The sequence below is a fragment of the Zootermopsis nevadensis genome, unplaced genomic scaffold (assembly GCF_977971745.1).
Source record: "Zootermopsis nevadensis isolate Lab colony 2312 unplaced genomic scaffold, Znev_1.0 Znev_ptg000008l, whole genome shotgun sequence".
Taxonomy (NCBI): Eukaryota; Metazoa; Arthropoda; class Insecta; order Blattodea; family Termopsidae; genus Zootermopsis; species Zootermopsis nevadensis.
In genome coordinates, this window is record NW_028259140.1 from 14,874,307 (window position 1) to 14,945,490 (window position 71,184).

Genomic DNA, 71,184 nt, shown 5'->3' on the forward strand with positions numbered 1-71,184 from the left:
TCCATTGTCAACGCCAGAACCGCGAAACATGGGTCCCTCAGGCCCCCGGAAACATTTTCCCTGGCGCAGGGGTGACGGGGTCAACAGGCCCGGGGCCTTAAAAAATTATTTTCAAAATTAATCAAGTAAAATAAAACCCGATGTTAGTTTTAAATAATAAGGGTAATGAAATTTAAATTCCTTCTTATACATATTCCCATTATTTTTAAATTTATTTCCTTCTGATAGAGAACACATTCAGTATTAATTATTGACTTCTTCCATTTATGATTGAATGTAACCAAATTATAAGTTAAGAGTAATTATCTTTGTTTACACTTAAAATTGTTCGTTATCGGGACTTTTTACATCGTCTGTTCTTTTAAAACCACGACGTTTCGGAGGGTGGTTCTGTCTCCGTCTTCAAGTGAGAGGTACTCACTCTGCTGGGTCCCTTAAGTAAAGCTAGTCTCTGCCACTGAACAGACGATGGAAAAAGTCCTGATAACGAACAATTTTAAGTGAAAACTACCGTCGTCAAAACCCTTTAGAATTGTATCATTGTATTTCTTTTCAACTACCAACAATGTGTAAATATGGACCGACAATGGTCAGCTTTTACGTGAACACCTGCGTGCATAACAATGCAAGAAAAGTATTGGAATTTCTAACCCACGCCTGCAACAATCTTGGCTGAGCATGCCATAAGGATCTTTTCTCATTTATTATGCATGCAGTATAATAGCCTGAATGAAACTTATTGCACTCCATTCCTTTACCTAAGAAAGTAATTGTTACGTCACCTGTTTACTCGGCATTGTTGTGATTCATTATTGCCGTCAACAATCCGCTTTCGTTATTGCGGAAATAGCTGAGCTGTGAATCGCTTGTAGAAGAAGTGCGTCGTAGAGTAGATAATTTTGTGCTGCTAAAAGCGTTTTAGAATATCTGCCCTCTAATCTGGCCATTTTAGATTTGATTAAATTGATCTTTGCCCGTGGACGTCGTGGTCTCTTACAACTGAACAAAGTTTGAGGTAAGGGATTCCAATTTATTATTAATGTTCATCACATTTAATGTTTTCATCTGCGCTTGTGAACTCGTGTAACAGAAGAGAAGAAAAATCTGGAACAGCGATTGACTGTTTTTCAGGAGATGGACTCAAACCAAATTCTGACCGAAGCATCGATTAACCTGAATAAGCTGAGAGAGGAGAACCTCTTGTGTGACGCTGTGCTGAGGTTGGAGGACGGCGGCGTCTTCCGAGTCCACAGAGTGATTCTGTCGATGCGCAGCGAATATTTCAGGTTTGTTTATTTACTGACGTGGTTTATTAACACGTGAAATTAGGACATAAAAGACGTCAATTCGTATGTGAAATGTTTTATCCCCTTCGTTGCAGAAACCTATATTTTTATACGGCTGATTGTCTTTTGTTATTTGTTCGTTGTCATGAAATCTCACGGCGGTGACCAAAAAGACTATTGTCTTCTGGGCGTTGCGCTGTAGAAACTGAGTGGCATTTCAGACGTAATTACTGACTTCTTTCCTTGACGATGGAGGCAGTAAGCACGTCTGAAACGTCCAATAATTTCTACGAGACAACACGACGCAACATCCCAGAAGACATGGGTGGTTCTTTGTACTAATTTTTAAGTGCAGTTGTACTAAGGTGACAGTCAATCGATCTGGGGGGAGAAATAGAAACAATCCATTTCCAAAACGTCTTGATTTTAATACATAAAGACGACCGACAATGTCCAGAAGAAAGTTGGTAATGCATGGAACATTGAAAGCTGCTGTGAGTTGCTCTGTCTGAAATAATAAACTGTGAGAAGGAACTTCGTAATACATGTAAGGCTTGAGGTTCTCACAGCGATGAGTATGAAGATTTCTGTCTTCTGGGTTGTTTCGCTGTGTAGTCTGGTCGATGTTTACCAACGTTTCAGAGGTCATACTGCCTCCATCATCAGGGCGATGAGTATGAAGATTTCTGTCTTCTGGGTTGTTGCGCTGTGTAGTCTGGTCGATGTTAACCAACGTTTCGGAGGTCATACTGCCTCCGTCATCAGGGCGATGAGTATGAAGATTTCTGTCTTCTGGGTTGTTGCGCTGTGTAGTCTGGTCGATGTTTACCAACGTTTCACAGGTCATACTGCCTCCGTCATCAGGCCGATGAATATGAAGATTTCTGTCTTCTGGGTTGTTGCGCTGTGAATTCTGGTTGATGTTAACCAACGTTTCAGAGGTCATACTTCCTCCGTTATCAGGGCGATGAGTATGAAGGTTTCCGTCTTCTGGGTTGTTGCGCTGTATAGTCTGGTCGATGTTAACCAACGTTTCAGAGGTCATCTGCCTCCATCATCAGGACGATGAGTATGAAGATTTCTGTCTTCTGGGTTGTTGCGCTGTGTAGTCTGGTCGATGTTAACCAACGTTTCAGAGGTCATACTGCCTCCGTCATCAGGGCGATGAGTATGAAGATTTCCGTCTTCTGGGTTGTTGCGCTGTCTAGTCTGGTCGATGTTTACCAACGTTTCAGAGGTCATACTTCCTCCGTTATCAGGCCGATGAGTATGAAGATTTCTGTCTTCTGGGTTGTTGCGCTGTGTAGTCTGGTCGATGTTAACCAACGTTTCGGAGGTCATACTGCCTCCTTCATCAGGGCGATGAGTATGAAGATTTCTGTCTCTGTGTTGTTGCGCTGTGTAGTTTGGTCGATGTTAACCAACGTTTCAGAGGTCATACTGCCTTCGTCATCAGAGTATGAAAATTTCTGTCTTCTGGGTGGTTGCGCTGTGTAGTCTGGTCGATGTTAACCAACGTTTCAGAGGTCATACTGCCTCCATCATCAGAGTATGAAGATATCTGTCTTCTGGGTGGTTGCGCTGTGTAGTCTGGTCGATGTTAACCAACGTTTCAGAGGTCATACTGCCTCCATCATCAAAGTATGAAGATATCTGTCTTCTGGGTTGTTACGCTGTGTAGTCTGGTCGATGTTTACCAACGTTTCAGATGTCATACTCCCTCCTTCATCAGGGCGATGAGTATGAAGATTTCTGTCTTGTGGGTTGTTGCGCTGTGTAGTCTGGTAGATGTCACCCAACGTTTCAGAGATCATACTGCCTCCATCATCAGGGCGATGAGTATGAAGATTTCTGTCTTCTGGGTTGTTGCGCTGTGTAGTCTGGTCGATGTTAACCAACGTTTCGGAGGTCATACTGCCTCCGTCATCAGGACGATGAATACATGTTTCATTGTCAGGAGAGAATCTTTCGAGAATTTGTGCATCCTTTAATCTGCTTGTGTTTTAAATAAAGATGCCCTGGGTTCTCGAAATGAGAAATGAATTATAAGCGTGAGCCATTGTTTCTGTTTTCCAAGAGACGTGTCTCAAGTCTTGTTACGAGCTGTGCCCTCTTTCAATTTTCAGAAAATCAAATCTTTCCGTTTGTGTTGCGCTGCAAATCCCTTAATTTGTAATAGGAAAATGTTTTCTGGCTGGTGATCACTTCTTAAAGGCCGTGTAGAAACATCGGCTTTTATTTCAAGTGGTTTATTGTCGGGAAAATGTTTTGACAGAGCAAATAGATTTCATATTACGAACTGATCAATCAGTGGAATCTACAGCACGCGATGTATGTTGAAATATTTGCGTTGGCTTTATAATTTTTGTATTAGTTGTTATAACCACAGATACCTCTTGAAGGAGTGAACGTTATGTAAGAAACGAGGTGACATTCTATAGTACAAATGTTCGCTGCTTGCTTCCCGATTTTTAAGTTATATTTTTTTAAGACTACGCAAACACATCACCCACACGCAGTTAATCTGGTCCCATTCGGACTCATTCTGGGAGTTTTTGAAATATACGGTAACAAGAATTCATCCACCACATTGACAAAAAGATACTTTTATTTGGCTGCGTGAGTCATAAAAACTTAGAGTTTATGCGCATGACTTGTAATTTTCTGCTCGCCGTTTCTCCAAATCGACGTTTCAGGATTCTCTTCACGACAAAACTGCACACCAGTGAGGAGACTGATATTCTTCTCCACGGAGTCAGCTCAGACATGATGACCCAGATACTGGATTATGTTTATTTTCGCGATTTGGACATCCGCTCCAACAACGCTCGTCAGCTGCTCGTGGCGGCTGAGTACTTGAGTTTACTAGGCGTTACAAAACTCTGCTGCGACTTCCTCAAGGACGAGATAAACGTCGACAAGTGTATCGGCATCATACAGTTCGCAAGGTAATTGATGTTCATTTGAAATTTGCTGTTTCGCCAGCCTTCGTCGCTGGAGCGAATCAGCTTTACTCAAGAGAGCAACCGAGTGCCGGGTCGGAGATTAAAGCCTCTGACTGAGGACTGGACAATTTATAAAGCGTTGTAGGTTGGGGCAGTTGGAGTGCCTGTAATTTAAATATTCTGATTTAACTGCGTATGTTTTGATCGTCATTATGACCAGTAGATGAATAATTTCACCATGTAGAACGTTAATCACGATATATTGCAGGGTCATAAATAAATGTGTCTTCCTCTCGAATTCCTATTCTTCTTTCTTTCTTTCTCTGCGGAATTCCTTGCTTCTTACATAATCCTCCCAACAACAAAATCAACATTCAGTCCCACATCTTTCTGCATACTGCAAAACCTCTGTTGACCGAGCCTCGATTATCCTATTCCCGCATTAAGCGACCGAGTTTCAACCGGATCGGTTGCGATTGGATTCCACCGGCGAGAGTGTTTAAGTCGATGTCCACGCGGTACAGTTCATTAATCTAACCTCACTCCAGATTTTGATTATTATTATGAACACTTCTGGACATTTAGAGAATTGGTTAATATCGGGCAAAGACAAGAAACAACCCGCTGATCCCCGTAGATGATGAACCCTTACTCCTTCTTGTTCAGAACAACATAGCAAGCAAATCAACTGACATCGGCAGAACCTCCAGTTCAAGCGATGGACAGTATTACTGATAAATTCACTATTTTAGTACAGGGACTCCCTCGAACAGCGCTCACGAGTGACTTTTGCCGTCGGCTTTTGCGTTCGACATGCACTCATCATTCGCTGGCGACTAAAATCTGTATTAAGTCTCAACTTATTTGTTCAATTTCATGTCCACGTTCCCCTTTCTCCCGCTCATCAGACACGTGGTTCCCCCCATTTAGTCCGGTTACACGAGGTTTCACGGGATTAACACACGCAGTTACCAAAACGTCGTTTCGCCAAGGTTAAGGCCAGAATTCAAAATTCTACACTCCTCATCTCACTGCCTGCTTCACTTGCGCACGCCATGCCCTTGTTTCAACCTAAAACCTTATCGCGAGGACCAACGGGCATTGCCTGGGTACCTTCAGAGCCGAGAACTTTCTATTTTGGCACGGTTAAACGGAGCGTCTCTCAGCGTTGCCTCTCCACGTGTCTGCTCTCAGTCTCGCTCATTCGGACTCCAAAGGGCTAAGATAAAAACTGCAGGCGAAATACTGTGGTGTGCAAATAGTTGAGAATTCAGTTCTTGCTGCAGTGTTTAATTGCATCAGCGTTACCTTCGCTGTCGCAGGTTACACTCCTTAGCAGACCTCGAGACTCAATCTCGCCTCTTCATTCAACGCAACTTCGTGGAATTGTCTCAGCAGAGCGAAGAACTGCTGGAACTGCCTGTAGAGGAGCTGCAAGCGATAATCGAGGACAAGGAACTGAACGTGAGGGACGAGAGAGTTGTGTGGGAGTGCATTCTCCGGTGGATCAACCACGACCCGGACAACAGGAAAGGTCACATCGCGGGCCTTTTGAAGGGCGTCAGACTTGGACGACTTGATGCAAAGTTTTTCAAGGAGGTGGTCAGTATGCCCATGAAATCGTGGATGTTTATTGGAAGTGAAGCCCGCGTTTTCAATTCCATATTCACATGTGTTCGTAACTAATTAATGCAAATTGTGAGCCTTTTTCTTCGTCACGTGTAAGCCCGCCTGTCTGTCTGTCCGCAGTTCCAGCTCCAGAACGTCTAAACGGATGTTCATTAGATTTAATACTAACAAGTTTTAACAGAATCTGTTGACATATTCCAATTCTGGTTAAAATCTTACAATAACAACGTGTAAAACAACACAATGATTTTAATGTCTTCTACTGTGCAAAATTTGCTGCGTACAAAATCCCCAGATTAACTTAGTTGCCATGGTTACAATAACTACCTGTGGAATGCCGCTGGTAACACGCTTGCATACGCGTGTGTATGTGCAAAACAAATATTCGATTCGTAATTTTATGCAGAAATGTTGTTCGAGTTAATAATCGTTTTTATTCATCGTCTCTAATTTTGAGTGTCCGACTGCGCTACAATCTTTGATTGAACTCTCAGCTTTCATTAAGGTACATTACGTGTTTCAGTTCAACTACAGCATTCCACCGTTAACTGCATTCAAACGCCCACTCAGCTTGAATAGGAAAATCCTCCGACAGATAAATCACGTCTTCCGGCGCAGCGTTCTACATAACCAAAGATCCTATTGCCATAAGAAGCTTATCTTAGCTGCTCTAATAATTTCAAGTATCTTCAACGATGAACACTTAGCATGATAATCTTCAGCTGATTGACCATATAGGGACAACAGATATCCGAAACGTTCAACAAGATAGATTCGTTTTACCTCCAAGAGTAAATTACCCCAGGGGCTTCAAACTCATAGACAGCTTTAACATTCAAATATTTTAAACGTAATCTCACGAAGCAGCCTTACAACTTAAGATATTCCTTCTTCCATTTCAGCACGTGTTTTAACCCGAGAGGAAAAAATGTTCTATTCAAAGTCAAATGCCCTGTGATTTCAGACACTCACCTCTTTCGAATATTTGTGAAACAATCGCACAGATTCATGAAAATGTTAACTGCTTCAAGTGTCTTTACAGTTTAGCATTCGTATCTACTAGTTTCGAACACTTAAAGAGAACCACCTGACGATGACCAATTAATGTCGAAACATGCAATGGCTCTTAATAGACATTGAGCCCATAATCCACAAGGTTGTGTTGACGGCCCTTCCGCCCAACCATCAACATGCAGAAGGTTGCCTCCCTTGAAACTCGAAGCAAATAATTTTCATAATTTTCTTTCGATGCTACGTAAATTTGACAATTAATTAAAGTTATCGAATCAAAAAGAATGTGCATCTCGTACGGGAGAGACGAGAAATAAATTACAATTTTGAATGTAACTCAAAATGCAGTCATTACTGAAGGATTTAACTTTCAGTTGAAACACATTTCAATACTTTTCTCTAAGTTCGATTTAACCTTGATTTCGCTTCTCTCCACAACCTGTGCATTTGTTAAGAGCGTCGTTACATAAACCAAAATTCATATTTTCCTGTATATACCACAGTCTATTTCGGCAATTCCCCAACCAAATTATGTGTGAATTTCATGTGTGCTCTGCAATTGAACATGGCATTCCTTCCTAAAAGTTCATAAGGTCCACATTGAACTGTTCAACAGGTGTCAAAGCACCCGTACGTGACGGAAAATGAGGCGTGCAGACCCGTGATGGCAGAGACGCTCGCGTTTCTGCACGACTCAGAAATGATGATGGAAGGAGACAAGGACTTCGTGACACCAAGGATTGCCTACCCGCGAATCCCACAGGACATTCTGTTTGCTATTGGTGGGCGTCGCGACGGAGAGCCGTCAGATGTGATCGAAGCGTACGACGCACGAGCAGACCAGTGGAGTGTGGTGAGTTGCACGCATTTCTACTCTTACTGTGCCTTGCTAAATGACGCCTCTCAGAATAAACTACTTTTCCTCCTATTTGTTTATTTGTACCAAGTAATCGTTTATTTAAGCTTAATCACAAGCAGCTCTTAGGCTCTTTATTTCGTGTTCGTTTATTTCCATTGCACTGAACACTTTTTTAAGAAAAGCTTCAAAGACATGAATTAAAATGTGATAGCGGAACCACGGTTTCGGAGATTTTGACGTAAATACGTCTATACGGAAAGGAAGTTTATATATTGGCTTTATTCTAAATATTTCCTTTATACCCGCTTTACAATTGTGATAAGTTTGATTAAGACTTTGCTTATTTAACTTGAATTAGTTACGCTTATTTATGGGTCTGTGGTAGCTGAATGTAATGTAATGTTTTATAGGTAACAACAATGCCGAGTAAACAGATGAGGTTTCCTAGGTAACATAACAAAGAAGTTACACTTTTTCGTTTATCTTTTTCGTTCCAATTTTTTGCCGAATGACCCTTCCTCATAGACGTATTTACGTCATAAGAATAACTAAATAAATTACACAAATGCTAAGTCTCGTGTACAATATAAGTTCTAATAGGAATCGACGAAGGATGTGAAGTTTTCCTTAAATACCGCTTACAAAAAGCGTCCTACTTCACCTGTCATGGCAACCTGTCTGCTGATTTTAGACATCGTTGATCGTCAGTGGATTTCAACGTAATAAATGAAGCACTGATCGGTGTGGATGTTGGCCATCTGCGTGGTAACGCCTCATGAATTAGAAGGCTTTGGGGTGGGGTGGCGGACCTACTGCCTCCAGCTTTGCGTCGATAAAACCCAAAACACCAACATCTGTCCTTTCCAAAGTACGAACCTGAAATGTCAGCTGTTGATCAGAAATTAATTCTACGTTTGCCTGTCGAACTTAACGAGAGCTTCTCTTCGGGTCATCCTGTTTCCACCTTCGCTCCCAGTTAATTTCTCACCGTCTTTGTCGAGTGCCACCCTCCACGGAGTAGCAATTTCAGTCCACTGTTGGGGGTTGCACCTCTGCTCCGGTGGTTTGTCGCTTGGACTCTAATGCAAGGACTTCACATCAGTAGACCGAATGACCCAAAGAAACATAAAGCCATGATCTGTAGTTCCTGCAGGTGGAAAGGGTCGACTCGATCGGTCCGCGAGTCAACCATGGCACGGCAGTGGTCGGTTTCGTCATTTACGTCATCGGTGGTCGTGATGACAGGACACAATTAAGCTCATGTTTCTGCTTCAACGCTGTTAAGAAGACATGCCGCGAGGTGGCGCCTATGCACGAATGCAGGTAAGACGCAGCTTGGTAACTTAGGAACTCCTTGGAGTAGAGTCCTTCTTCAAAAAGCTGATAGTCGCTGTCTTAGTCAAGATATAAATCTGGGTAGGGGCTGTAAAATTGAACCACTCACACAGGAGCATCGTGCAAAGTGTGAATAGGTCGGAGGACTTTTGCGACAATTTTGGTTTTAAGAATGCGATTTGATTGTTAGTTCATTTGAATTGTGACATAACAATGACGAGCGAACAATTGGGTTCTGCGAGAGGAAATGCATCTGAATCAACAATAAATGAGCATAGCAGATAGCGTACTTTTGTTCGTTTCAGAACCGCTTTAATGGTGGCAGTTCTGCGAGCTGCAGTGTACGCCATGGGCGGTAAAGTTAGAGAGCATTATCTCAGAACGGCTGAAAGATACGACTGCAAGGCGAACAAGTGGTCGAGGATCGCTCCCATGAACAAAGAGCGATGCTATGCGAGTGCGGCTGCACTGAATGGTACGTAAATCCTGTGAAACAAGAATTTGTGAATTAGTGCAGAAGGCGAGGCGTCTGTCTGTCTGTCCGCGTGTAAGAACACGAGAACGGTTGAAGGAATCGCGGGATTAGAGGTTTCTAACGGCGGGGAGTACGAAGATGGCTTTCGTTTGGCTTGTGCCGACGTTTCAGGCGAACCTTATGCCTTCATCTTCAAGGCATTCCTCTTCGCTCTTGATCTTAGTTTCCCTCACTTAATCGTCCCATATTCTTTTATTATTTCTTTCTTTTATCCGTCCTACGAACTACGCTATTTCACAGACTGCAACGTCTTGAAGTTCTGAGTGCGTGATGGTTTCTTCTGCTCTCGTAAGCTGTACCTGTGCGTCGTATTCTGCCTTTTTAGTGTACACTAGGAGTGAATTCAAACAACCATCAAACTATCAAACTGGCTCTCAAATAATACAGATGTAATATTGTTTTTGTGACAGTTAATAATCTCATGTAAATAGCACATTGTATTATAAATGTAGAGCACCTTTTAGCAGCTCGTACCGTACATCTCTGGTACCAAATTTAATAAAATTCGTTTCACAGACGATGTAACTTACCATCATTTCCATTATGCATTAATTTAATCACCTTATGCTGTTTATATTAAATTTTATTAGTTGCTCTTAAGTCTTTTGACCCGCTGATTGTCTGCTCTCGAAACAAAGAAACAGATGAACAGTGCAGTTTCTGTGACTCGAAGGGGGACTTAATAGATTTACAGATTTAAGTACGGATTGTCCCATGTCTGTGCTCTGCATGGACCAGTTTAATTATAGCTACTTTGTTTTTACAGACAAAATATACGTCGTTGGAGGATATTATTATTTCAATGTTCTAAACTCGGTGGAAGTTTATGACCCGGACACCGACCGATGGACGTTCGTCGCACCAATGCTTTCTCGACGTGACTATTTTACTTGCGTCGCGTTCCACGGCTGTCTGTACGCCCTGGGTGAGAACTCTGGACATTCTGAGTGATGCTGCTCTGTCCTTCTAACAGAACTTGCTATTGTGAAATGTTTTCCTGGTTTTTTAGAGTGACTGAGATTTTATGAACAGCATTTTCTCCCGTCATTACAGAGTCAGTTTGGCCTTAATTTTAACCGCGATTCGTGGTTTCGATTACATTCTCCAAAAAGAACACTTAACTAACTAACTAACTAACTAACATCGCGTAATCTCTTATGGTATCTCAACCAATGTATGCCCCATTTGTCACAGAGTCCCAGGTTTAAAGGTTGTTGTAGCAAGGAAATTTCAGCTTGCCATTCTGTTATCCCCAAAAAATCGGTGGTTTAAAGCAGTCCCTTCGCAGTCTTTGATATTCGTCACTTGTTTGTGTAACGCCATCTTGTGTTGATAATTAAGGCTACTTTCTGACGCAGTTTCATGAAGTAGACAACAGATGTCAGGCGCAATTTCCTGATGATACAAGTACGAAAATAAAATTGTAGCTGTTCCTGGTACTAAAACTGACAATGCAAGAGGGAATGGATTTTCTTTGTTGTATTTAATTCATTCGTTCCTTTTACGGAATTACAAATTTTAAGAGCGTAAAGACAGACGGAGTGTGAAGCATCGAAGTTACGGGAAATACTAACATCTAGAAATTTGTAATTGGTAATCTTGAAGAAAAGATACCACTTGTGATACATTGACGTAAAAGGAAGGATAATATTTAAATGTTTTTAAGGAATTAGAATATGTGAGATTAGGTCAACTACCGACTTTTGTGAATAAGGTAATGAATCTTGTGGCTCCATAAAGGCTAAACATTTCGTGGCCAGGTGATAGACTAATAAATATCAAGAAGGTCCCCGCTGAATGGGGTTAGAATAAGTTCCCTTTGGCAGCTTTTTTATATGCTGTGACCTTTTACGGAATGTGTGTGTGCAGGAGGACGCAACTGGACATCACGCAGGCTGAGTGCTGAAAAGTACGTCCCTGCAGAAGACACGTGGACCGTTATCCCTGGCATGGACTTTCATTCATATAAACTCGATTCAGAAGTGATCGATGATATGATCTTCGTCATCACTGGATATTATGACCGGGCCAAATTCGTCCCCCAAGTCGCATGTTTCGATGACAAGGAAAATCGATGGTTTGTTTAATTGTTTCTTTGTATGATTTTTCAGGGCTGTATAATCACAAACTGTTACTTTCTAAAAGCTCTAGGAAGTTAAACATTTCCGGCCAAAATAACCGCGATCTTCCTGATATTGTCGAAGAAAGTGACCTACTTTTCAGAGGTTTTTCCTGCTTACTAAGGGTCTTGAATAAACGCGCGAAAAATGGGATTGAGGAGGGGGGCAGAATGAAAGGAGGCAGGGCGACGTTGCGGTCAAGCTGATTGGTTAAATCAGAGGGCGAATGACTAGGAAATGCTAATCAGACGTAAGCTGTGACTGCATTAATAAGAAGCTCTTTGACTAAGTTACTTTGAACAGTGGCACTCTCTTGGGCAGGAAATGTCTGGCGTTCAGCACATCAATATCGCCATAATCTTCGGCTTTCATCAAAGTGTTAGGTCAGTTTCAGGTTTAACGACGCCTGTTGTTTCATGTTTCCATTTCTGATGGACGTTTATTTTAAAATGGCTGTCTCTTGGCGTGTTTGACCATTCAGTCTCCTGCCATCTGTTGACGGAGTTGGTAAGGAGCTCCAAAAACACCCCAGAAGACAAATTTATTCATACTTGTTTGTGCAAGAGCCACAAATCCTAGAAAAATTCATTTAATTTTGGTTTTTGTCTGTCTTACGTGTAACAGAACCTCTCCAGAACTATTTTTGGTGGGACAAAATTTTTTTGAAAATATTTTGCTAAAAGAGGGAAATATTGTCAAGGGCTCATGTCTCAAACAAGACACGCGTATCTCTCCAAAGAAAGTGTGTGATTAAATTTATTATTCTGACCTGAGCTAATGGCTTAATGAAGTGTACCAAACGTAGTTAGCGCAGAACACAAGTCATTTGACAGCGTTTTAAAATAGTCATAACCTCTCCCTCCATTTTGATGTAATAAAATGTTTTACGTTATAATAGGACGTTGGCCCATGTTCTATGTGCATGAGTGAAAGAAAGATCACGTGGGAACTGTTCTGAAATATTGTGTGGCAATCGTGCATTGAATTCCGATTGGGGGAACTTTTGTTAAGGTTTTCTGGAAACAAAATACAAGCAACGACATTTCGGTGGAAGCTGTGTCCTTAGCTTCAAGCAGTTTCCCATTAAACCCAAAGGCAGAGCCAATCCATCAGACATGGATATTTTTAGGTCAACACATTTTACGACTCTCAAAGAAAATTCTTTTATTCTTATTCTACATTGAAATCTCTGATATTTTAGAACTCCATACATATTTTCTGTAATTTTGTCAGAGAAATGTGGTGAAAATTGTCTTGAGTGTAGATAATACTAATGGAAGATGGAAGATTGTTTATTTTTACTTTTAACATTTCAAATTGCAGGCACGAGGTGGCAGGCATGAATGTTTGTAGATCCGGGATGTCGACTTGTGTCATCGAGAACCTACCGAATGCAAGCGATTACGCCTACAAACACAGAGACAAATCGATGGAGGAGAAATGCAAGAAAAAGAGGATGATAAAAGCAAAAGAGGAGGAGGAGAAATGCAAAAATGAAGGAGGAGAAATGCAAGAAAATGTTGATTTGGAAAATAACCGTCCATCCACACACACTCGTCCTTCTGCTGATGTAGCCCCGGGTTCAACCCCAGTAGCTAGGCCGGCGCTGGTGTGGTTACAACGTTTCTTACTTTGGTGGGCGGAGAGGGTTAAAGGTTTTCTCAGGAGACCTTGACATAGGGTCAGTCGGTGGGCGAGGACTTCCGACTCTCAGGGATTACACGGAGAGGTCTTAATTGGAGTAGCGCTCGCGAGAGGGCAGCGACGTCGCTGAGCTGTTGCAATTCTTGACGACACAGTTGTTGTTGTTGTTGTTGTTGTTGAAATCACTCAATTTATTCACGAATTGAGACACGCTGATGCAAAGACACAATTATGTTGATATTCAGGCATTGCAATGAATCGGCTGTTTATGTACGACTTGAAGTCCAACACAACACAAGCGCGCTATCACAGTAACTGGTCTTAAATTTTGAATTGAATGCGGCGATCCGATTCGTCCCCCAAAATCACCCCATAACGTCGGAAACGCTCCGAAAAGCCACATTCGAAATTCACTGGTCCAATCGCATTGAGGCGTCTGTTCTAGGGCAAACGTCATTCCATATCTGGAAAGGCTTAAGCTTTCGCCTCGTAAACAACTTTTACGAGGCGAAAGCTTTGTGAGTGTCACGGAAGCTCTCGAGGAAAGACGATTGTTGCCACTCTCTTCCAATCCAAGAAATTAACAAATCCAAAATTCATAAAATCAATCACATTTGGAGGAAGTAAGGCGTTCCAAATATAATCTCTTCGCGCCTCCTTCGTTTGTATAAACCGGATTAATAAGCCAAAGACTGATTTACCCCTCATCTCAAGGTTCAGCCCGTCAGGGAATCGAACTACGAACTTGGACTGGCACAGGAAAATAAGTAGTTTGCAGTCGATTACAACCACGACGAACACATTAATTTTAATTAAGTACCTTCGAAAATAATGTAGAAAACTGAGAATTTATGTAAGAGTTAAAAAAATAAATAAAAAGAGAAATATTGTTTGCAGCAAAGAAGGAAAGATTTTTCTCCTCGTTATTTTCTGCTCAAGAAGTCTTATTGAAATTAATTATTTTAAAGACGTTTAATTTTGTCTAAAATATTACCATTCATCAACACACAGTAGTTTCTCTTTACGTCTTGTATTAAATGAATCCACTTGTGGCGACATGTTTCGAGTTACGAAACCGTCTTCAGGGGGAGATTAAATGTTTTGCTTCATGAATGTCATTTAGAAAATCGTCATTTGGAAGCGAACACACTGAGAATTTTGTATCGATTTCTGATCTGCGTGTGATATTTTAAAAAATTGCAAAAAGTACATTTTGCTGAGTTGCCCCAATATACCGGGTAATTGTGCGATATTCCTTAGGAAAGTACCAACCTTTTCAAATGTCGTGAAGAAACAGACGATGGTTTCAGTTAACAGATGTATTTATTTATTCATGGTATTTTGTAAGGTACTTTTAAGTATTTTAATGATAAGCACAAAATATTACCACAAAATACACAAAACTAGGAACTTAAATTTAGTTAAGGTACAGACAGAGTAACAGAAGAATGTGACAGCTGAAATCAAATGGGGAACTCAAGGCATATCCAGGAGTCTCAGCACAAGTAAATCTGTGTAACCTTCTTCATTTTAATCTCATTCGTAATAAAGGAATCGATTGAAGATTGTTCTTGTGCTTTCGCCCTTAAACGCTGCCTTACTCAGAAGCGTCGAGGCCATCTGATTAAATTAGCAACTGCTCGGCTAAACTACAGTTCGTATCCTGACGCGGGGAGTCCGGGGCCCATCGAGTTCCTGCCAGGGATACGACACGGTCGGGCCTTACCCCCGGGGGAGGACCCACTGGATAGGAGGCCGGGTGGGCCCCAGAGGCTAGACGAAAAATCCTCTGCCCCTGTCGGCGATCATTATTAAAAATATTACCATCCACTTCTTGCGATATTTAGATGATTCTACAATGAACTTCTTAATTTCTGACTTTCTCTGTGTCTTATTAGCAATGTACAGTTAATTCATTGGTAAGTTCAAGGCAACTGTCACTTTCAGACTCACCACCAGACGACGTGTGGCTCCACAAAACAGTAGAATCAGCTTTCCTGTGTCTTCGCATTTCATGCTAGAAGCCGGGATGTGAGCGCATTGCACTTTCAACTATTCCGCATATTTTAATGATCTCGTAACAGACAGACGATAAAGTCACTGAAACGTCCATGTGTCGCCATTCTTGCCAAAAGTATTTCCCGCTTATCACCGAACAGAAGGCTCGCTATTTTGTTCCTAATGGCTGCCACCCGTCCTTGTTCTGCGCCAGATGATTCCACGTAAGACCTTATTTATTTACGCTCCATTTTAATATTATACCGCAATCTGCGTCTAGCCGTACCAGGGAACTGGTTCTCATTGCGAGTATAACACCGCCAGCCAATCGCCTGAAGACGTGAGTCGAGCCAACTTAATAAATTGTGACGCGTGTTAATTGGGGGCGTGGCACCAGGCCGAGGTTCGTTCCCTGGAGAAGCTCATCCGGCCTATCGACTGCTGATCGACGCGACGTTCTGGTTTACAATTCCCCTCACCTTCTCGCAGAAACGACCGACAAACTTCCACCTCGTCAGCCGAAATGCGCCGAATAAATAAGAGAATGAGATTATACCCTGTCCATTCTATGTCGGCACACCCTCCGGGGCACAGACAGACGCAAGAGGGCTCATTCGATCATTCACCTATTATGACCTTCATCGTCTGTTTAAGACAAGCAAAGTTGAAAGAGCACACTCGGAAGACGAAGGAGTAGATGAAAGGATAACATTAAACAGCATCATAAAGCGTGTGAGGACGTTGACTAAATTCACGTGGCTCAGGACAGGGTCTATGGCGGGATGTCGCGAACACGGTAACGAAACGTCGTGTTCCAATAAAATGCATGGAAATATTTTCCCTCGTTGGGCGCACTGTTAGATTCTCAAGGACTGAAGGAGCTGGAACAAAGTAAATAATACATGGGCAGGCACTAAAATTAATGACTGCCATATTTATGGCAAGAAAAGACATGGCTTACCTCCTCCATTAGCTATTACATCTCTTATTGCGGAAGCCAGGGCCTACTCAAAAATTCCTTTCGCTTCCTGTTCTATCCGTTTTCATTGCACAAGTATTTAATTAAGAGACCTAAAATATTAAAATGTGTTGATAAATCTGACAAAAACACAAATTAAATACAAAAACACATAAACTACCAATGTAAACACTAATATAAATGTAAAACACTAAGAAATACTAAAACAATACAAGGAAAGAACATAGAAGCGATAATCGAATTAAAAGAAATAACCAAGCTAGACCACTCTCTAGACCATTTTTCTTAATGAGAAAGTGTCCTCAAAAGAAACAAAGTTTATGCCAAACACGTCCAAAAATTTACATACGTCATTTGCAGCAATGACACACCTGGCTGAAGGACTATATCTAAGAGCACTGCACACACTAAAAGCAGAAAATTCTCTTGTTTATCCTGACGACACACGAATACCAACAGCGTCCATGATGGAATTGCAATTTATTTTGCCCTTAAATACATTAAAGATTATGACCTTGCAAAAATAGTGACAGGAGGAGTTTCATGGCCCTTGGGTCGAAAAGGGAAACAATTATTTCCCGAGCGAGGAAAAAGGTTGGACCACCCTGATTTAGTCAATTATTTAGAAGTGCTTTTGTGCCTCTAACAAAAGTCACGCAAACCTTCACTTCTGCCTGTAGAAATGTAAGCCAAATTATAATCTGAGAGCACAAAAATCGAAGAAGACTCTACTTCTCATGCCCTAAAATGTAACTCCAGCAAAATCCTGAAACATATTTTAAAAGTATCAGTAAATAGTTCTAGCAATGTTTCTGGTCCAATACGAAGGGCAAAGCCATAGGTGGTTACTATGTTTTGTGCCCGGTTCAAAATCTCAAACGAAATGTTATTTTAAAGTTGCGTGTGCCTGTATGCAGAACAATGTCCGTTTCTTTCGTACGTCATTAAGTTTTTAAATTTTTGTAGCCTTCTGTATAAATAATTGCGAAAACCGTGGAGATTAAACAGTATGACAAATATTTAGTTTATATGAAATACCTTTATCTGGAGATAATAATTCAATAAACATGGATAACCATTAAAATATAAAAGCAGTTGAAATTTTACACGGATATGAAAACACAAGCTAATGAGACCACGAATCTGTGATAAAAAAATACCTCACTATTATTAATACACTTGTGAACCAAGATCAAACTTGCTTTTAAAATGTCGTAGCATATTTACGATCGCGTCGCGGCACACAGGTTGAGAAACTCTACAACCAACCGGCAATACCGGCGATGCCTTTGAGGCACGGACTCTCCAGCCACTGAAGAAGGACCAGTGTTCCAGCCCAATTTGACTCGCGCTCCACACTTTAATAACTACAGTCTCCATTATGCACTGCACTGAAGTCGACTTCAGAAAACAACAAAAACAAATGCACGCAGCTCTTCGCGTGATGCCAAAATTAACCTCATTTTAATGCACTGTCTTAATGAGTAAATGTCAATATTGATCTTATTGATATTTCAGCGCTGCTCCTCGTGTCGGTTCATGGATGCGTGCATCAGATGAATACCTCCACGGAAATAGTTCTTCCAGACAGAACGAGCCCAAAGTACAGGTTAGCAAAAGTACGCGCGAGGCATTGAACAATAACTACAAACGTGCAGAGAGAATCGATCTCCGGATTCTGTTTTCGCTCAGCCAAGTCCCCAAGTTCGTTGTTTAAAGAAGCCCTACGTCGTGTACTTTGGCGGAGTTTTCGGATGGAACGCAGTAAAATCAAAATAATTCACAAGTTTTCATTCCTCCTAAACATTAACCTAATTTTAAAATTTTTATCGCATCAAATATCATGAACAGTGACAGTATAATAGCAGTCAGTGAAGTGACCGGCTACGGATTGGACGACCGGTGTTCGTATTCTGGTCGCCATCTTGCACGAATCAGCCCTTGGACTCACTGAGACTCGTATGCAGGGAGTTCAGGAAAAAACAAAGGGTTAAGCGGACGCAGCGAGAAGCTTAGTACAAACGGCCACGTATTGCGGCAGCATTGAGTGTATGTGGATCGCTCGCAATTCAGGGATAGAACAAATTTACATTTTTGCGTCACTCACCTGTTTCTTCGCGTGATACTGCAAATAACTCCAGTGTCAGGAACATGTCACCCACAAAATGCTAAAACTTTTCCTAATAGAAAGTGAACACAACAAAATACTTATTTTTGACACCAAGAAACTTAAAATTGCTTGCATATATAACACCTGCAGTACGTTTTTCAAAGCACCTGGGCTCTTCCAAAAATATTAATGATCAGACAAGAGAAATCACTCGTTAAACACATCGCACATGCATAGACGAATACGCGCATTAAACCACCATCTCCTCCACTGCGGCAAACCAGACTGACTTAGGCCGGTCGGTGCACGCGGAGTGGAAGAGAAGTCGACTCACGAAATATTCCGAAGCTGGCCGACTTTTGCCGAAACAAATATATATGCTGCACATACACGGCTGTAAGGTAAAGGCGCGTACTCACGAATCAAGTTTAATTGACCGATTATAGTTGTTCAACAAAAGTTGAATATTGCTTGAATCAGTTTTTGTTCACACATTTTAATAGAAACTGATCAACAGTTTCAGTTAAAAATGGCGTCGAATGCAGTTGTGCGTGAAATTGTACGGATAGTAACTTATGATAAAGTTCTAAGAATTTTAGCATCACACTTTCAGACCACTTGAGGCTGATTTTTCTAACTAAAAACACAACACAAAAAACAAAACACATGCACGAGTGGCGTGACCAGTTGAAAGCGAAGTTGACAGTCAACTGAAGTTCACACGTTTCAAGACAGGATTCAACTTGAAAGCAAATGGCGGATGACTCATCACTTGAACGATAAACTTTGACTGGGTCAAACTTTTCTTGATCCACTAAAAAGTTGATAAACTTTATTGAAACAAAGATTCTCACTACAGATTTCATTCAACTTTTGTTGATCAACTATAATCGGTGAGATTAAACTTGATTCGTGAGAACGCGCCTTAAAGAGGTCCCACGAAATTTTGGCCTTTGGAATATTCAAGATGAAGGCTGAGAGCGAGTCACTTGTACGATAGGAGAATGTATCGTCTGCTTCTAGGAAGGTCGAGGAGCATTTCGGACTGAAGGCCCAAAACAAACAAATTCACTGACCTTGCACCTCAAGAACATACACAGATCCGCCGGCCAAAAACTAATTGCGCCCACTAGACTTGGGGGGGGGGGTACAGCTCCTGGTTATTCCTGACATAGGCACTAAATGGGACGAGTGGACAGCACTAATTGAACAAGGGGCGGGCGGGATGGACCCAAGAGCCGGTCTGGACACAGAGACTGGAGAAAAAGAAATCCTCTGGCCCCGTCGGGGATCGAACCCCAGTCCTCCAGCCTGGGCTACTCGCAACACTGACTGAGGTATCCCAGTTCATTCCATTAGTTATCCAGAACTTATTTTTGTTAAATGGAGTTAAAACTCACTAATCCACACAAAATCTAAACATTTACATAAATGTTAATGACTCAATCGCACTAAATCTTCACGACCGCAGTGTTCCACATACAGTGAACTGTTTGTTTCATGCAGGACACAAGATCTTCTGCCTGGCAAATGAAGCCTGTTTTATGGTTGATAAACATGGTGCCCCCAAAATTTAATTTCTGTGAATGCTAATTGGTATATTAATAACCATTTGAAATTGAATGTTTCCTCAAAGCATCCTGCTAAAGAGGATGTTCCCGCAGGTTTCGCCAAATTGGTTTGTGGCGTTGGGATACTTCTCTTTGTTAATGTTTAATGTCAAATGATCGGATAGTTTAAAAATACTTTCGGTTGGAAACTACTTGTTTTAGTCGAGCTTAGAAACAAGTGCAAAAATGGCGGAGTCATATTTACGGCAACAGATTGAATGCCTACGGGCAGAATTGAGTAATTTACGTACGCAGATGATAACAGGGCGCTCAACAGCGGCAAAAGATCTTTCATTCCAAAATGGGGAGGTTCAGGAAAGTCAGTCACAATAAATGAGTTTTTTTGAAACTGTAGACAGTACAGCACGTGTTGGAAATTGGAGTGAATCAGATAAGATTCAAATCACAACACTAAAATTTACCGACACGGCCAAAGCATTTTATAGTGGAAGTTTGGAATTTCACGCACCGGATATTACGTGGGAAAATATTAAGGCTCATTTTCGGGATCGTTTTAGGGATGTCCGAAACGACCAATTTCACTTTGTCTAATTGCAAACGGCGAGACAAAGAGAGGACGAAACACCGCAGGAATTCGCGGATCGTTGTCGTTCATTGGCGCAAAAGTAGAGGACCCCGTATTACAAGTGTCATTATGAGCAGGCACAAAGGATGCTACTAGCAGCTTTTATATCAGGCTTAATTGGGAATCCAGGAACGAAACATTTTATTCGGGTTCAGGAATTCAGTGTGAAAAATGTAACAAGCACGGACACACATGGCAGCGGCGCCGCGCTCATTTCAGGCCGATTGAAACAAGATCCACCACAAGCAAGCAATTCAGCCACAGGCCAAGTCAGCATCCGACAAATCCCGCTAGGACTAGAAATGCGCAGTCTCGGTGCTACGAATGCAACAAACTAGGGCATTATGCCAGAGATCGTTATCAGCAAACTTCCAAAAGTCAATTTCAAAAAAGAAATCTGCCACCGAAATCCAATCAGCCGGAAACACAAACTCCAAAGTTTCCTATAGCAGTGGCCCCACTAAATAAATTTTTCAGGGGGGTTGGTCAAGTTTTAAAACGCAACCAGTTTAGTGTCTTACCCAAGTCATTTGTTTACTCGGCATTGTTGTGTTGGTACAACAATACCGAGTAAACAAATATAAGGTAGCATTGTTTAAATACGTCATTTCTTGACGACAAATTGGTTGACGACAGCGGGGAATCAGAAATTTTTATAGTAGAGAATATTACTTCCAGATAAAAGTATTTCATATAAACTAAATAATTGTCACATAGGTTTTCGCAATTATTTATACAGAAGGCTACAAAAATTTAAAAACCTAATGACGTATGAAAGAAACGGACATTGTTCTGCATACAGGCACACACAACTTTAAAATAACATTTCGTTTGAGATACCATGAGATTTTGAACCGGGCACAAAACATAGTGACCACCTATGGCTTTGCCCTTCGTATTGGACCAGAAACATTGCTAGAACTACTTACTGATACTTTTTAAAACATGTTTGAGGATTTTGCTAAAGTTACTCTTAAGGGCATGAGAAGTAGAGTCTTCTTCGATTTTTCGTACTTTCAGATTATAATTCTCTTACATTTCTACAGGCAGAAGTGAAGGTTTGCGTGACTTTTTTTAGAGGCACAAAAAGCACTTCTAAACAATTGACTAAATCAGGGTGGTCCAACCTTTTTCCTCGCTCGACAAAGAATTGTTTCCCTTTTCGACCCAAGGGCCATGAAACTCCTCCTGTCACTAATTTTGCAAGGTTATAATCTTTAACCCTTTGCGACCGGATGTCGGACTGAGTCCGCCACGTAATTTACAAATTTTTCACTTGATCTGGAGTCAAACTGAGACTAGCAAACAGTGTCAGCATATAATTAAAGCCTTCTTCCTTGCATTATTCCTATCCTAGTCTTCCTGGCAAGACTTTGTGTACCTGATAACAGGAGAATTAGGCAGGAGAGAAAAGTCGTCTTATTCTGACACGTGTCCATGGAAGCCAGGACAGGCGAAGGAAGAAGTCTATGGAAAAATCTTACGAGAAGAAGAGATGGGATGGTTGGACACGTCCTGAGGCAACCAGGATTGGTTAATTTGGTAATGCAAGGAACAGCTGAAGGGAAAATTTGTAAGGGAAGACAATTATTGGAATTTTTGAGGTTGTGGGCTGTAAAATATATGTGGAAATGAAGAGACTGGCGCAAGATGGACGAAAATGGGGGTCCGCATGAAACCAGTCGGAAGACTGACGATAAAGAGAGAGAATTTGCAACACTTAATTTCCTCCTAAAAAAACAAAATGTGCCTTCATGTTTCACGGCTTGCAGGAAGATCTCGACCAACTCAGCGACTAGCAGTTTCTCACATGTGACTTTATCCCAGAGCATTATTTACTGAAGTTTAAAGGAAATTTTTAAACTCTTTCTTTAATAAGTTATTGTTACTTATAAAAGGGAAGTACCCTCTCACTTACCATGAGAAGGTTACTATTCAAAATATTTTTTAAAGCTATTATATATGCACAAAATAGTGTTTAAAATCCTTGTATCACAATATAATTGAACGGACAATGTGTTCAATACAAGCCACGACCACTTCCCTCCGCATCGTTTACAACCGATTCATTCAATCTTCCTGCCATTCGACAACATTCTTCTTCGATTCAAGCCCTTGGGGATTTGAGGTCCTTGGCTTTCAGTGCATTTTCCCTCCATTCCTGATGGTCCTTAGCCCCTTTATACCAATTTGTTTTCCCACGATTCTCGAATCCTCCTTAGGCTCATGTCTACTTCTCTTACGTGGTCTACCGATCGTCCTTATGGGACCAGGCATTTCTCTAATCATCCTTCTTTCAAATATTCTTCTGAAGTCACTGTCCAGGGAACACTGGGATTCCGATTGTCTAAAATCGATATTAAGTCATTTCAAGTATATGTAACGCCACTTCGAAATGTTTTCTTCTTTTTCAAGTAATTAGAATATTCCGTATACTTTTACATTCAGCCAAAGTGAAGCGGTGAACCAAATGCTTAAAATTACTTATAATATCCGTTGTAAACGATGAAAATCTCAGTTTCTAATATCAGGGGAAATGAGTGGGTGGGAGAATCACGGCATTTAAGGGAATGCCGCCAACCAAATTATCTTTCGAACGATTTGAAATGAGCGCGCTCTGCTCGCACTGCCATCTCTGGTGACATCATAGAAACAGATGGCGGTTGATGTTGTCGTCGTTTCTTCGTGGCAAAGAAACATCTCATCTCGCTCTTCTATGTATTAAAGTTAAAACATTGCACGGAATTTGTAGCTTGTTCCTTAATTTGAAAGTCTGTTCTTCTGAATCTGCAGTCTTGTAACACAATGAACTCGGGCTGGAATAAATGATGTGTTATGTTACTAAAGTCTTGGTTAGTGGCGCATTCTGGTGAGGTATTGTCCAGGTACCACGCATAAGGCGTGAAGTCTTCTTTCAGGCCCGGCTTATGATCTGTTAAGCTGATTCTGTATTTGAGTTTATCTCGGAGACATGCCTCGAGTTCCCCGTTTGATTAGAGCTGTCACATTTTTCTATTACTCTGTCTGTACCTTAACTCAATTTAAGTTTCTAGTTTTGTGTATTTTGTGGTAATATTTTGTGCTCATTCATTAAAATACTTAAAAGTACCGTACAAAATACCGTGAATAAATAAATACATCTGTTGACTGAAAGCATCGCCTGTTTCTTCACGGCATTTGAAGAGGTTGTGAAACCGTTCCCTTCTTCTTTGTAGATTGTTGCCAAGGTGGGATTGGGTTCGAGGAAGGGATTTATGGACTCTTTTCCTGGGTTCACGGGGTTTAATTAAAGATCCCTCAGCTGAGGCTTTAGTTATTTATTTTCAGGTGATTGCTTATTTAAATTCTCCGCGCGATATTGGTCAAAGTTAATGTAATACACCGATGAGTCCGTGATGCCGTTTCAACTTGCAACTACTGACAACTGCCGACTCCTCTCAAAAGAAGTCTGCGTCTCAAATACATTACTTTCTCCCACTTATTCCGAAATCTGAAATTTTGTAACATCATTGGTTCGACTTCCCGCTTAGTTTTGTGATTGGTGGAATATTTTAAATTTAAGTCTGATTGGTCGGTTCGATACCCGAGGTCAACTCTGACGCTAGGTCACTTATGCCTACTTTTGCATAAACCCAATTAATAGGGGTCCGACCTCCCAGGGGTGAAATCCTACAATGGCCAGTTGAAAGAAGTTTCGAACTTCTTGGATGTGGATTTTTCGAAAGGACAAATGTTCCGCTGACCCTTCGCGACATGTGCGGGAGTGAATGCATTGAAAACGGAAACATTTCTTCATCCTTGATGGGTAGCCGTGGTCCGAGCTCGACCTCATGGCTACACGATTACAGTTGGTTCTCCCTCAGGCACATGGCACAATTACGCGGTATATTGGAGCAACTCAGTCAAATGAATTTTCAAAATTCTTTTTAAAATATCACACGTAGATCAGAAATCGATACAAAATTCAGTCTGTTGCCTTAATAATGACGTTTTTGTAAACGATGTTCATGAATCTTCCCCTAATAACATGAAGACGGTTTCGTAACTCGAAACATGTCGCCACAAGTGGATTTATTTAATACAGGACGCAAAGAGAAACTGCTGTATATTGATGAATGATAATATTTTAGATAAAATTAAAAGACTTTAAAGTAATTAATTTGAATAAGACTTCTTGAGCAGAAAACAACGAGAAGAAATAATCTTTCCTTCTTTGCTGCAAACAATATTTCTCTTTTTATTTTTTTTGTAGCTCCTACATCAATTCCTAGTTTCCTGCATAATTTACATAAGGAAAGTAATTAAACTTAATGTGTTCGTCGTGGTTGTAATCAACTGCAAACTACTGATTTTCCTGTGCCAGTCCAGGTTCGTAGTTCGAGTCCCGAACGGGCTGAAACTTGAGATGAAAAGGGTAACCCAGGCTTTGGCGTATTAATCCTGTTTATACAAACGAAGGATGAGATTATATTTGAAACGCCTTACGTCATCCAAATGTGATTAATTTTATGAATTTTGGCTTTGTTAATTTGTTGGATTGGAAGAGAGTGGCGACAATCGTCTTTCCTCGAGAGCTTCCGTGACACACACAAAGCTTTCGCCTCGTAAAAGTTGTTTACGAGGCGAAAACTTAAGCCTTTCCAGATATGGAATGACGTTTGTCCTAGAACAGACGCCTCACTGCGATTGGACCAGTGAATTTCGAATGTGGCTTTTCGGAGCGTTTCCGACGTCATGGGGTGATTTTGGGGGACGAATCGGATCGCCGCATTCAATTGAAAATTTCAGAACGGTTGCTGTGTGAGGAAACCTTTAACACTCTCCCACCAAAGTAAGAAACGTTGTAACCAAACCAGCGCCGGCCTAGCTACTGGGTTTGAATCTAACATTCTTTTACGTTTGGCCTCCTTTTTAGCGTTTCTCCTCCTTCTTCTTCTTTTACGTTTCTCCTCCTTTTTTTACGATTCTCCTCCATCAGTTTGTCTCTGTGTTTGTAGGCGTAATCGTCTGCATTCGGTAAGTCCTTGACGACACAAGTCGACATTGCGTATCTACGAACATTCATGTCTGACGCCTGTTGCCTGCAATTTGAAATATTAAAAGTGAAAACAAACAATCTTCCATCAACCATCAGTGTTATCTACACTCAAGACAATTTTTACCACATTTCGCGGACAGAGTTACAGAAAATATGCAGCTCAACATGCGATGATGTAACTCACGAAGGAAAGCCTCTTCTACAATAAGTAATTTATTAATATAAATTTTAAAAAATGTAATTTGAATGTCAGTGCAATTATGTAAAGAAATTATTCATTTTCTTAAAAATATATATACTTCTACTTTTGGGGTTCTAAAATATCAGAGATTTCGGTGTAAAATAAGTATAAAAGAATTATCTTTGGGAGTCGTAAAATGTTTTGCACTAAAAATGTCCACGTCTGATGGGCTGGCTCTGTCTTTGGGTAGAATGGGAAACTGCTTGAAGCTAAGGGCACAGCTTCCACCGAAATGTCGTTGCTTATAATTTGTTTCCTGACAACCTTAACAAACATTCCTCCAATCGGAATTCAATGCACGATTGCCTCACCACATTTCAGAACAGTTCCCACGTGATCTGTCTTTTGCTCAGATGCACACAGAACACCGGCCATATTGCTATCATAACGTAATACATTTTATTACATCAAAGTGGAGGGAGAGGTTACCACTATTTTAAAAGGCTGTCAAATGACTTGTGTTCTGGCTAGCGACGTTTGGTAAACTTCATTATGCCATTGACTTCGGTCAGAATAATGAACTTAATCACACGCTTTCTTTGGAGAGATAAGCACGTCTTGTTTGAGACATGCGTCGATGACAATATTTCCCTCTTTTAGCAATAAATTTTCAACACAATTTTGTTCCACCAAAAATAGTTTTGCTACACTTAAGACAGACAAAAATCAAAATTAATTGAATTTTTCTGGGATTTTTGGCTCTTGCACAAAAAGGTATGAATAAATTTGTCTTCTGGGAAGTTTTTGGAGCTGCTTACTCACTCCATCAACAGATGGTAGGAGACTGCGTGTTCAAACACGCCAAGAGAAAGCCATTTTTAAATAAACCTCCGTCAGAAATGGGAACATGAGACTGATAGGCGTCGTTAAACCTCAAACTGGCCCAACACTTTGACGAAAGCCGAAGATTATGGCGATGCTGATGTGCTTAAAGCCAGACACTTCCTGCCCAAGAGAGTGCCACTGATCAAAGAAACTTAGTCAAAGAGCTTCTTATTAATGCAGTCACGGCTTACGTCTGATTAGCATTTCCTAGTCATTCGCCCTCTGATTTAACCAATCAGCTTGACCGCAACGTCGCCCCGCCTCCTTTCATTCTACACCCTTAACCATCCATTTTTCGCGCGCTTATTCGAGGCTCTGAGTAAGCAGTAAGAACCTCTGAAACGTCGGTCACTATAAGGCGCTCTATCCACAAGATCGCGGATACATTGACCGGAAATAATTCACTTCCTAGAGCTTTTCGAAAGTAAGAGTTTGTGATTATACAGCCCTGAACAATCATACAAAGAATCAAACAAACAAAGAGACAAACCATTGATTTTCCTTGCCATCGAAATATGCGACCCACTCGTTATAACATCCACCGATTACGAAGATCGTGTCGTCCATCACTTCTGCGTTTAATTGATATTCATAGAAGTTCATGGCAGGGATCTCGGTCCGCGTGTCTTCTGCAGGCTCATATTTTTCGGTACTGAGCTCGCATGATGTTTTGTTCTGTCCTCCTGCACACACACACACACATTCAGTAACAGGTCACAGGATATAAAAAAGCTGCCAAAGGGAACTTCTTCTAACCCCACTCAGCGGGGCCCTTCTTGATATTTATTACTCTATCACCTGGCCACGAAATGTTTAGCCTTTATGAAGCCACAAGATTCATTACCTTATTCACAAAAGTCGGTAGTTGACCTTATCTCGCATATTCTAGTTCCTTAAAAACATTTTAATATTATCCTTCCTTTTACGCCAATGTGTCACAAGTGGTATCTTTTCTTCAAGATTACCAATTATAGCTTTTTAGATATTTGTATTTCCCGTAACTTCGATACTTCACACTCTGTCTGTCTTTACGCTCTTGAAATTTGTAATTCCGTAAAAGGAAGGAATGAATTAAATACAACAACAAAAATTCATTCCCTCTTGCAGTGTCAGTTTTAGTACCAGGAACAGCTACAATTTCATTTTCGTACTTGTAGCATCAGGAAATTGCGCCTGACATCTGTTGTTTACTTCATGAAACTGCGTGAGAATGTAGCCTTAAATATCAACACAAGATGGCGTTACACAAACAAGTGACGAAAATCAAAGACTGCGAAGGAACTGCTTTAAACCGTTGGCTTTTTGGGGATAACAACGCGGCAAACTAAAATTTCCCTGCTACAAGAACAAAATATTTACCTGTAAACCTGGGACTCTGTGAAAAATAGGGCATACGTTACTTTGGATACCACAAGAGATTACGCGATGTTAGTTAGTTAGTTAGTTAGTTAAGTGTTCTTTGTGGAGAATGTAATCGAAACCACGAATCGGGGATAAAATTACGGACAAACTAACTCTGTAATGACGGGAGAAAAATTCTGTTCATAAAATCTCAGTCACTCAAAGAAAACCAGGAAAACATTTCACAATAGCAAGTTCTGTCAGAAGGATAGAGGAGCATCGCTCAGAATGTCCAGAGTTCTCACCTAGGGCGTACAGACAGCCGTGGAACGCGACGCAAGTAAAATAGTCACGTCGAGAAAGCATTGGTGCGACGAACGTCCATCGGTCGGTGTCCGGGTCATAAACTTCCACCGAGTTTAGAACATTGAAATAATAATATCCTCCAACGACGTATATTTTGTCTGTAAAAACAAATTAGCTATAATTAAACTGGTCCATGCAGAGCACAGACATGGGACAATCCGTACTTAAATCTGTAAATCTATTAAGTCCCCCTTCGAGTCACAGAAACTGCGCAGACACGGCCGTCTCTGTTCATCTGTTTCTTTGTTTCGAAAGCAGACCATCGGCGTGTCGGAGGAAAATTGTTTAAATCATAAAATTTAATACAAACAACATAAAGTGCTTAAATGCATAATGGAAATCTTCTGTGAAAGAGTTTTATTAAATTTGGTACCAGAGATGTACGGTACGAGCTGCTAAAAGGTGCTCTACATTTATAATATAATGTGCTACTTTTAACTGTCTCTAAAACATATTACATCCGTATTATTTGAGATCCAGTTTGAGGGTTGATTGCATTCACTCCGAGTGCACACTAAAAAGGCAGAAGACGACGCACAGGGACAGCTTACGAGAGCAGAAGAAACCATCACGCACTCAGAACTTCAAGCCGTCGCAGTCTGTGAAATAACGAAGTCCGTAGCACGGATAAAAGAAAGAAATAATAAAAGAATATGGGACGATGGAATGACGGAAACTAAGTTCAAGAGCGAAGAGGAATGCCTTGAAGATGAAGGCATAAAGTTCGTCTGAAACGTCGGTAGTAGTCAATCGACAGCCATCTTCATACTAGACACCGTGAGAACCTCAGATCCTGCGATTCCTTCAACCGTTCGTGCGTTTTTACACGCGGACAGACAGACAGCCTTCTCAATTAATTCACAAATTTCTATTTCACTGGATTTACGTACCATTCAGTACAGCCGCACTTGCATCGATTCGCCCTGTGTTCATGGGAGCGATCAAAGACCAATGATTCGTCTTGGGGTCGTATCTTTCAGCCGTTCTGTGATAATCATAATATTTGTATCCGCCGATGCCGTACACTGAACCTCGCAGAACTGCCACACTTAAACTGAATCTGAAACGAAAAAAGTACACGCTCTGCTATGCTCATTTATTACTCATTCAGATGCATTTCCTCTCGCAGAACGAAATTGTTCACTCGTCATTGTTAAGTCACAATTCAAATGAATTAGCAAGCAAATCGTATTCTTAAAACCAAAATTGTCGCAAAAGTCCTCCGACCTATTCACACTTTGCACGATGCTCCTTTATGTGAGTGGTACAATTTTACATCCACTGCCCACATTTATATCTTGACTAAGACAGCGACTATCAGCTTTTGAAGAAGGAGTCTGTTCCAAGGACTTAATCAGTTACCAAGCTGCATCTTACCTGTTTTTAATAAGCATAGGCGTCACATCGCGGCATGTCTTCGTAACAGCGTTGAAGCAGCTACATGAGTTAAAGGTTTCAACGCCGTTCTCACCTCCGATGACGTAAATGTCGACACCGACCACTGCCGTGCAATGGTTGACTCGCGGACCGATCGAGTCGGCCCCTTCCACCTGCAGGAACGACAGATTATGGCTTTATGTTTCTTTGGGTCATTCGGTCTATTGAAGTGAAGTCCTTACATTAGAGTTCAGGCGACCAACCACCGGAGCAGAGGTGAAACCCCCAACAGTGGACCGAAATTGCTACCCTCTGGTGGGAGACACTCGACAAAGACCGTGAGAAATTAACTTGGAGCGAAGGTGGAAACAGGAAGACCCGAAGAGAAGCTCTCGTCAATTTCGACAGACAAACGTAGAATTAATTTCTGATCAACAGCTAACATTTCAGGTTCGTACTTTGGAAAGGACAGATGTTGGTGTTTTGGGATTTATCGACGCAAAGCTGGAGGCAGTACGTCCATGATTAAGCCTAAATAAACAATTATTTGGTGAAAAGAAGGAAAAAGGAGGAAAAGTAGTTTTTCTCGGAGGCGTCATTTAATAAGGCACAGTAAGAGTAGAAATGCGTGCAACTCACCACAGTCCACCGGTCTGCTCGTGCGTCGTAGGCTTCGATCACATCTGTCAGCCTTTCGTTGCGACACCCACCAATAGCAAAAAGAATGTCCTGTGGGATTCGCGGGCGGGCAATCCTTGGGGTCACGAAGTCCTGTTGTATCTTCTTCAAATTTTTCACGTCGTCCAGGAATGTGAGCGTCTCCGAGATCACGGGTCTACACGCCTCGTTTTCCATTACGTACGGGTGCTTTGACACCTGTTGAACAGTTCAATGTGGACCTTATGAACTTTTAGGAAGGGATGTCATGTTTCATTGCAGAGGAGACAAGAAATTCACACATAATTTTGTTCTGAAGTCACCGAAATAGACAATGACATGTACGGGATAATATGTTTTTTGGTTTATGTAACGACGCTCTTAACAACTGCACAGGTTGAGGAGAGAAGTAAAATCAAGGTTAAATCGACCTTAGAGAAAAATATTGAAACGTGTTTCAACCGAAAGTTAAATACTTCATTAAGGGTTGTAAATTGTAATTTATTTCTCGTCTCTCCCGTGCGATCACCACATTCTTTTTGATTCGATAACTTTAATTAATCGTTAGAACTACGTAGCATCGAAAGAAAATTATGACAATTAGTTGCTACGAGTGCCAAGGGAGGCAACCTTCTGCATGTTGATGGTTGGTTGGAAGGCCCGTCAACACAACAGCGTGTGATCATGGGCTCGATGTCTATTATGAGGCATTGCATGTTTCGACCTTAACTGATCATCATCAGGTGGTTCTCTTTAAGTGTTCGAAACTGTTAGATACGAATGAAAAGTTGTAAAGACATTTGACGCAGATAACTTTTTCGTGAATCCGTCCGATTTTTTCACAAATATTAGTAAGAGGCGAGTGGCTGAAATCACAGGGCATTTGACCTTGGATAGAAACATTTTTCCTCTCGGGTTAAAGCGCATGGTGAAATGGAAGAAGGAATATGGCTGCTTCGTGAGTTTACGTTTAAAATATTAGGATGTTAAAGCTGTCTATTAATTTGAAGCCCCTGGGGTAATTTACTCTCGGAGTTAGAACGAAACCTTCTTGCTGCAATTTTCGGATATCTGTTGTCCCTATGTGGTCAATCAGCTGTAGATTATCATGCTAAGTGTTCATCGTCGGAGCTGCTTGAAATTACTAGAGCAGCTAAGACACGCTTCTTATGGCGGTAGGATCTTTGGTTAAGTTGAACGCTGCGTCAGAAGACGTGATTTATCAGTTGGATGATTTTCCTATTCGAGCTGAGTGGACGTTTGAATGCAGTTAACGGTGAGATGCTGTAGTTGAACTGAAACACGTAATCGATCTTAATAAACGCTGAGACTGTAATAAAAGAATTTTTAATTCTGGCCGTGACCTTGGCGAAACGACGTTTTGGTATCTGCGTGTGTTAATCCCGTGAAACCTCGTGTAACCGGACTAAATGGGTGGAACCACGGGTCTGACGACCGAGGGAAAGGGGAACGTGGTCATGGAATTGAACAAATAATTACAGACTCAATACAGATTCTCCACCTCGGCGGATGATGCGGGCGTGTCGCACGCAAAAGCCGACGGCTAAAGTCACTCGTGGGCGCTGTTCGAGGGAGTCCCTGTACTAAAATAGTGAATTTATCAGACATTTTGTCCATCGCATGAACTGGAGGTTCTGGTGTGATTCTGCCGATGTCAGTTGATTTGCTTGCTACGTTGTCCTGAACAAGAAGGTTCAGCGTCTATGGGAACCAGCGGGTGTCTTTTGTCTTTGCCCGATAATAACCAATTCTCTAAATGTCCAGAAGTGTTCATAATAATCAGCAAAATCTTGGGTGAGGTTAGGTCAATGAACTATATCGCGTGGACTTCGATTTAAACACTCTCGCCGGTGGAATCCAATCGCAACCGATCTGGTTGAAATTCGGTCGCTTAATGCGGGAATCGGATAATCGAGTCTCGGTTAACAGAGGTTTTGCTGTACGCAGAAAGATGTGGGGCTGAATGTTGATTTTGGTGTTGGGAGGATTATGTAAGAAGCAAGAAATTCCGCAGAGAAAGAAAGAAAGAAAGAAAACGAAGAAAAGGTATTCGAGAGGAAGACATTTAATTATGACCCTGCAATAGGTCATCTGCTGGTCATAATGACGATCAAAACATACGCAGTTAAATCAGAACATTTAAATTACAGGCACATTAATAACAAAATGTCAACGCATTGTAATTCGCCCAATCCTCAGTCAGAGGCTTTAATCTCCGACCCGGCACTCGGCTGCTGTCTTGAGTAAAGCTGGCGTCACAGCAAATAACAAATGAACACCCGAAGGTTCATCACCGAATTAACCAAAGCCCTGTCCTGAGCCAACAAAATCCAGTCTCCTTCAACTCCTATCTCCCGTAGATCCCGCCTGAGATTGTCCTCCCATGTACGTCTAGGTCTCCCCAGCGGTCTCTTCCCCTCAGGCTTCCCAAATAGTGGACCCAACCAACCAGATGGCTTAGCGAACACAAAGGTTCATCACCGAATTAGCCAAAGCCCTCCACCGGACCCTGTCCTGGGCCAACAAAATCCAGTCTCCTTCAACTCCTATCTCCCATAGATCCCACCTGACATTATCCTCCCATCTACGTCTAGGTCTCCCCAGCGGTCTCTTCCCCTCAGGCTTCCCAAATAGTGGACCCAACCAACCAGATGGCTTACAGAACCCGAAGGTTCATCACCGAACTAACCAAAGCCCTCCACCGGACCCTGTCCTGGGCCAACAAAATCCAGTCTCCTTCAACTCCTATCTCCCATAGATCCCACCTGAGATTATCCTCTCATCTACGTCTAGGTCTCCCCAGCGGTCTCTTCCCCTCAGGCTTCCCAAATAGTGGACCAAACCAACCAGATGGCTTACAGAACCCGAAGGTTCATCACCGAACTAACCAAAGCCCTCCACCGGACCCTGTCCTGTGCCAACAAAATCCAGTCTCCTTCAACTCCTATCTCCCATAGATCCCGCCTGACATTATCCTCCCATCTACGTCTAGGTCTCCCCAGTGACCTCTTCTCCTCAGGCTCTCCAAAAATACCCGGTGCACACCTCTCGCCCCATCCGTGCACTCCACATGCCCAGCCCATCTCACTCTTCTTGGCTTAATCACCCTGAAGACGTGACTGATTCAGTCAATAAGTCATGCCGCGTGTTTGTCATTACTCACATAAAGTTAAATCTTCTTATGTGTAAACTACGTAGACATTACGTATAAAAATATCAATGTAATCCATAAAGTCTTAGATGCCTCTACTCTGGTGAACTGATTTTAAAAATTTAGGAAAAGAATATGCCATAGAATTTGCGTGACCTTTGATGCTGAACCAGACAGTTAACAAATAAATTTTGGAAAAAGAAGGCTAGACCTTTTCATAAGCATAAAATTTTCGAGTTCTTCTCTGTCTGTAGAACTACAAATGCTTAAGAGGTTACATGATTAAGGACTTTCCTGCCTAAGTTACACGTTTATATAAACCACGAACACAATATGTCATTTAAAATTATAAAACGAACGCGAGAATTACAGTTGGGAACAGTCACAAAAGCTCTAAGTTGTTCTAACGCATGCGCAGATCAGGCCTAAATCACGCTACTCAAACACTGCAATGTACAAGATATTCTATGAAAAGTCGATTGGTACTCGGCTCGTCAAAGAACAGCCCACTCTCTTTACTGAACCAGAAGGCTCATCACCATGTTCACAAAATCCCGCCACCGGGGTCTATCCCGAGTCACTTGCATCCACTTCGCTCCATCGACTCCCATCTCCGTAAGGCATATATTAATTTTATCCTCTCATCTACGCCGAGGTCTCCCCAATAACTTGTAAACACCCCTCCCCTGCTCACCCCCTAACAACATCGGGTGAGGAGCTTGTCATTCACTTTTCTCTGTTATTCGTCCCACCTTCATTTTGGGTCCAAATATCTTCCTTGTCAGAGCCCCTCAGTCTATGTTCCTCCCTCAAAGTAAAAGACCACGTTTTGCACCCATAAATCCTTTGCATTCCCCGGATTTAACCTGCTGATAATGATAGGGAGATTCGTCGATAATTATTCTTCTAAATCCGAAATAAAATTTCTTCTCAGTTCCCTAAAACGCTTTAATAATGTCGATGTATCAAGAGATGTAAAGCGTTAGAATTATTATTCAGAATACAAACCCCACTTCTTAAGATCCATTTATTTTTATTAAGATTCTGGGATACGAAACACGTTTTATACCTTTAAAAAGTTAATTGCCTACCGGAATATTCTTTTACTATCAATGATGCCATGAACAAATAGAAGTCAATCTAATGTTACTTGAAATTGTGTTAAAAAAGTTTAATTCTCTTACACGAGTTCACAAATGCAGACGAAAACATTAAATGTGATGAACAATAATAATAATAAATAAGAATCCCTTACCTCAAACTTTGTTCAATTGTAAGAGACCACGACGTCCACTGTCAAAGATCACAGATTTCTTAATAATTCTTATATAAGAAAAGAACTTGTGATGTTCTAAAAGGATTTTAACAGCACAAAATTGTCTACTCTACGACGCACTTTTTCTACAACCGACTCACAGCTGAGCTCTTTCCGCAGTGACGAAAGACCAACCAACCAACCAAAAAGCTAACTAAGGGCAGAGGCCTGCGCTAGCACAAGCATCGTCCCTTCCTAGGTGAAACCATTCCTGCGCACAAGGCGCATTGCTGGAAATGGTAAACAGTCTTAATATAAAAAACGGAAATTTTGCTATCGCTAACAGGGTTACGTCGTGGCGGGAGCCTCGATCATTCAAACTGGGATCTGTTGCTGCTGATGGGAGGTTATCCCGTCAGGCAAGTTGTCCAAAAGAATTTGGTTGGTTGGATCTCTGGGGTTTGAACCCAGAGAGGGAGGGGCCGTTTTGGCTGAAGGCCTCTGCGGCATGGGGGGAAGATCACTTCAGCTGATGGCCTCCATGATCGGGGTGGGGGGGGGGGAGGGTGGCGGGCCGTGCCCCTATTAAGTTATACCCTGGCATTCGCCTTACAACTGAGGAAAAGCACGGAAAACCTCAGTCAGGGTAGCAGTGACGAAAGAGGATTGTTGACGGCAATATATACTAATGCAACAATGACGAGTAAACAGATGACGCAACAATCAGTTTCTTAGGTAACATAACCATTGTTGTCGATCCATATTTACACATTGTTGGTAGTTAAAAAATACAATTAGAATCACTCTAACTTATAATTTGGTTACATTCAATAATTAATTCTAAGTTCTTTCCCTATAAGAAGAGAACGCATTTAAAAATAATGAGAAGATTGCAATTTCATTTTCGCTTATTTAAAAATAACGCCCGGTTTCATTTTACTTGATTAATTTTAAAGATGATTTTTGAGGGGCCCGAGCGCTGTTGAGCCCATCGCCCCTGGGTCAGAGAAAACGTTTCCCGCGTTCGAATCCCGGGGAAGATGTTTTCTGTTGTTCGGATAGCGACCACTAGGGACGAATGGCGCTAAGGCGAATTCTGTTCTTGTTCCTGGGAAATGATTCGACTGACTAAGGCCACGAGCCCGAAAACTGTCTGAGACCCAGAAGATGAATTTGTAAGGACCCGTCGTATTTCCCCTTAGTAAATACCGCAGAGTCTACCGGCCATGGGTAGACTCGAAATTGAGGGTTGACTTTTCATTACTCGTTCGCTTGTGGCCCGTGAAGAAGAAACGTGGCGCGATTATTCCATAAGACAAATGAGAGAACGCAGGAAGGTCGGAACTCTGGGGAAAGTGTCCTGAGTTCGATTTCCGGCTAGGGCGGTTCCTTTAACTCCGAAACTAAGCGAGACAGATCAATGGCGCCAGGATCAGAGTTTCTCTGCTTCGAAGAGGAGATTACGGAAACGGAGGCCTCGACACTGGGTTCGACTCCTGACAAGAAGAATGGTTTCTGTTGACAGGAACGCAACCGCGTTAAGAGAGCGAAAATCTTTCGTTTCGGAGAGGAAGTTACAGGATCTAAGGTCACAGACCCGAGTCTCTCTTAAGAAAACACCATTCCTGCGTAAGGAACGCTTTGCTGGAAATGGTAAATGAGCCTCATAACCAAAACGAGGGTTTGGTCGTGGCGGAAGCCTTGACGGTCTGTTGCTGCTGCTGATGAGAATTTTCGCGTGAGTCAACTCGTCCTTCATGAAAAGGATTTTGGTTGGAGAGTTGTCTGGAATTTGAACCCATAAGTGGCTCACGTCAGCTGAAGGTCTTAATGATTTGGGAGTGGCGGGCCGTCCTTCTTGTATTTGCCTTACAACTGAGGAAAAGCTCGGAAAACCTCACTCATACAAAACTTTCTACTAGCGCCAAGTAAAACTTCTTTATCGAAATAGTCATTACCCAATTAAATTTAAAATGTGTCTAGTATAAATAAATAATGTCTCGGATCCATCAAAAAGATTTTCCGGCGCTTTTATCAAAGCAGGATCTACGATTTTAATTCCCAGAAACAGAATTTACGTTCCCTCAATATGACGCCAGCAGTTGATATGAAGATTTCACACTTGTCAGTTGGTTCATAATCGTTTAAAACCGAAAAGCAACAAGCGACTTTGGCTACTGTTACGCACTGAACTCAAGGAAGACTTCTTAGTTTTCACGACACTTCGTGCATGAACCATCAGCATTAGCAACTTTAAAGCTGCGTTCTGTATTTATGGGTTGCACTGCAAGCAGTATGGAACAGGGGAACCGCAGGGACCACGTGTGTCGGCAGACGTAGAAGGCCCACTCCGGGAGCCGATGGCATCTTTGGCCGGGGGAGAGAACGCCGTAGTGGAAAGAACGATGATAACGAATTTCAGAAATCACAAGCAGACTTGGAAGCTACAATTTGGGACGCTTTGCTAGGAGATAGAAAGGAGAGGGAGAGACTCAGGCAGGAGGACGGAGATACGAATGAGGGTATTGTAAATCGTATAGAATCAACTGCAGACAGATTATCCAGAGAAATGGCGAGTCTTAGAGAAGGTACCCGACGTGAAATTAAACTTGTAAAGGAGAAAGTTGAGAAAATGTTTGCCAGAGTGAATGAGCAGATGCGAGAGACCATGGCGGAAACCAGGCGAATTAATGAACAAACGAACAGAAAATAGTCGAGCATAGGCAAGATGTAGACAGTGAGTTAGAAGCTTTTCGGCAGGAATTGCAAAATTTTAGAAAGGAGATGGAAATTATCCCCGTCACTGCAAGTGAGGACGAGGCTAATTTACGTAGACTGCGAGATCGTGTGGACGCTGCGGAGGATAGTCAATCCAAGATAGAGGAAGTAACGTCTAGATTAGGCAAAATGGAGGAGAAATTATCAGATGCTCGTAGACTTTTGGACCAGAAAAACTACCAGTGAGAAAGACAGGCCCTCTAGTGACAATTTAGATGGTTTAGTTCCCGGGACCTCAACCCAATCAGTAACGCCTGTTTGCAGAGAGAACGCGAAGTTAGAAGAAGTACATGTCGGATGGACCTGTAGATTGTAGCAGCGACAACACAACTATTACGCAGGGATTGGTTAAGCAAGGCCCGTCGCAGTGTCACGTGCGCACTTGTTAGATCTTGTGCTTCCAACTTACAGCGACCGTTCTAAACAGAATCGGTTCGGCTCCCGATTGCTTTTAAGTCAGAAACGGATGGCTATGCTAAACAATGGTGCACGGCGATACACAAAGATTTGAAGAGTTGTGAGCCGTTCAAGGTCGCCATAACCCAATTTCTGTGGGATCAGCAGATACAAGCGATGTTCGCTGTACCAGGACAAGTTTGACAAGAACGAAGAAAGCACGTCGGAACACTTCTTGAGATATGCCTTGTTAGCAAAGAATCTATCGCCGGCGTTGTCCGAGGCAGACTTAATAGAAGCGTTGACAGCCAATTATCCCGTGTACGTTCATAGATCGGTTTTGTCGGCGAACGTGAGAACTACAGGAGTTTGCTGTGTTGAGCAAGGGGATAGGTTACAAAACTTGTAAGTTTGGGGTGTGGTGTTTGTCAAGCCCAGTAGATGACAGTTTAGATTTGTTGATTTACTTGGCTGGAATTTTTCTTTTTCGACTAAAGTGCTTTGAACACGTGGGTTTGGGTTAAAGATTGTTTTCCTGGAAATGAAATGATATGTCTGTTTCGTGGACCACTTTGGCTGCTCCCTCATAAATATATTTTTGCATAATCCCCTGCTTCTCTCATCTTAGGCTCCCATATCCCACTCCAGGAAACCCTCTGTAATTTATTTTAGAGGGCAGAAATCAGTTAGGTAAAGCATAGAATACCAAACCCGTTTATGCCAATCTTTTATTTCTACAACTCAATACTACTGTAAGAATCCGCTGGTTCTCGGAACTGCCGACGTCGAACTCCCCAGTCTCTCGTACGTTAACTCTTCGGCTACGAGGCGTGTGGTATATTTTGATTCTGGTTCGACCACTTATGTCGATGCAATACGTAGTTTATTGGTTCGCTACTAGATTTCGTTGTGGCCAAGTTCGCAGAGAGTGAAAGGAAGTCAGAAGTTGGTAAGATTTGTTGCGTGATCTAGTCTTTGGAGTCTTGGAGGTGTGGTATGACTGGCGTATGAAGTTTATGTTTAGCGAGTTGTTAGTGTTTCGCCTTGTGGGGAGATATTTGCGTGATAAATGTATTTGAGTTCATAATGGCAAGTATTCAGTCTTAAAATGCCATAATGTAAGAATCATTGCTGTAAGTTTCTGTGTGCGAACAGTGATCTTCGTGGCTGTTATTAGGTTACGGAATAAGAGACTGGAAATTATGGGGTGTTCTCGTTAGTCGGTTGAGGTTGTGTCGATGATTAAATAGACGCCACGAGGCATTGATAAGTGACATTTATATACTCAGAAGTGTTTATTATTTGCGGGTTTGGTGCCTTGTACAGTTACTTGAAGAATTTCAATATGTTCACCTTGGAACGTGAAGTATGCTTGTTTAGCAATGCTGCATGTGTGGTGTGCCCCCAGAACAAAAGAACATATTCAATCAACTGTGTCATATGAATGCTGTTGGGTGGAGAAACGTGATAGTTAAAAGTGAATGCATTTTGTCTTCTGGGAATAGCTGAGAGAAGAAGCTTAATTGATCCTTGGGATTCTACTGAAGGGAAAGCTGTCTGTCATCTGACCAGCCCACTGCTTGCCAGGAAATCAGTGGAGTATGTTCAGTACACTTGGCAGGCTTACTTAATATCACAACAGGAAATTGGCTGTGATCACGAAGGGCACTCCTGTCTGCTACAGATTTATCTGTCTCAACTCGACGTGCATTGTGTTAAGTACATGAGCAATTTGATGTATTAGATGTGCTTGTCATGTGATAGAGTTAAGTCTGCCAAGAATATGTGGCACTATTTATCATTACAGTGCCGTTTGTAACTTGGTTGTTGTATTTCCTGGTGATCAGATTTCAAATATCACCATATTTGTGGAAAGAAGAAAGGCTTTAAAGCACAGTGAAACTAAAATCAGTGGCAACTGAAGTTGCATAGGACTGTTTTTTGTGTGTGTGTGCGCGCGCGCATGTGTGTGTGGGGGGGGGAAGGAGTGGCAGAGTTTTTAGTGAAAATTTTATGATGTGGTGTGGAATAATGTCAGCCCACATGTCTAATGTTTTTTTTGTTTTTTTTGCAGTTGATGGTGGGGGAGAAAAGAAAGTTTCCAGTATGAATCTGTGAGATAGGGAGGCTACTTTTTGTTTCACAGTCGTGACGTATATTAGAAGTGTTAACTTGTGAATGGGTTGGTAGTGAACATGACAAAATCTGTCTTGTGAAAATGGAAGGTGCGTGCTCATTGGCTAAGGTAGAAGTGTTAACTGTGTGTTCTTAGAGGAGTGTGATACATGTATGGTGGAATCTTTATTTCTTGAATGTGAATGTATTTCATCTTTCTAGGAGTAGCAGATTACAAGAAATAGAATGATCCTTCTGAGCGGCATGCTGTATGTAACCTGACCTTCATACAGCTTGCCATAGAAGCAGTAGCAACAGTTGGCAGACTGACTTGATATCAGAACAGGAAACCTGCTGGGAGCATGGAGGAACCCTTGTCCGCAAGGGATTCATCTCTGTCTGAACTTGGCATGTGTTGTGTAAGTACATGAGCATTAGGATGTATTTGATGTGCTTGTCTTATGAGAGAGTTCAGTCTGACCAATATTATATATGGTACTGTAAATGAATACAGTGGCATTTGTAACCGTGTTATATTTTGTGGTGCTCTTAATTCTAATAATGCCATATTTGTGAGAAAAAAGTGATTTTAATGGACAGTAAAAGTAAAATAATCAGCAGTAAGTAATCAGTGGCAACAGACGTTGCATGGGACCGATGTGATGTGTGTTTGGGAAGGAGTTGTAGAGTTTTTACGGACAGTATTACTATGTGGTGTGGAACTATGTTGAACAGAAATATTAAATTTTTTTAGGGACATATACATTCACATCATTCCCTAGAGTGCTGTGCTCACTTCAGGAGCTTCCACAGTTCTTCACGGAAACATTGTTGGTGCCGCGGCACATTCCTGCGCGCAGTCCATATCCCTTGTGTATTGAGGTTTTCAGATATGTTTATTGTGTAGTGTTGATGGATGTGGTTCCATACGTTCTGAAATCTGCTCGCCTTCTCAGTATTCAGTTACTGAAGTATGTATTTTCATTAATGTTCTAGGTCACCAGTCACACCACCGTCATGACTGTTACTTCGTTCTGTTCCCTTTGGATGTTCTGTTTGATGAGGCTGGGTTGAAGTACCAGAACGATATTGGCCGCGGTTGGATGAAATCTTACAGGTGTGTAAAACCTCTGTGTTGAGCGCCTGACACAAGATAGGGCGTTGGACCAACATTTCTCAAAGAGACAGCATATTAATTGGCTCACAAAATGCAGCTTATGTATAGAGCTACAATAACTGGATGTGATTGAGTGTGTCTGTCTGTTCATAAGAGGCACCAGTACAAGAAGTATGTAATCTAAATAATACAGGGTAGTGGGAAATAGGTTCTAACCACAACAAATTGCTCAAGTCCCACAATAAAAGTGAGTACAGATATGAAACTCCATTGTCAATGAATCACTTTACAAGTTACCAACCTTGTTGGCATAGTACACAAAGAACAAGGACTAACATTTGTACCCTTTGGAGAAAGATTCCTCGTTATTAATGTCCGAAACCAGCGCATTAAGGACACTGTCTTTTGACTTCATATCACAAGGAATATTAACTGGATAAATATTCAGAATATGTACCAAGTTGGAAGAGAAATACTTTTTCTGTCAAGCAACGGTAATGCTCTGACAGAGGCTGATTGCAAGTTGGATGTTTGGTGTTATGCGTTTAATCCCTCGTATGTCTATGAACAGGATCCCCCCCTCAATTTCAGATTAAATATTTGAATAAGCAGGAGGCACCCATTCCAAAAATAAGTTGGCATGAGATTTTTTCACATCAGACGACTTTGCCTCCAATGTCTATGAAAGTGGCCCCTTGAGATTCTAGATTTCACGTGCATCTTACACCTTTCCTGGTATATTGCAGCAGGAGTGCACCAGCACTAGGCAGACTGACGTCCGAGAGAAGACCACTTGTGTCCCTGATGGTTGGCCGTCCTGTTGCTGAGTGCGTACATGGAGAAGAGGACTGAATGCAGCATGTAAATTTTGTGTGCCTCTGGAGAGGTGGTGCAGTTTTCTGTTATTTAACCCATTCACAGGGGCTTGCTCTGTTGTGGTAATTGTGTTGCAGGTGTGATAGCAACTTAGATATAAATCATGTGAAATGGGTGTGTGTGTCCGTGTAAGGTGTGGATATTTTTGTAGGGGTGGATGTCTAGTTATGTGTGTAGGGTGTTCTAGGGAGTGTAGTAAAATAGTAAAAATGTCGGCCGCAATCACATTGCGTTAATAAGAGACTGCTTCATAGTGCGGTGACCAACACATCGTGGAATGAGAGAGTTTGTCATGTGCGAAAGGCTGTAAGTTTCAGGTACTCTTGGCTTTGGCCGCAGCTTGTCACCAAAGATGTGATTCCTCTTCCTGGAAATAATATGGTATTTCCTTTTATCAGCTTCATCCCATTTCAAACTAATGCCACAGGAAGAACTTCAAAACATCAGTCATTCTGAATCTGTTCGGAAGCAGATGCGGGGGGCTCTGCAGTTTCACTCGTTTAGGAAGTGCGGTGATGAAGATCTCTGGCATAGCTATACCGGACAGTTTTGATAATCGTGGATGTCCGTTCTCTGACGCAGGAGGACTTTAAAAGTGTGCTGACCACGCATTACTTAGTTTGTATTTTCTCTATGTAAATCTGTAAAGAGATGTCAAAGCGGGAGGTATTAAGTGTTGATTGCTGCATGTGCCAAAATGAAGTCTGACGAAGGGAAGTTCGTGTTCTTAAGTACAGTTACCAGTGGGCTTGGTCATTGGGTGTGTTATAGATGCTCGTGCAGTACAATCTGGTGGCAGAGAGGCTGTGTATTGGCGACATATGCAATAATCGTTTAATAGTGCTTCGTGCTAAGTTCGTTGAGCTGTAGTTTATGAAATCCGATCTATTTTCATAAATGATGGAAGATATTTAGGTTATGGAAATGTTTGGTAATTTGTGTCTTATAGGTGATGTTGGTCGGACTTTTCAAATGACGCAGCTCGCGAGTCGTCTATGCCCTCCTGCAAATTTAATTGTGAGAAATTATCGAGCAGGGAATATCCGTATTAGGTGTTGAGTGCTGCAAGTGCCAAAATGAAGTCTGACGAACTACAGACCTATTTCACTTCTGACAACATTTTCTAAAATTTTTGAGAAAGTTATATGCAAGAGAGTAAATAAATTTTTGAACTCAAACAACATCCTTGTCGAGGAGCAATTTGGATTTAAAAATAAAAATCTCAACAGAAAAGGCCCTATTTAGTTTCACAAATGAAATTGTATGTGCCCTTAACAATAAAATGCATGTGGGTGGAATATCTTGTGACCTAGCCAAGGCATTTGATTGTGTAAACCATGAAATATTACTAATGAAACTGAAATTTTATGGAATTCAAGGTATAGCAGTACAATGGTTTAAATCCTACCTAAATAATAGAAGGCAGAAAGAAGAAATTGAAAGCCCCCATACCAATCATAATACCTATTCAGAATGGGGTATCGTAAATCACGGAGAGCCACAAGGTTCAGTTCTTGGGCCCTTACTTTTCCTCATATATATAAATGACTTGCCAGCAACTGTGAACTCTATGTCCAAACCCATTCTTTTTGCTGATGATACAAGTATCATTATTGCACACCAAGAATTGATCTATCTTGAAAATATCATGAATGATGTCTTTGCCAACATAAACAAATAGTTTAGAGCTAACAAACTGGCACTAAATTTTGAAAAAACAAACTTCATAAAATTTGTTACTAAGCACAAGACATATCCTAAATTAAATATAAGTTTTGAAGAAAAATTAATTGTGGAAGTTGAAACAAACAAATTCCTTGGCTTACAAGTCGACAGTACCTTAAATTGGAAGAAACACATTGAGTATATTATTCCCAAATTAAGCTCTGCGTGCTTTGCCATGAGAACAGTCGTACCACTCATGACAATAGATACTTTAAAGCTAGTTTACTTTGCTTACTTTCACTCTGTATTGTCATATGGATTAATCTTTTGGGGAAATTCAACAGACAGTAATAAAGTTTTTTACATGCAAAAGAAAATAATTAGAATAATGGCAGGTGTCAAAAGCAGGGTTTCTTGCAGAAAATTATTCCGTAAATTTCATATACATCCACTTGAAAGTGAATTTATACTCTGCTTGCTGTCATTTGTGGTGGAAAACATGGATAAATTTAAAAGAAATACAGATGTACATAATTTAAATACAAGACGTAAACATGATCTATATGTGCCAAATGCTAACTTTACTAAATATCAGAAAGGAGTGTACTATACAGGTATCAAGTTGTTTAATAATCTTCCACCAACAATTAAAACTCTAAATTATGATATAAACGTATTCAAGCCTGCATTGAAATTATTTTTCATACTTGTATTGCAGAATCTGAAATTTATGTACATTGATATGTGAAATACGTTCTTGTACTTGTGTTGAAAGTTGTGAAGTGTATGTATATTGTATGAAATGACATGTTTTACATCCTTTGGTTGAGTCCTAAGAAGGATCTATGGAATGTAAATAAACTCTACTCTACTCTGACCTTGAGAGGATTGGCCATGAAATACTGCGTTGGTAAAATGGCAGCTCTCAGACTCTTAGGAATATAAGGTAGAATAATATAAGTGTGGATTGTGTTTCACCTGTCATTCTTGTAGGAATCATATAAGGTACTTAAAATTTTGCAAAATCTTTGCAGTTTCATTACATTGTTGGTATATTTATAAGAAATTCTGGAATATAATTTTGGATAGAAAGTGGGATCACGGGTTGGGAAAGTTGTGGCGGGAAGTGTTGCACCAAAGCCTGTCAAGAGACCAGCTACAGTAGGAGGTGCTGTACCACCAAAGAACACACCACAGAAAATAACAGCTTGGTTGTGTTCTGGCGGAAAGAGATCTTAGTCAAGAAGAAGTTGATGAAAGGGCATCTGCTATCTTCTCTGAAGAAATAATTTTAGGTCTGGGTGATGGGGACTGGAGAAATCGTCTGCCAGCTGTGGAACAGTTATTGCTTATATTCACGTGTAAAACGCATTGGTGGACCCCACTTAATGGTACCTGCACCTTGTCGTGGTGGTGGGGCTTGAGTACCTCAGTGACCCCAAGCATAGCTACTGGTAGGGCCTCCCTAGCCAGATTGGTCGAGGGGGAGAGGTCAGACTAAGACAGGTACCCTGGTCCTCCAGGTTGGGGGTTGGTCGCAAGGCTAACAACCTTGCACCGTAAAAAGGAAGATCAAAGCCTCCGACAGAATGGAAGAGGGGAGTTGAGGAGGCCATAGAAGAAGAAGTGCCAATGTAAGAAAATTTAGTTTTGTTGACGTGTGAGTATAGTGTGCACAGTGATTGGAGCTTGTGGTAAATTTGAGAGTTTGCTGTGTTGAGCAAGGGGATAGGTAATAATGTGTGTAAATTTGGGGTTGGGTATTCATTATGAACTTGGATTGGCTTGCAAAAATCTCAAGCCCAGTAGATGACTGTTACAGGTGATAGGTAGTCTGGTTCGATACATGTGACAGTTACCCTATGTCGAGAGTTGTCAGGTTTCAGTCCTATTGACATGTGATGAGGTTAGCAGCAGTTATGTAAATATCAGGACCAGTAGCAGGGATAGAATGAAATTGCAGGGATGACTGTATTTATAATTTTATTCAGAATCTGCAGTGCAAGAATTATGATTTAGTATAGGAAGCAGTAAGAGAAACATTTTAAAACGTTGTATATAAATAATAGCAATTTTTTTTTTTCACTTTCTGACTTTCTGGTTTCAAAATTGGCGCTAATTGGACCTGTGCAAATCGAGGTAAACAGAATTCATTTCATTTTTTGTGATCTGTAACTTGGTTGTGTTTTCGATGAGGCATGTGTGAAATCAGATTGTACATTTTGGGTCAAGACAAAGATTGGAGTTTTACTTTTCACTATTGTTCTCTCTGTAGATGTTTTGTGGCCACATTTTAAAGTTAACAAAGTGCTGTAAAATTCTGTTGTAAGAGGTGGAATTTTTCCCCCACATGTAATTAAAAGAAGTCAGACGTCATTCCATATGTTTGGAAATATAATTGCGATGTCAGTTTTGGGAGCAGTTTAAAAGGAGTCACTGACATTGAGATGTGGGCTCTGAATTCTGTTTTGTACGTGAAAAGTTGGTAAATTAGCATAACCAGCGCACAAAGTACACCATACAAAATGCAACCGAACCCAACAAAGTACTTAGTTTTCCTGTCCCTCCAAGTGAATTGTGGGATAGCACCTTAAATTTGGTCATGACCACTTCCTTCCACATCCTCTCATTTGACGCTTATAATCCGAGATACTGAAAGAGTCGTTAAATAAACTGTAAATCAGGTCATTCTTTATCCTCCTCCAAACTCTTCTCTTATGTCTGCTCGCTTTCCTTGCTTACTTGTCGCCCCAGAGATTAGTTTTTTCAACGCTCCCATTGGGTATAATAGCATGAAGATTATTGAATTGCATTGCCACCAATTTTTGTGATGAGTGCTTTCTGTTTCCTTACAGCATGCTGGATTAGCCCCTGCCGATATAAGTCGTCATATCACACGTGATCTTCTGTTAAAACTGAAACAAACAGACTGAAAAGTAAGCATGCTCCTCTTTTGTATTTTTCTTTTTGGCGTTAGGTTTCTCACATACTGATGTTTTTTTACAGGAAGGTATGTCTTTTGGTCCAGGATAATGTGATATATTAATTTATTTATTTTAAATTTTAGATTGGATTGTTCCTTACGGTAATCTACTTTGTCCCCTTGTACAGTAACCATTAGAAGTCTTCCCAAAACATTTACTATTCAATGCTAATAAAAGAAACACTTTGAAAGAGGAAGAGCTAATTTTGAATGCTTTCACTTTCCTTCCAAATTATCCAAGTGATAATCACAAACACTTTAAATATTATAGTTAAACTAGTTTGTGTAAGCTTGCATTAAGCCAGATTTATTTGGAAATTTAAAAAGTAGTAAATTTGTATTTTGTAACTTTTTCTGCTTTAATTCCTGAGATAGCTTAAGAATGCAAATTGCAGTGTGAAATGGAAGACATTATGTTACAGTTAAACTGTGTAAAGGATATATAAACTAGTGACAAAAACTACCATCTTTTTTGTATCCAGGAGCGGAAGAAGGCGTTGCAGGCGGTGGCAAATATTTTGCATGACAATAAATTGATATCAAACAACTTGGGCAATGAAACAAGAAACCACATTACATTACCAGCTGTAGAAAAGTTTGTCCTGACACAAACGAGAACGTAGACCAGTGGCAGGAGAATGTTTATGTCTGGGCTAGCATTCAAATTTATGATTTTGAGTTCAGTTTCTTTATCTGTGACATAATTATCAGTTATTACCATGAAGAGAGTTTAGTATAAATTGGCAGCATAATAATCTCGGAAATGCAGTTAAAATTCTGATAATGTAAGGAACTTTCACTGTGTCAAAGATTGTATTTGAAGACTTCTAAAGAAACTATTGACCCATTTCAGCCTGAGATCCGTTCTGCTGCAACGGATTGTGTCAATGCTTGGGGTCAGCAGTGCGGATTTAAGGAGTTCTTTCGTGGTAATATGATTGAATATGCCCTTAAGAGAGGAAGCCCAACCCTGCGAATAGAACTTTGGGCATGGCTTACAGAAATACTTGCCACATGTAAGTATATAAAATTGAATATCTGGACATTGTATTCATGATAATGAGTCAGACGCATGTTCAGGTACATCAGATGCTTTTACAGATAGTTACATGTGGAACTGGGATAGCTCAGTCTGACTGGCTTTGGGCTTGGCAACTAGGGTTTGATTACCATGCCCACTCCTCTACCTCAGAAATAAAGTGGCCAGGAATGACGCTAACTACTCACATCCATCTGCTGCCATGGAATGAGTGGTGTTTAATTAAGTATCAGGGATGTGTTTATTTTAATTTTAGTTTCAAAATATAGTCGCTTTGTGGAGGCCTGGGTTTACTCCCAGTGCAGTCCATGTGGGATTTGTGGACAAAGTGGTACTGGGACGGATTTGTCTGAGGCTGGCTCTGGTGTCCACCCTACCTCCTATTAGATGGGTTTCAGGTGGTCCTTTCCCTGGAGTTAAAGTGTGGTGCCGACCTCTCACCCCCATCTAGTGCTGAGGTCAAGAATGAGTAGGAGTTATACCTCATCTGGTCGCCACAAGGACCTTCAAAACTTGCCTCTGTGGTGGCTTTACTTTCTGCAGTACAACTGATCTTTATTTGGTCTCAGTATGAGATCAATTTTGTGACATTAGAGGTGACTAATTTGAAGCTGATTTATTTTTTCAGTGCCACCCAGGTCTATCCCCAAGAGAAAATTGGTGACGTATCTGCCACACTTGTATGCAGATTTGGAGTATCGTAATGCAAATGTGAGGAAAAATGCCGAGGAGGCTATCGTTCCATTTATGATACGCTTGGGACATGAGACAATGGCCGAAGCCTCAGAGGAATTGAAAGCAAGTGTTTGTGACAATTAAATATTTTACTCTAAGATCTGTTTATCCATTCTGACTTTGTGGAAGTTCTTGCGAAAGTTTTGCCAGACCTAGTTGCAGATTGACATTTGAGAAGCAAGTGTGCGTTTGCTGAGCGCTTGAGTGGTGATTAGGCTTATGTTAATTTTATTACTTTGTTAAATTGCCAAATATGTACAGTCAAACCTCGGTTTACGAACTTAATTCGTTCCTGAAGGTCATTCGCAAACCGAAATGTTCGTAAGCCGAAACTGTTTTCCCCATAGGAATTAATATAAAATGGATTAATCCGTTCCTGGACCCCAGATGATTGCTTATTTAAAATTTTACAACAGTACTTTGTTCTTAACACAAAATCAATGGAAACCATTAAATCTATCACAAAAAAGATAATCACAACACTAAGCAGATCAAATATAGATGAAAACGTAATTTAGTTATGGAGGAGAGTTGACGGCGTAAGTGGAAGGTGGTGAGGAAGTGAAATGTTATTGTTTGGAAGGGGATTCTTTTTCTTTTTTCTGTCTCTTGGCACCACTCGACTCTGCATCAGACTCACTGGGCCTCTGTCTCACTAAAAAGTTGTCCAGTGTGATTTGTTTTTGTCTACGTTTTAAAATGTTTCTAAAGTGACACGTGGCATTATCATTGAAAATGTTTATGCTGCGGCTTGCTACTGCTTTATCGGGGTGATATCGTTCCACGAAACTTTGCACCTCACCCCATTTTGCACAAATTTCACGGATCAAAGAAGTAGGAACATCCTCCCTTCCTTCCTTCCTTCCTTCACAATCGTCTTTTGTAGCTGCTTCTGTAGTTGTTCCAGTTCTTCCGTGCTGAGTTCATCTTTATGGTCCTCCAGTAACTCCTCCACATCTTCATTGTTAACTTCCAAGCCCATGTTTTTGCCTAGAGACACAATATCATCAATAACAGCAGAATCTTCAATGTCAAAGCCCTCAAAGTCTCTGCCTGCAACACATTCGGGCCACAATTTCCTCCAGGCTGTATTCATGGTCCTGTAAGTCACTTGCTGCCAGGCTTTGTCAACGAGAGTTAAGCAATGAAGAATATTAAAATGGTGTTTCCAAAAGTCTCTTGAGTGTTAATTCTTCTTCTGCGAATACTGCCGACGCTGATACTCCCAGCTTATCACTCCACGATGTTGACGGCTTGTGTGTTCGTAACGCGAGACACAGTACGTTATCCGAGACGCTTTGTGTTCGGAAAATTTGTTCGTGAACCGAGGTTTGACTGTATGGCTGTCTGCAGGATGGTATAGGTTCAGAGTTGGCCACTGTTAACATTGTACATCTGCATATAGCTTCACGATGTGCATGGGCGTATGGCAGCTACCTTTACCTCTTTTTAATCTCTAATCCCGTTGAAATTTGATAACATTTAAGTGTAATAAGTGATCTTAGTACCTAATTGGTATGTAACCAGCCAATAAATTCCTTGTTTGTGGATTTGTTAGTGATGTGATATTTTGTTAACAGCCTGGCTCTCGCGATGTTGTGATCGCAGCCCTTGACAACGCAGGAGCGTCTGCTGGTGTTGTTGATGATGATACATCACCTCTTCTTCAGAGCAACGACTTAAAAAACCAGCGCGTAATTGATGAGCAAAACCAGAAGGTATTTTTATAACGCTGTTCACAAATTTGCTGGCATAAAATAAAAGATTACAAATTATAGATTTACATTCTGCCATGTGGCATTTTTTCAGGTTCCAAAGTGGGACTTCACATACGTAAGAGAACAATTTGTGGATTTACTGAAAGCTCAAATGACAGATGCAAATCAGACACTATTGGCAAATATGTTTGATTCAGACTTTCAATCGCATCTTAAAGCCATTGATGCACTAAGAGAGGTAAGTAAGGCTTTATCATAAGTGTGAAATTTGACATTGCAGTATTTGAGGAACTTAAAGGTGTTATCATCCAGTTCTGGCTGTAAAATATGAGATTGCTCGTTTATTATTGACTGCGGTCACCTGTGTCACATATTGGACGATATGTAAAATTGTGTGGTCTGTAAATATTATGGAAGATCTTTCATTAAAATGTGAAGTTTTATTATTTACTGTGAAAACATGATATATGCGAGGGGCAATTAAAAACATCCTGGAATTGTGATATAGCACTGTAATGGTAGGACATATGGCAATGCTTACCTAATCACCTTCAAAGTAGGACCCTTGTGCGAGCGCACACACACACTTGCTCCATCGATCCTGCATTGTTGGAAGCACTGGCGGAAGGCTTCGTTTGGAATCTTCTGGAGTTCGACTTGATGTCCTCCACGGTTGCGAAACGCATCCCCTTGAGGCCCATTTTCAGAGTAGGGAACAGCCAGAAGTCACTCGGAGCGAGATCCGGAGAGTATGGTGGTTGGGTGATGACGGGAATGCTTTTCTCAGCGAGGAATTGCTGCACAACCAGCGATGTGTGGCTTGGTGCGTTATCGTGGTGCAGAAACCTCCCGCCCTGCCACATGTCGTGCCGATTCCTCCGAACTGCTTCGCGCAACCTCTGCAACACTTGCATGTAGAAATGACCCGCAACAGTCTGTCCAGGCGGTACGAACTCATGGTGTACCACAACGTTGATGTCAAAGAATGCCATGAGCTTTCCTTGGACCGGACGAGGCGTGATTTCTTTGGTCAGGGATATGACGCTGTGTGCCACTCGGATGACTGCATCTTCATCTGCGGGTCATAGGCGAACACCCATGACTCATCACCAGTGATGATCTTCGTGAGAAATGTCGGGTCCTGCATACTTTTCTCAAACAGGAATTCCGGGAACTTTTTGACTGCCCTACGTATCTGTTGTGCCATGCAAGAAGCTTGCTTTGCCACTGTACAGGATCCATACTCATGAGGAACTAGATTCTTGGTACTTTTCACTAAGAAAACATCCACTCGACTATTTCACCTAGTGTAGCTTGTGGCAATCTCAGGGTGATGAACTTCATGTTCAGAATGAAGTGTCTTTACATTTGTCTTGTGGAGCAGAGGTAAAAATGTACAGTTGATGAAAAACCTGTCTTTCCTTACAACTTATTGGCCGTGTGCCATCCTGAATTCCACATTTTTATGTGTACAGTTTTAAATGGGTGATTAAATAACTTTGTGCATAAAATTAATTTTTAAATTGTTTAGCATTTGAAAGTTTATTGCAGTGATGTTGCTCCATTTGAATTTCAGGACTTGGACAGTAACAGAAATGGAACAGTTGCCAATTTGGATCTCATATTGAAATGGTTCTCGCTGCGATTCTTTAACACAAAGACGTCAGTTTTGTTAGAAGGACTGACATATTTGCGGGCTGTTTTTACCGAATTGATTCCACGAGAATATGTGTTGTCTGATTATGAGGCATCATGCTTCGTTCCGTATCTGATTCCGAAGGTGAGACGTTCAGTAATTTGTTTAAATTATCTTCTGGAAAATTTTTACATTCCTACAGCTTCAGCTTGCAGTTTAGTAATTGTTTTTGAGATCACACAAATCTGATTGAACTTCGTGTATGGTAGGTGATATTAACCAATGTCGTCGGCTCTTGGTGTAGCGACGCCAGCACTGAATTTTGCTGAAATCCATTTTTAGTTTGTCAGAAATGAAATCCATGGATATGCAAATGAACAGATATGACTTCCCCATTACATGTTTATTTTATGCACTTCTTCCAAAATGGAGCATTCTTTTGGTATTTATAGATTGGAGATCGTACGGATACTGTCCGAGAACTGCTCAGCCTTATCAAACTGGTGTATCCAGCTGAAAATTTTTTTGCAATTATGATGAAAAGTTTGAAGTCAAGCCAAAATGCAACAGCGCGCGCTGGTGAGTAATATTTTAAGTAAAGGGTCATAATTTATGCCCAAGTCGTAAAAGTGACCTAAACTAGAAAACCGAAAATGTTCTGAAATTTTCTTAAAATATATGCACTTAAGCATTTTCCTTTGTTCTTTAAGTGAAAAATCAGTTTTCATGCAGGGGTCAATTTTTTTCTGACCTTATGTAAGATATTTTTGTCTCTTTATTGTTAAATTAGTTATTTCATTATCTGATTTAACACAATAAGGAGGGATTAATTGAATTGTAACTTCTTCATCCATGTTAGAATTGTTTTGTTAGGATTTGGGTTTCAGTTGCTGTAAATTCTTGAATTGTAGCTTCTAATTTGTGACATTTTATTGTTCTGTGGGATTTGATTTGAGCTTTGTGTGAAATAAGCTGTGCTATGATTTATAATTTTATAATGGAACATTATACCTCATCTGGTCGCCACAAGTACCTTCAAAACTTGCGTCTGGGGTGGCTTTACTTTCTGCAGTACAACTGATCTTTATTTGGTCTCAGTATGAGATCAATTTTGTGACATTAAAGGTGACTAATTTGAAGCTGATTTATTTTTTCAGTGCCACCCAGGTCTATCTTCAAGAAGAAATTGTTGGCATATCTACCACACTTGTATGCAGATTTGGAGGATCGTAATGCAGATGTGAGGAGGACATTGTATTCACTATGAGGAGTCAGAAGCATGTTCAGGTACATCAGATGAGCACTTTTGATGTGAGGGACCCAAGCACTTGTAATGTCTCCTCTGGGAGTTCCCACACAGTGTTTTGAGGTCAGCAGTCGAAGTTTGGCGAGCTATTTCCTTCAGGGCAGCACTGAGATCAGGTTTGCAAACTTTCACTCCATAGTTTTCAATAAGTGATCCAAGATGCTGAAGACATCCTGAAGAATGAAAAATTCCAATCATTAGTGTCACCGAGATACAAAATGTTCCATTATAAAATTATTTCACACAAAGCTCAAATCAAATCCCACAGAACAATAAAATGTCACAAATTAGAAGCTACAATTCAAGAATTTACAGCAACTGAAACCCAAATCCTAACAAAACAATTCTAACATGGATGAAGAAGTTACAATTCAATTAATCCCTCCTTATTGTGTTAAATCAGATAATGAAAGAACTAATTTAACAATAAAGAGACAAAAATATCTTACATAAGGTCAGAAAAAAATTGACCCCTGCATGAAAACTGATTTTTCACTTAAAGAACAAAGGAAAATGCTTAAGTGCATATATTTTAAGAAAATTTCAGAACATTTTCGGTTTTCTAGTTTAGGTCACTTTTACGACTTGGGCATAAATTATGACCCTTTACTTAAAATATTACTCACCAGCGCGCGCTGTTGCATTTTGGCTTGACTTCAAACTTTTCATCATAATTGCAAAAAAATTTTCAGCTGGATACACCAGTTTGATAAGGCTGAGCAGTTCTCGGACAGTATCCGTACGATCTCCAATCTATAAATACCAAAAGAATGCTCCATTTTGGAAGAAGTGCATAAAATAAACATGTAATGGGGAAGTCATATCTGTTCATTTGCATATCCATGGATTTCATTTCTGACAAACTAAAAATGGATTTCAGCAAAATTCAGTGCTGGCGTCGCTACACCAAGAGCCGACGACATTGGTTAATATCACCTACCATACACGAAGTTCAATCAGATTTGTGTGATCTCAAAAACAATTACTAAACTGCAAGCTGAAGCTGTAGGAATGTAAAAATTTTCCAGAAGATAATTTAAACAAATTACTGAACGTCTCACCTTCGGAATCAGATACGGAACGAAGCATGATGCCTCATAATCAGACAACACATATTCTCGTGGAATCAATTCGGTAAAAACAGCCCGCAAATATGTCAGTCCTTCTAACAAAACTGACATCTTTGTGTTAAAGAATCGCAGCGAGAACCATTTCAATATGAGATCCAAATTGGCAACTGTTCCATTTCTGTTACTGTCCAAGTCCTGAAATTCAAATGGAGCAACATCACTGCAATAAACTTTCAAATGCTAAACAATTTAAAAATTAATTTTATGCACAAAGTTATTTAATCACCCATTTAAAACTGTACACATAAAAATGTGGAATTCAGGATGGCACACGGCCAATAAGTTGTAAGGAAAGACAGGTTTTTCATCAACTGTACATTTTTACCTCTGCTCCACAAGACAAATGTAAAGACACTTCATTCTGAACATGAAGTTCATCACCCTGAGATTGCCACAAGCTACACTAGGTGAAATAGTCGAGTGGATGTTTTCTTAGTGAAAAGTACCAAGAATCTAGTTCCTCATGAGTATGGATCCTGTACAGTGGCAAAGCAAGCTTCTTGCATGGCACAACAGATACGTAGGGCAGTCAAAAAGTTCCCGGAATTCCCGTTTGAGAAAAGTACGCAGGACCCGACGTTTCTCACGAAGATCATCACTGGTGATGAGTAATGGGTGTTCGCCTACGACCCGCAGATGAAGATGCAGTCATCTGAGTGGCACACAGCGTCATATCCCCGACCAAAGAATTGCAAAGAGTTTTTCAGGTGGATACACTTGTTCAATCTGCCTGAGCAGTGCTTGGACAGTATCCGTACGATCTCCAATCTATAAATACCAAAAGAATGCTCCATTTTGGAGCCACCACACTTTAACTCCAGGGAAAGGACCACCTGAAACCCATCTAATAGGAGGTAGGGTGGACCTACCCAGCAACTGCTATGTTAACGTTGCTGTCAATGATAAGCTCTGAGAGAGCCGGAGGCAGATTGCCCAAGTTGTCTGATATAAAGTTATTCTCATTCAAAATATTCTGCACCTCCTGCAACGCCACCTTCCACTCCTGGATACAAAAAAGTTGGTAGTTTTTGTCACTGGTTTATATATCCTTTACACAGTTTAACTGTAACATAATGTCTTCAGCATCTACCCTACGGATCTCTGCATTAGGCCTGGTTTTCCCGACAGCGGAATACTGCACTCCGGTATGGCTTAATAGCCCACATGTCCATAAATTAGACTCAGCTCAACAATACAATGAGGACTATAACAGGCTGCCTCAGAACAAGCCCCACCCACTGGCTACCAATACTGAGCAGAATTCTACCACCAGCAATACGTAGACAAGATGCCTTGTTACGTGAATTTAAGAAACTGCAAAGAAATTCTAACCTCCCAGTTCACGACGACATCCCTCATCTTAATCTCGAAAGACTGAGATCCAGGCGACCCCCAATAGTTACTGCAGAATGCCTTCAAGCTGGCAATTTTAAAAGCAAAATTGCCTGGGCAGCAAAACAGCCATAGAAACCCTCAGAAGTTACCAACGGGACAAGACCTCCCTCGACAAACATGGAAAACCCTCAACAGAATCCGCATTGGCCGACGCCCTTAACAAATGGGGAAAACTTTAAACAGCCGACTGTGACTGTGGTGCGAGTCATCAGAACGTCAAACATATTGTACAGGATCGCCACCTGAGCATTTCCACCAGAACTTGAATGGATTGCCAATCTTATAGTACTGTATTCTAGTATAGTATTATTATATTTGTAATGTTCATCATATTCTTGTATTTCATGTGTTGTAATATAGCCTTAAGATAAATAAATCATGGCCTTAAAAGACTGATTTCTCTCACTGACATTATTTACTGCTAATGCAAACACATGCCGTCTGTTACTCGAGATTGTACTCAAAAGAAAATACCAAAGTACCAAATCACCTCTGATACAATTACCTGAAAAATTTTCAGTAAACCAAAGAGAAAACTGTAGTGTGAGGAAATCATTAGTTTATTGAACTCTTTACTACGAACAATTATTCTGATCACAAGGAACATTCTAACCTTCTCCATCCCCAGCTGCTTCGGCAGCCATCTTGGCCTGCTTCTGTTGCTGCGACATGAGGTAACGAATGGCCAAGACAGTCTCGTCTTTCACTTTTTCAAATTCTGACACCTGTATTGGAGAAAACAAAGTATCTACCTAATTAAAAATACGTAATGAACATGTTAAAACAATATACAAAGTCAACATTTAGGGTATCCTCTATATATTACAGAGAATGGGTAGTAAATTAAAAGATGTTTATTTAATAACATAGCCCCGATGATAAAGGCAGCAAGAACCTTTGAAGTGGTGGCAAACGTCTACCGGACTACATGACGCTACAACCTAGAAGACGGCTATCTTCATGTGTACAGTGCTCAACATGGTTTGAAGAAGGAGCATCAATATGTCAGGAAGGATTGGAAAATAACTGGTATGAAGTATTCAAAGACAAAAAACAAACTAAACTTAAATCCGTACCTCAAATAAATGCTTCTCTTTCTGCTGAAACTAAATTCTGGAACCCTGGTCTTAAAAGGCAAAATGCTGATGTTGAGAATAGTCAACATAACCTTCATGCTGAACATAAACCAGACCATTACAGGTGGTGATGGAAGATTATTCAGATGATGTAAAAATCGTACTGCGTTTATGTCAAACCTCTCCCACCTATCTCATCTGTCAAAGTTAGCCGCTTGATCTTAACACTGTACCATTTCTAAAACAGAAAAATCATTCATGTTCTCAAGGTATGAGAATAACGCTTACCTGAAATGTATTAAGAGATTTAAGTTGGGGTTTTAGAGCATCACCGATCCACCTATAAATTTCAGTCACCAAAGTTTTCCCTTCTTCTCTTACACGTTCATCTCTGTCTTTTATTAATGGTTTTATCTTTACAACCTTTGAGCCAAAAGTCCTGCAAAGAAAGTGTCGGACGTATTATTAGTGTTATGTAAAGTACAACAGCGCACGAGGAAGACTTTCACACGCATCCCTTTGGATTACAAAGACCGGCGTCAAATACAGGGACCGTAACATTGTAAAAACACAACCGAGTAAAATCAATTCCTTCGTCGGTAATTAGATTAGTTGATGAAGTTGCATAACTGCAGTTCTGCAGCAATTAATGTGAGAAAATATGTAGTTACCATCACTGTTATTTTGTGATGCCATATCAGCTGTCAAGGTTATTGCTGGAACAACATATATGATAACGTGGGAGAGATGTGGAGTTGAAATGTTAAAGATAGGAGGACAGAAGAAATCCAAAAGAATCACAGAATTATCCCACGTTTATTACAAACAGACAGTCCCATTAAGAAAGAACACATGGTAAAGTGGAATTACTTACTGAAAGGGATTGGGGGGTGGGGGGAAGCTGAAAGATACTATCACGTGTAACATCCTTCAAGAATAAAGAAACTGAGATCCTGTGTAACTGCTGAGACAAGCTGAAACAATGTTTGGATTTTTATGTTCTATTCCTTTCAGAAGTTCCTCCTGAACAGCTTCAAATTTCTCTTTTCCTATGAGAGTAATCTGAACAGCCAGTTGCCTTGTTCTTGCTTTTGGTGCAGCAAAACACTTGGAAATAATTCCAGGCATCACTTTTCCAACAGTTCTGTAACCAAACAAAAACAAAATGCTCAACTCATTACCACACACACAAAGTATGATGATCAAACACTCTGTAAGTTTCTTTAAGAAAGGAAAATAGGCTGAAAATCATACAGAATAAAGAAATATTTTATTATTATACGCTGCATCTATGTGTACTCTATTGAAATGTATTAAATGAAATTAAATTCGTGGCGTAACAGCTCCAGAGAGCCAAAGCCTCACGTTCACATGCCTAAGCAGAGGTGAACGATCATCCAACCAGATACAGGGTGACGTGTGGTCAGCACGACGAACCCCCAGCCATTGCTGGCTTTCCTGACCGGATTGTAGCTCCCCAATTTCTTCACGATCCTGAGTTGGCACCGGTCCCATACACCGGTCGAAAGCTCATGAGAAAATTTCTCCCCCGAGACTCGAACCCGCGCGCATTCCGTCCGAAGCACGATGCCTCAGACCGCGCGGCTATGGCGTTGGACATTGAAATGCATATTCTTGTGTTTTCTAGTGAAATGTTCAGGCATCTAACAAATTGCATTTTGATTAGTGAATTAAGTAAACATTCGCTAACCCCCACCCATAATCCTCGAAAGAAATGGGCTCTTCAAAATATCTCTACTTTTATGTTTATGTAATCTGTTGCATCAAAAAAAGAGTTCCCACTCCCTCACAAAGGCAGACTGTGAAGAATAATATACACAGCAGATGTACACCGAAGGTTGCTTAGGATAATATTTGGACCTAAGTGTAAAGGAAAGGTAGAAGGTTGGATGAAACTGCATACTAGGATTTATACTTCATAAAATATTATCAGGAGGATGTAACATTAATGGAGATGACAAGAAATTTATATAAAATGTTGGTTGAAAGAACTCAAAGGTAGAGCCCACTTGAAGACTTATTTATGGATGGGACAATTTTATTTGAATGGATCTTAGGGTAATGGTTGGGGGGTTTAAACCACATTCAGTTGGTTCAGGACAGAAAAGACTGTATTTGGCGCACCCTTTGGGCATTACGAATATAATCGCTTATGTTTTGGTTTATGCGATGTTTCAGTCCCTGATGGACAAAGTATTGGGAGGTCTACTGCTACATAGATGACTTGATTTTCAGTTCTACTCCTGAAAAGTACGCGAAAAGGCTAGAAAGAAAGACCCATGGCCTGTGCTTCTGGACAGTTACACGAACACGAACAGATATTGAGCTCTAGTGAATTAGAACTTTTAGCTCTTGTGTGGGCCACACGTCACTTCCGAAGCTATCTGTATGGTCGTAGCCCGATCTGACTATCGAGTATTATCTAAAGAAATTCTCAGACACCAACTCCCGGTTACTGAGATGGTCTCTCAGATTAGCGGAGTTTGACTTCACAGCAGAATTCCACCCAGGAAAGTTTATGCAGCTTGTAGACGCCCTAAGTCGACACATCGTGACCCTGAAAAACGACCCCTTGAGTCGGGAAAACATGGCGACAGGTTTTGTCAGATTGTCTGTAGAAATAGCTTTGACAAAGGTCAGTTTTACCTTGACAAAGATGGCTTACTACATCGGCGAGCGGGAGGTCATTGCCCCGATCAGGTGGTAATACCACGTGGGTTAGTAAATGACGTCATAGCCTGGAATCGCAGTCACACCCAGGACAGAACAGGACTCTGAAGCCACGGATGAAGCGAGCGATACTATCCCATGTCAGACCGACCGACGGTAACACGGCCATGAGAATAAAGTCCCAGTGGGAGACCCGGAAGAGGCGAGGGAGCCATCTCAAGCATGCGCCGTGGATCATAAAGCATCAAGGATTGGACTGCGAGACGCGGGATCAACATTTGTAGATCAACGATCACGCAGGTTATGAACTGGCCGTGACACCGAATGAGACTCGAGTCCATGCCTACCGATTCGCGTAGCTAATGAAGAATCCCTGAGACAACCCATCAAAACGCCGAAATATCCCACCAGCTTCGTCACTCTCCAAGATGGGACGCAGTGTGCTACCAGCCACGTCGTAGCGGACGCCGAGATGTACGCGACAGACATTAAGGTGGCTCATAAATCCTTTGAAAGTGTGACAAAGTTCAAATACTTGGGAAAAACAAAAACGATTCAATGAGGAATTTAGGAGGAGATTAAATTCCGGAAATGCTTGCTACTTCTCTGTTCAAAATATTTTGTCTTCCCGTCTGATTTCTAAGAACCTGAAAATTAAAGTATACAAAACAATAATCTTGCCTGTTGATTTGCATGGGTGTGAAACATGGTCAATTTCATTGACATTACTGTGCTAAAAATTTCGGGCACAAACCTGGGTCCACATTTTCGCGTTCCGCTGTTATGTTATGGCAGTGCGCGTCAGTGTGGACCCGGCTTTAAGAGGCCGAGAAGTGAAAATGAAACTTCAAGATAAAAAGAAGAAGATGACAGAGCTAAGACTCGAGAATAAGTGTCCATATCCAGAAATTCATTCCGTATCGAGCGTATTTTATTAGCCACGTGATCTAATTAGAGGTTTGTGGAGACTATTACCGATTGGGTACAAGGATGCTTTGTGGGGTGGAGTTATTTTAACACGTGCTCGTGGCTGATTTTCAAAAGACATGCGTAATTTAGAATTTAAAAAGAGCCGGTTATTTCGACAGGCTTCTGCACGCTGTCAGAACTTTCGTTCACTGTTTAACGTTCAAATACTTCAAGCAAACTTTTTAAATTTTGGGACTTTACTGAGTTACGACGTAACTGACCATGAGTGCCAAATGCAACGTGCGTGTTATTTCAACAATTTTAGCGTTCCTGAATTTTTTGTCACAGTAAACTTACTAAAACTGCAGCTGTGGTATCTTGCTTGGTGACACACCCTATGCGACTCCACACCCTCCACCCCCCCCCATTTAAAAGAAGGTTGAGGTGAAACAGGGTTTTTCATGTTATTGTTGTTGAAATAACATTCAATATGACACTCCTTTTTCGATCTTTACTTTTTATGTATGAGGGGATGGTTATTCATGTAACAAATGCTTCGAACCCCCTCTGAGCTTAAGATTAAAGCAGGGAAGATCTCTATCTATCCACCTGTCTTTATTATCCAGAGTTTCCGCATAAAACACAGTAACTAAGTACAACAGCAGAGCATACAGGCTTCGATTCAAACCAGTAACCTGCCGAGTACGAACCCCATTCCACACCCCCCAGCGCCCAAGCCGCGCGTCGCTGCCTGACCTTACCCGTAGCAGCAAGACAGAGCCTTCACTGTCTTAGTGTGTTCGTTGCTTGTGTTCTCAGCGTCAATAACAAATATAATGCTCCCTGCGCTGTGATCTAATAGGGCAAACCACGGAAGTCTAGAATACTTTTCCAGAAGTCAGATTTCTTGAACAGCCCAGCGACTATTACATTGTCAAGAAGCATTCTGTTCTCTAGTTTGTTTCGCAGTCAAATCTAGAGCTCATAACGTGACGAAAACAGTCCTAATGTATTTGAATACATTTATACAAAGACTGAATAATGGCTACAGAATTTCATGAAGCTAAACCTACGATGGCTCAATTTTGTGGGCCCTCAGATTTTAACTGGGAAACTTGGATGTTTTCAAGTTAATGTATGTTCAATAATTCTCTTGTGTTTTGATTATTTACGACGCGAAACTTGGTCAGTGGCATTTATGCAGTGTCAAAAACGCCTACATTTTGCGTTTTGGACGAATGCTTTTGTGCTGAAAAGCTTGAAACATTGGGTACTCGGTTAGTAACAGCGGAGGGATACATAGTGACATAGCGTGGGAACCGTGGCGCGCCATTTGCTTGTCTGGTCTGTGACGTCACTTATCCCAGGTTAAAATTTATATAATTTTATGTGTGTCGAACTTTAACACCCAAATAATAGGCGTACTAAATATATTTAGTGACGTCTGCACTTATTATTTTGATCATTAAATGCCGTCCGTTTGTTAGATTTAGCTTGAACCGTCACAGGATGTCAGGTGGGGTGACATCTTACGGGCGAAATCGCTCTTCATTTTTTTAATCGCGTAGCATCAGAGAGCCATTAGCCTTCGTAAGGGTGAGACGTGAGCTTGCCTGCAATCTATCTTGGCCTACAGCGTACGAATCTGGTATTGTAGAACAAGCAACTAGTGTTTATAAGTTGTATTAAATAGTTTACGTGAAATTAATTGTGATTTCGTATTAATAGAAACAAATTAAATGTTCTCGGACACGTCCAAAAGCTACTTCACTTTAGTTTGTATAGTTGGACAAAAAGTAGTTCGTGGTGTATGCAAATCAGGTCGTGTGAAACAATGAAGAAGTGTTCGCTAAAAACGTCGTAACAGTTTCGTGATTTGAAATAACTTCGACTTTGATTTCACGTTGCTCGGTCAAGAATTGCAAAATCATTATTCACGATATTCTTTCCAACATGGAAAATTACGTGCGAAGTTGGTAGCCATTATGGCGTCTTTTTGCTATGCAGAAATATTAAATATTCAAGTCATTCAGAAATGAAGAACTTTTCCAAAACATTAAATTTGTTTGCCGACTTTTGAGCACGTACACAAAATTACTGCTGATCAGTGGCTTCGTAAACCGCATGGCCTATAAGAACTGTACCGACTACACATTAATATGAATAATTAAATAGTTGCGAAAGTAGCAGACATTTTGATTTTTTCGAGTGTTTTATTTTTTCGCCAACATGAATATTCAGGCTGATCTGAATCATATTACATATTAATAATGAATGAGTTCTGCAAAGTTTCTAGAAGTTTCTCTTCAAAATTCTGGCGAACGTTTGGGAATCAAATTAACTGTTGATTGTCATTCTTATAATTTAGTCTAAAAAATTCAGTGGTCCCATTGTAAAGTTATTGTCATATTTTTATGCAAATAATTTGAAATGCACTTAAATAATTATTGTGATAATATTATGTCAGTTCGGTTTCATATAATTTGATGAGTACATTTCAGTCAAATAGGGTAACGATGCACTCAGATGTCATTGCTACTATTAAATAGTTTTGTTTTCATATTTATAATCAGCTATTTACATGTGACATTACCGTAAAATGACCTCGCTCGGCTCACTGCTTGTTGCATCCGGAAGGCTCTCGGATAGATTCCCGAGCTGGAACAGAAGGTTTCGTGTTTTTATCCAGTTTCTCAGCGCATAACTAGTCACTGTGTCTTATATTATACTTTATTTTCGAAGCTGCATAAGGATGTGAGCACTAATGTACCAAAGTTAAGTCGTGGGCAATTCTTTTGCTGATCCTGGGATTTGGGATTCGTGCAATAGAATGACGGACAATTGTCTTCCTGTGATTAAATGAAAAAGTTAATTACACTTGAGAAATGTGAAATTCATTTCTTAGGATGTCTGCACCATTCCACCCCTTCAAACTACGTTACATTTTATCTTTACGTCGACAAGTTAAATGATTTGTTACATCTTTGCAGCTTTTCCTGTATTCTCGTGTAAAATATTCCCATTATCCCTAGAGTCAGGAATTCTTTCACTATTTCATTTTCCAGGATAGGAAACCAGCGGCGTGTCTCATGAACACTTTTCATCTCCTAGTAATCTCCCGTCGTTTGTTCTACTTAGGCTACGAAGTCTAAACTGCAGTGCGTTTAAAAAGTTCGGTTCATTGTGTTCAGGATTTGTACAAAACTTGAAACATGTTCGCCTGCACCAACAAATTATTCCCCATTATAGCCAAGGTTGTTGGGTAGTGACTGAGTAAGAGCAGTAACTGTCAAATCCGCTGACGTCACGTAAATTAAACATTGATATAAAATTATTTGATGGCAGACTCCACACACGAATCGTACAAATTATCGTTCTTTCTGCATGACTAACTCACTAATAAACCTAATAATTCTTTCCTTCTGTGTGCATGGTCGGCGAACACTAACTTTCCGTGATTTGTACGTTCACGTGTGCGCCCTGTCATCTGTTGCTTCTTTGAATGTAGACAAATTTTAAAGAATGAACTTCAATCGAAATCATGACAGTAAATAAATGGGACTAAAGGCGTCCCCACACACAAATTCAAGGAATATTATAAAGAGTAGTATGATAATATTAAAAATGTCGCTAAATATGTTACGTGTGATGGGTAGTTGGACAGAACCTTCTATTTAAGGTGTTTTGTTACCACAGTGAAGTTTGCAAATGTTGAACACAGCTTCCATATCCGGTGACATTTCTCGTGCGTTTCATCAATAAGAGCTCTTAATTAATTTACATCTCGACGCTGAGGCTCTCTGTCCCTGTTCCAGCTTTCGATTCTCTTCCACGTTTTCATACATTACAACGTTTTCGGGAAATTCACTGCCACAAAAGAACACGGAAGTTCATTCTCGTCACCAGAAAAACCGAAATTCTACTCCTAGTCCGAACCATTTAACTTAAATTCGGATCTTAACTCCGTTTTAATAATATTCTCCTCCACTCCGAGGCCCCTTAGCTCGTGTCACGTGTTTCCGTGTCAAAGTTTTGTGCTAGGATTCAAATTACTTGGGCGTGGCCTTCTTGATGTAATCACAGGAAAGAATAAAATAAATGAAACTCCTTCAACTGATACATCGTTGTTATATCATCATGCTTCGAGTCGAGAATAATTTAAGTTATTGTAGAGTATGAACTTATGTAGGCGTTGCCTTAGTTTTCTAATTTGTTCTGCGCTAGAAAAGATGATTCCATGGACCCGGAATCAAAACTTTGAAACGGCAGCTTTAAATAATTCATTTTGACCAAACATCGGACGGCCGTCTTCGCTATGTGAAACTGAATAAAATCACGAAACCAAGCAAACAGGAGGTCTTTGATCAGAGGAGTTTATGAATGCAACCAGTGGTGGACGGAGCACGGAAAACCAAAACTGTTTTGTTATTCTTAAATTGAGATTTGCAGACATCAGCCACAAATCTTTTTAAAATTGGTTGTCTGTCCATTGAAGAGCCTCCTCACCCCCCACAGCTTATATTTTATACGCAACGTGTTATGTATGCTGTCTAAATGCCCAGCCAATCGTAACCATTTTGATTTATTCATGCCTGTGATGTTCTCACACTAAAAGGCCATGTTACACGATCATATAACTTGCCGAATTCGATGGCGTACGCATTCATCGCGAACTAACAGACATGTCGAAATTTCGTAGTTATCTCGCGCGGTGTATTAGAGACAGGCAGGCTCTGGTCATTGCGGTATGATTTTCGATAAACCAGGAAATATAAGAGAATATTTACTCGTCAGGGATTTGGAAGTGTTTAGTGTTTAGTGTTCAGTAAAGATTGCCTCAGAGTTTCGAAAGAGTGTAAAGTCTGTGTGTGAGTGAAGCGGCCCTCTGAGTATTTGTGGTTGTGTTGTGTTGTGCCAGCGAGAGACTTCGAACCAGGGACCATGGCAAGAGGAGCAACGCGCAAACAGTAAAGTTAAGAGAAAACCAGTGTCGGCCGAACCCCTAGTGGACGAGGACCCATCCGCTGGAGGATGGGCTGGGCGCTCGCGGCAGATTTTGTACGCCATAGCATCGGCACGGTCTTATCAGAGCAGCCAGGCCCCAGGTTGCCAACGATAACCACGTCGGTCCGTGCCAGGCAACTTGTATTTGACACGGCGCCCGCCTCGACTGAGGGCATGTTAAGTTAAGGTCAAGTTGGTAACCCTGTGCACTTTATACTTTTTTTATAGTTTGTAAGAGTCCTCCCTGCCCTCCCCGATAGGTGCCCATGTTAGGTCGCGTGAACTTAGCTTTTGTGTCCATGGCAATGGACGTTCAGTTAGGAGGGTTTGATATTTCTGTGTGTTTTGTTTTATCACAGGGTGCACAACTTGACAGGTTCGGTCGGCATGACCAATGAAATCAATGCGAGAAGGAGAGACAGACAAAAAGAACTTTTGCATTCTCTTCCTGTGAATAATTCGCATTGCAAGGAAAAAGATTCAATAAAGCACAAAATACGTATTTTGGTTCTTCAATCTTTCGCTTCAGTGCTGAAAGATTTGTCTGAATCTGTAAGGTTATTTATTATCAGGAATTCTGAAGAGAAATATTATGTTTTGTTGTGTGTTTTATTCTGTGAACTGAATTACAGGTTATTCGACGTTAGAGAAAGGCATCGATTGTGGTTTTTTTTTAAGAAAGCGTAATTCTGCGTTATCGAACGCAGATCAGTTACACGAACATTTTGCGTTTCGTTTGTCAGTGAGAATCGCGGAATTCGCGCCGGAGTTAGGATTTTACACGACGAAAACTTCGCCGACGTAATAACGCGCTTTGGTTTCGTGTGTTGTTCCGGGCCGCTGTGTTCTTTTTTACAGGACGGCGAACTCCTTGCACGGGCGTAAAGGTAAGTGACAGAATAAAGGTGAGTGAGAGAGGTTCGACGTTGTTTGGTCCTCATTTCCGACGTTTCGTTCTTCGATTCAGTGACCCATCGTTCCAGCGCGACAAATCTGAATTTCGTGTTCTCGTTTCATTTCCGATCTTATTGCGACGTCGTAAAAGCTCGATAAATGTCAGTCGATGATTCCACGTTTTCGTTCGCCGAAGTGAATGCCTTGCAGTCGTGTCTCTTCGAAGTTGCGCTTGTCAAAACGGACAACTGCAGTGAGCAATCAGAAATGGCTACTGAACTCTGCGCATGCGCACAGCAGAAGAGATGAATCATGGCGTTAACGAACAGCACAGGTAAGTTTTCTGCGTTCGTGTTCTTACTTCCAATGTATGATTGTCGAGCCGTTCTTACAGAAGTCGTTTTGTTTGTTTGTTTGTTACAGGTCCCGCTCATTTCCTGTGCCTCAACGTGGCGAGCGGGTGAAACAAAGAACGATGCACGCCCGAAATTGGTTTTCGGTTTTACTTTGACGGAAATCCGTCCATTTTGGTCACACTGTTTCGTCTGTGTGCGGTTATGATTCGTGATTTCCCCAAGTTAATTGTCCTTTAAACGTTTCAATGTTATTTCGCGTCGCCTATTGACACGTGTTCGTCTGTCTTATTTTCTCCAGGTTGTGAGGATTTGAATAGGAGAGTCGACTTATGCACATAAGTGAAGTGGAAATTATAATGGAAATGTCCGGGCAGTATTTTACGAAGTTGTGATTCATCGATTTTGATTAATATCGTTCGAGTAATTTGGACAATTACTCGCGGACGGATATGATGACACTAATGGGTGGTCTTTAAAAAACACAGACGAGGGGGGTTGTTTTGGTTTCTTAATTGTGACACTCTGTGGCACTTATAAAAGTGTCAATTATTTGCTTCCATGAATGTACAGAATTGAAAAATTTGACAGGGTGACCAAAAATGCTCGGAATGATGAAAGAACGTTTTGATATTTTGGCCAAGCAACGGAAGTGTGATGATATAAACTTCTGTTAAACCTCTGTTGTGTGACCACAGAGTTGTATTCGTGAATCTGGTAATTTAGAAATTATGGGGATGCATCGTTCCTTGGCAAAACAGGATGAACCTGATAATTTTAAATAATTTCCTGGTCACCAAGCCCTCGTTCACAGCTTTAAATGCATTCAGTATTTAGCTTTTCAAGAAGTTCCCTCTTACAAATCCTGTCATTTCAATCTGAACCAGTAACCTAGCAACCTTAAATTTATTTTCATGTTAGCGATGTCATGTGTTGAATGTTAACCGAAGATATTTTCTGTATCTTTCCTAAATTATTCACGTGTCTGTAGTAACAGCAGTGCCTGGACCCAGTTTCTGAAATTTAATGTCTGAAATATTCATTCTTATAACAATTTTAATATTAATTATTTTATTTAATTATAATAACTTTTTATCACAAGAATACTTTTAAAATTTGCCTTAACGTCACGTATAAGAATTGTCGAATGGAGGGCTCAAAGTCCATCAAAAAATTTCAGGTAACTCGTGTCATCACTAGCTCAAGTTGAATTTTGACACTCTGTGAAAATGATTTAAATCTGTGATTTATCGGAAGGTACTACGCCTGCAGGTACCTGGAGCAACTAACAAAAACCAGGACATCTCATCTGCAGTCCAATACTTGAGCACATGACGTCCAGAACACAGAGCAGAGGGGCTACGCCTTCAACAATTCAACATCACGAAGTTTTGTTGTTAATTTGATACATATTTTTGGATATTTCCTGGGGATTGAGACGAGCTGCATCCAGTGGGATTTTCTAGTGTTACAGGATAATGGCAGCAGAGTCAGCGTCTGAAACATTGTTTTTTTTACAAAAATAAACAAAAATATATTTGTTTCGAAAGTGCAATTAGCCTCTTCACCGTCCGGTAAAATGTTAATTTTAACTTTGTCCAGTGTTTCGTTGAACCACTGACACACTCGTGGTACTACAAACCTTGAGATTTTTTAATCCTGGGAGTTTCAGAATGCAGGCCTCAGACATTCCTTCTAAGATGAACATTCCAGGAAGTGCACTTCGGCTTATTTGCGTCATCTTAAACATCTGCATTTTTGGGACTCGACATTGCTTTAAAATGTGGCTGCCGTATCAGGAGATTCACATGCGATGGAGTCAGAGCGTTTATAGCAACCGTTATCAGTTGGCTAGATTCCGGATTATCTTCAGGTCTGTCTTTCTGTCACACGTTTATATCAGTTCCTAGCGTAGTGTGACCCGTCTATCTTGACGGGAATTAATGTTCATTTTGTTCGACAGTAACACAATTTATTCCAGCAATATCAATACAAATCACATTAAAATTACGCAATTTATAATGTTTCTCTTTAGAGTAAATTAAATGTAAAAATACCTTCACGGCGACTACCAAAAACACGTAAATAAAACCGAGCGTCTTACTCCAGACTCCTGCCACTTCCACAAGAGGCGACACCATCACCTCGTTTTCATCTCGTGCTACCAAGGTCTCCTACGTCGCACTCGCATAGCAAATTATGATGAGCATTGACTATTATATTAGGAGCAAACATTCGTGTGTTTTTAAACATAATTCTCGTGTGTTCTAATGGTGGTGCAATGTATTCAGTACAGCTGTTTCTCTGTCGTTCAATATCCTTGAAACAGAGCCAGCTCCTGAAACGTAGTGGCTTCATTTTTGGAATACTGAGCGATGGGTGACGTCCAGATAAACACAAAAACTTAGGACTTAGCACCTCGTATTTGATTCTGTGTAAAAATGTTGTTTTGAAATTGATGTTGCTAAAACTTCTGTCATTATTTACGAGATAAATTGTTAGTATTAACTGAAATTATGAATTGTAAAATAGTATCAAAGATACTGGACTGAGAGCTGTGTTTTAAGTCCACCTGACGTCATATTTTCAGGGGCTTAAAATGTCGCGTTTGATACATTTCATTACCTCTTCTTTCTCAATTCCTCGTGGCGTCTGTTTCGATTCTGTCTCTGAGAGTTTGTTTTTGATTTGTGCGGTCGAAATTCGAACTCCATTACGACAACGGAATCATCCAAATTCGAAAGAGTTCAGAGAAAGTTTCCTGCTTTGTGCCACGGTAATTACGAATGCATTTTAGTTACAGTAAACATCCTTTGCGGCGTCTTGATGACTTCCCTTTTCAATTCGTTAAGAACAAAATTAGTTTTTTTCCGTGTTTGATTTTGCTATTGTCCTGACCTCTGTACATTTACGGTTGGTCTCAATTTCAAGGTCAATGGCGTACTGCGTGTTTTTGTGCAGTAATTGCCACTTACAAGGAAGACAAAGTTTCGCTTGTTCAAATCTTATAATCTTAGACCTAAGCCACACCCAGAATTTACTTCTAACTTCTTTTGTCCGTATTCTGTGCACTCGGATCTTGTTTATATTCGACACCTTAATGTCTTTTCCTTATCTTTACGTTATTTATAAATTTTGTTCTATTTTAACTCGTCCTATTGTTTTAGCGCTTGGTTGTAACCGCCCTTCTTGATTGCTCTCAAGCAAATGGATTAATTACTTAAGTCTTTATCATCATCATCATTGACAGTCGGTTCAATTTCCACTTCGGGTTTAGGTTTTGTAAAGTTTCATAATCGTCGTTATTGTGGGGTTTGGATAAAACCAGTTAAGAGTCATCCGCGAAAGACTTGCTCGTGTTGTGTTGATGGACGTGTATTCGCGTTATTAGACTTCTATGTCACTTTTATTAGATTCGATGTAAAACAGGGCAATTTATAGTACGAATTAAAATAAATGTATGCTTATAAAATATCCGCACAATTTGTGACCGAATGTCAAAGTATCATAACAATTATACACTGTCGTCTTCGTTACTTCAATGCTACACGAATATTCAAAATAATAACGTGTAAAATTTACTGCGATATAAGTTAATGAAGCTTCTACAAAGTACAGTCAAATAATTAAATAAATTTAGAGCGTGATGGAGCACGTACATACAGACATTAGTGTTCCGTGCTCCGTGACCGGAAAAACCTAAATGGAGAACAGCCCGTTAAATCGGAAAATGTTGTGGGAGATTTGTCGCCAGTTACGAGAAAACGAGAAAAGCTTTGACTTTGGTAGTGCGCGCAGAGCATAAGGAAAATGTTTTCTCAGCTAGAATACGTTCTCACGGCGGGGAGTACGAAGACGCCCGTCTTCTGCGTTATAGCGCCGCGAAGTCTGGTAAGAGGTCCCTCCTGCCTCCATCATCACGTCGTCTTATCGCCCTGACGATGGAGGCATCAAGCAGCGACCAGATAGACTACGTCGGTTTGAAGCCACAGATTTACAACCCTCAGACTTCTGGAGAGGTCAGAACTGCCGAGGTCAAATCTTTCGCCCTGAGTCAGGAATAATATGCATAGCAGCTCGTTACAGATTGCACCATCCTATAATTACGAGTCGTAGTTCGTAAGTTTTTTTCTACGCACTTGTTAAGTAGCAGAGCGTCTGTTGCCACGTACAGCGCGTCGGCCCTTCCTTACGTCCAAATCCCCTGTTTTCAGCTGCACGTGCATCGTGTCTCAAGGTCCCCTCCCCGTCCCCCCCTGCGCCTCATCGTGGGAAATTGCAGGTGTCCGGAGTCTTTTTCTGTAACTCGTTTGTCATGTTAAGTACCTTTTATGAAACGCACAATGCCCAGTCTGTCTGTAACATTGCGACACCCCTGAAGACTCAGCGGATTTTAATTAAATTTGGAACTGGTAGACTTTAATAAAGTTACTCGGACCTGATTCTGGT

General features: G+C 40.8%; 4 protein-coding genes and 1 long non-coding RNA gene across 8 annotated transcripts; 3 read left to right on the forward strand and 2 right to left on the reverse strand.

The window, feature by feature from the left end:
• The first annotated feature begins 820 nt into the window (after positions 1–820).
• Positions 821–8,751, forward strand: LOC147874500 (kelch-like protein 10). The gene is made up of 6 exons (XM_087345373.1): positions 821–1,015; positions 1,132–1,286; positions 3,983–4,234; positions 5,554–5,833; positions 7,488–7,724; positions 8,707–8,751. The coding sequence occupies exons 2-6, from the start codon at positions 1,135–1,137 to the stop codon at positions 8,749–8,751; spliced, it is 966 nt and encodes a 321-aa protein (XP_087201499.1). The 5' UTR covers positions 821–1,015; positions 1,132–1,134.
• On the forward strand, positions 8,631–14,257 carry LOC147874501 (kelch-like protein 36). Of its 2 annotated transcripts, XM_087345241.1 has the most exons (5): positions 8,632–9,053; positions 9,371–9,540; positions 10,367–10,525; positions 11,470–11,677; positions 13,044–14,257. In XM_087345241.1, exons 1-5 carry the CDS (start codon positions 9,040–9,042, stop codon positions 13,393–13,395), a joined length of 903 nt encoding a protein of 300 aa, XP_087201367.1. In that variant the 5' UTR covers positions 8,632–9,039; the 3' UTR covers positions 13,396–14,257. The 2 variants fall into 2 exon arrangements, with proteins under 2 accessions (XP_087201368.1, XP_087201367.1); XM_087345242.1 differs by lacking the exon at positions 10,367–10,525 and having other exon boundaries at positions 8,631–9,053.
• A 10,613-nt stretch (positions 14,258–24,870) lies between these two features.
• LOC147874502 (kelch-like protein 23) lies at positions 24,871–28,549 on the reverse strand. The gene is made up of 3 exons (XM_087345245.1): positions 28,398–28,549; positions 27,242–27,434; positions 24,871–25,728 (listed from the first exon to the last, which is right to left on the reverse strand). Exons 1-3 carry the CDS (start codon positions 28,456–28,458, stop codon positions 25,530–25,532), a joined length of 453 nt encoding a protein of 150 aa, XP_087201371.1. The 5' UTR covers positions 28,459–28,549; the 3' UTR covers positions 24,871–25,529.
• Positions 28,550–39,084: 10,535 nt separating this feature from the next.
• Positions 39,085–56,204, forward strand: LOC110834902 (protein mini spindles). 3 transcript variants are annotated; one of them, XM_087345247.1, is made up of 13 exons: positions 39,085–39,182; positions 40,168–40,318; positions 40,431–40,627; positions 41,205–41,325; positions 42,072–42,186; positions 46,722–46,802; positions 47,703–47,865; positions 48,517–48,686; positions 50,204–50,341; positions 50,433–50,579; positions 51,918–52,121; positions 52,430–52,556; positions 53,135–56,204. In XM_087345247.1, exons 7-13 carry the CDS (start codon positions 47,784–47,786, stop codon positions 53,242–53,244), a joined length of 978 nt encoding a protein of 325 aa, XP_087201373.1. In that variant the 5' UTR covers positions 39,085–39,182; positions 40,168–40,318; positions 40,431–40,627; positions 41,205–41,325; positions 42,072–42,186; positions 46,722–46,802; positions 47,703–47,783; the 3' UTR covers positions 53,245–56,204. The 3 variants fall into 3 exon arrangements, with proteins under 3 accessions (XP_087201373.1, XP_087201374.1, XP_087201372.1); XM_087345248.1 differs by having other exon boundaries at positions 42,075–42,186; XM_087345246.1 differs by lacking the exons at positions 39,085–39,182; positions 40,168–40,318; positions 40,431–40,627; positions 41,205–41,325; positions 42,072–42,186 and adding an exon at positions 44,950–45,500.
• LOC147874503 (uncharacterized) lies at positions 54,488–57,440 on the reverse strand. Its single transcript, XR_015534201.1, has 3 exons — positions 57,173–57,440; positions 56,422–56,533; positions 54,488–54,548 (listed from the first exon to the last, which is right to left on the reverse strand). It is a non-coding gene; the product is annotated as an uncharacterized LOC147874503 (long non-coding RNA).
• Between the last annotated feature and the right edge of the window lie 13,744 nt (positions 57,441–71,184).

Excerpts from the sequence above, each read along its gene's own strand:
- LOC147874500 (XM_087345373.1), top strand. The coding sequence starts at position 1,135 with ATGGACTCAAACCAAATTCTGACCGAAGCATCGATTAACCTGAATAAG. Across the intron at positions 1,287-3,982 it reads ATGCGCAGCGAATATTTCAG|GATTCTCTTCACGACAAAAC; the intron begins GTTTGTTTATTT and ends TCGACGTTTCAG. Across the intron at positions 7,725-8,706 it reads GAGCAGACCAGTGGAGTGTG|TTAATTTCTCACCGTCTTTG; the intron begins GTGAGTTGCACG and ends CTTCGCTCCCAG.
- LOC147874501 (XM_087345241.1), top strand. Across the intron at positions 9,541-10,366 it reads GAGTGCGGCTGCACTGAATG|ACAAAATATACGTCGTTGGA; the intron begins GTACGTAAATCC and ends TTGTTTTTACAG. Across the intron at positions 11,678-13,043 it reads GATGACAAGGAAAATCGATG|GCACGAGGTGGCAGGCATGA; the intron begins GTTTGTTTAATT and ends TTCAAATTGCAG.
- LOC147874502 (XM_087345245.1), bottom strand. The coding sequence starts at position 28,458 with ATGCTTTCTCGACGTGACTATTTTACTTGCGTCGCGTTCCACGGCTGT. Across the intron at positions 27,435-28,397 it reads CGGCTGTCTGTACGCCCTAG|GAGGACAGAACAAAACATCA; the intron begins GTGAGAACTCTG and ends GTGTGTGTGCAG. Across the intron at positions 25,729-27,241 it reads GATGGCAAGGAAAATCAATG|GCAACAGGCGTCAGACATGA; the intron begins GTTTGTCTCTTT and ends TTCAAATTGCAG.
- LOC110834902 (XM_087345247.1), top strand. The coding sequence starts at position 47,784 with ATGATTGAATATGCCCTTAAGAGAGGAAGCCCAACCCTGCGAATAGAA. Across the intron at positions 50,342-50,432 it reads TTGATGAGCAAAACCAGAAG|GTTCCAAAGTGGGACTTCAC; the intron begins GTATTTTTATAA and ends GCATTTTTTCAG. Across the intron at positions 52,122-52,429 it reads TTCCGTATCTGATTCCGAAG|ATTGGAGATCGTACGGATAC; the intron begins GTGAGACGTTCA and ends TGGTATTTATAG.